The sequence below is a fragment of the Homalodisca vitripennis genome, chromosome 6, assembly GCF_021130785.1.
Source record: "Homalodisca vitripennis isolate AUS2020 chromosome 6, UT_GWSS_2.1, whole genome shotgun sequence".
In the NCBI taxonomy this organism is placed as follows: domain Eukaryota; kingdom Metazoa; phylum Arthropoda; class Insecta; order Hemiptera; family Cicadellidae; genus Homalodisca; species Homalodisca vitripennis.
The window spans coordinates 77940749-78012837 of NC_060212.1; the positions used below are offsets into that span (position 1 = coordinate 77940749).

The 72089-nt window shown below is 32.8% G+C and overlaps 1 protein-coding gene and 1 long non-coding RNA gene across 2 annotated transcripts; both read left to right on the forward strand.

Annotated features, from left to right (window-relative positions):
* The first annotated feature begins 24933 nt into the window (after positions 1–24933).
* Positions 24934–28387, forward strand: LOC124365225. Its single transcript, XR_006922715.1, has 3 exons — positions 24934–25036; positions 28055–28168; positions 28313–28387. It is a non-coding gene; the product is annotated as an uncharacterized LOC124365225 (long non-coding RNA).
* A 1083-nt stretch (positions 28388–29470) lies between these two features.
* Positions 29471–38257, forward strand: LOC124365435 (putative neural-cadherin 2). The gene is made up of 5 exons (XM_046821414.1): positions 29471–29667; positions 32268–32478; positions 34293–34512; positions 34968–35129; positions 37702–38257. The coding sequence occupies exons 1-5, from the start codon at positions 29471–29473 to the stop codon at positions 37821–37823; spliced, it is 912 nt and encodes a 303-aa protein (XP_046677370.1). The 3' UTR covers positions 37824–38257.
* Positions 38258–72089: the final 33832 nt, after the last annotated feature.

Below are 72089 nucleotides of genomic sequence, written 5' to 3' on the forward strand. Positions count from 1 at the left end.
AGACCATTCACAGATATGACAAACGTTTGAATTTTGATACGAAATTTCTTCTTCTTCTGTCAATTTCATAGGTTTCATGTTCTTAGAATTATATTTTTTTGCTATGTATTTCGATAATTTATTGAGTTCTTCAAACAATTTTGTCGGGACGTTTTTCAAATCTTCTTCATTTTTGGCACGATAACATATCGGTTTGTACATGCGATTGGTCACATTCGACACTAAATATAGAGTAAAACCATAAGGAATGTGCCTCTGAATCTTGGTTGTAGTCGATCTTTGTGGATTGTTCTTGCATGTCGGAATTTTTTCTAATATGCTCTCAAAGTCCATATAAATTACGTACGGATGGTTAAATTTCTTTTGATAATTAGTAAATTTAGTTGTTTGACCTGGAAATGGCATAATTGGCTTACAAACTTCATGATTTTTACAAATTTCTAAGTGATCTGTTAAATCTCCAGATTTGTAAAAATGGCTTAAACATCTTCTACACAAAAATTTTCTTTCTTTATGTTTAGACAACTGCGAAGAAACAAGCTTATTTAAATCGGTTATCAAAACATAATGAGATTTATCATCTTGTTTAACATACAATAAATCAATGTTTGTTTCAGCGTCATATTTTTCAGAAATTTGTAACGGAACAATGTTAATATTTTCATCAAAACTGTAGACATTGATAGACATTGTTGGATACTTATACTTGGAATTGTAGCTTCGTTTTTCAAATATTTGTATATCTTTCAGAGACATTGGATACTCAAAACCTGAAAATATTTCGTCATTCACAAATTTTTCGTATTGCTTTACACGTTCACAGTCTCTTTCTGGTTTTTCAATAGCACATCTTATTGAGTAAATAAAGCAAAAATCATCTCTATTTTTTATATTTATACAAGCTTTTTTATCTTTGATATTCTTTGGTAAATCGATGTATGATCCTGCATTCATCATTTCGTGTTTGTTAAGGCTCAAAACTAGTTGTTTACAACTTTTAAATGTCCATCCGGAACCTTTATTTGGATTATTCGTTTGTTCTCGATGTGTTAATTTATTAAATTGCTTAGTAATAAAGTCGTTTACGTCAAAGATTTCGTCTGCTTTGATAGTAAAATACATTAGACATGTTTGCGGTTCACCATTCACTAAAGTTCGTTCGTATTCACATTCCAAAGAGAGATAGCCCTTCATATTTTTAACATTTTCTTGAAATTTCTCGATTAAACTTTTAATTTCTGACCGCATAATTGAAAGATATTTGTAAATTGACATGGAATTGTCGTTCAAGTTTGTTAAAATGTATTGCTTGAAAAGACCGTGTATTGAGGATAAAACTTCTACATCAATGATATTTTCGGATTTTACTTTAAGAGTTTTATCAATTTCTTCGATCATTTCAGACTTGGTTTTATCGTTAGTACCGATAGCCAACTTTTCAGCTATTGAATGAAGTTTTTCATCATTAAATAGGTCGAGATTTTTCTTTTCAACTTTGAAATTTCTCTTTAATTCACGTAATTTCTCAATATTAAACATGTTTTCGTGATCGGCAATTTTATTTTCTCTAGCCCACTGTCTTAAATAATTTAGTTCATTATTGTAAATTTGCTTGTTTTTTTCATGACTTTTAGAATTATAATGGCGATCATAGTTTTTTCTTAAAATTTATATTTTGCAGAACGGACATGATATTTTATCGCGCTCCATTTAGATAGAAAAATTTATTTAACTAAATGGTGCTTGTAAACCAACGATTGCGCCTCTCACGGCGTGATATCACTACGGATATGACGCAGGCGAAGCGATTATCGTGATGGTCGGTCTGTAGTAGCACACCTCGACTGTCATTGATACAATCAGCGCAATCTTTCGGAACTAAAATGTCGGTAATGCAGATTTGCTTTTAAGAATAAAAATTGTGTTCCCGTTTACTATTATAACATTTTCTTTTTCAAAATGTTAGATAATTTTACCTATTTTAAATATGCGTACATTTTGTTACTTGTAATTTTCAAATTATATTTTAAATTAATTTCTTAAATTTTTACTTCTCGATGGGCTGTTGTATTGTGTTGCTGAGTATATATGTCCGCGAATTCGGTTTGGTCGGTTAGGAAGTTTACTTCTGAACTGTTTCAATGCGAGTGGCCATAGCGGAGAAACACCAAGTTCAGAAGTATTCAGATCGTATTCCGGAACCATTTCTCTATCCGTATCTCGCTCTTCTCTCTCTCTCTCTAGCCTGAATATAGATCCTAGCCTATAAACGGCAGAAGTGATCGTGTCATAGGCATAAAAAGAGAGGGAGAGAGAAAGAGACAGAGGGAGGAGAAAAGGTCGACCGAGAAATGGTTTTGCACTTTTTGACTTTGAATTTTTTCTATTTAAATGGAGTTCTTGAAAGAGTTAAATGATATTGGTGAATGCAAGTTTAAAGAGTATAAGAAGTTGAATGAATTAGAAGAAGAAAAAAAGTACAAAATCATGAATTTGGAGAAAATGAAAGATAAATTCGGGTTTACAATAATTGCCGAGTTGGAAGATTGTAAAGTACACTTGCCGAACAGATTTTTGACTGTTTTGGATGAAAAAAAGATTAAAGAATTAAACAAAAATGAAAAATTACACTTGATTGTTACTGGAAAGAAGACTATAAAAGATAAAGAAATTATAACAATTAACTTTGTAGAATAAAGTCTTTTCAGTTGTGCTCTAAAACTTGCAGTCCCTCCCCACGTCATAGTACTGTTTTGATAACCATAGTTGGTGTCTTTCTTCATAGGAATCACATGGAATATTATCTACAGTAATACCTTTTGTTTCACACAAAATGTGGCTATATTCTATAAGAAAAATTCTATAATGCTCTTTAATGAATTGTGTTGATAAATCTTGATACTCACAAAAATTCCTAAGAAATTCATCAATTAAGTCTTGATTATCTTGAAAGAACGTATAATATGGGAAAAATGTCATAAAAAAACGATGAAAACTCTCTGTTTGTTTATTTTTTACTTTCTTTTCAATATCTTTCGTAATTATATTAAATATGTAATCCCTTACTTTTTTAGTTTTTTGCCGATAGTAAAACACTCCATTAGACGTTTTTTCTGCAAAAGACTTTACAAGTTCTTTGAATTCTGTATCATTTAAGGAAAGTATCAACTGTTCTTTAAAATGTTTTGGTAATTCGTTGAACTCGTTAAAATTGTCTTTCTTTGTAAGTTTTTGAAATGCTAGAAACTGAAGAGAGCTTGGTGAGTTCATGTTGTTTATTTAGTAGAAAAGTTTTTTATTAAAGTACAGTATGTTTTTAGTAAAAATGTTTTAAATTGATTAAATTTTATTAAGATTTCGAAGATTTTTCCTTTATTCGTAGCAGATTTGACAACATTTTACAAAGCACAGCTTAAGAAAGTAGAAGCTCAGATTCGGTTAATTTTTCATTCCACAGAGTAGATAGTAATGTACCGATCGCTTTTGGAGACGAACGACTGTAGATTCGGTTAATTTTTCATTGAGATTTGCTGTGTTATTTCTCAGCTTCCTTTATGGTACATTGAACAGTATTTTACATTGCTTTTCGGTCGGCTCCGAAAGTGCGCCAGGAACCCCATATTACTATCTACTTATATATATATATACCCTTATATATATATATATATATATATATATATATATTTGTTTCAGATCGAGGTTGGAGCCTAAAAGTAAGTACAGAAGTGTATAGTTATATAAGAATTAATTATATAGTTAGTAGAGTAATATTAGAAATATATTGGTGATTTAAACATATAGATTTTATGACGTAATGAAGTATGTAAGTGAGCAGTTAGGAGAATTTTTATACTCTCTAATACATAAAACGTAGTTATCAGGGAAAGTGTGATCCAGTAAGAATGGTGGGTTCTATAAATTTTACTTTGTGCATAGTCCAACGTAACATCTAACGCTGTAACAGATATAACTCAAGGAATTTAGAGCCAAGGTCATCTGAGCATACAATCAATGGGTGTCTATATCCTGAAAAGTATGCAAATAGTTTAATTTGTGCTTCTTCTTCCCTGACTTTTTAGATCTCTTCAGACATTTTAGGACTCTAGATTCCTTGGCCTAATTCTACGAGAGCGTCAGATTTTAGACAATCCATTTAGTGAATGGTGAATATAGTGAAAATCCAAATTTGTGTCTAAAACCTTTACCTATTACATTATATTTCGACCCACCGATTGACAGCCTAATGACGCTAAGAGTGATGGTAAATATTAAGTTGTCTGATGAGCTAAATAATTATTACCTCATCTATATAATATATTTAATGTTTTAATAAACATAGCTTGAGTTTTGTTTGCACTTTGTTGAGGTGGTATGTAGAAATATATAGTTATATAAGAATTAAGTATATAGTTAGTAGAGTAATATTAGAAATATATTGGGGATTTATAGAATTCCAAATTTTATACTGTATTCTTTTACGAATAATAATATTATATTGCACTTTTTATTTTACACGTGGTACGAGTAAAGTTTTAATAATAAATGATACTAAACTCCTCTTAACCCTAAAAGCTTAATGAAGTATTTGCTAGGAAGATTTTGAATGTCTAATAAAGCGGAGCCAAGTCATATAATCAATTCTTTCACACACTAGATATTGTGCTGTATACCCAAACCCTACCAGTTTTGGCTCTGCACTTAATACCATGCTACGTTTATTGCTCTAAGTTTGAGCTTGTTTTGTACTTCCCTTATTTGCTAATACAAATACTTAATATATTATAGGAGCAGATACAAATAAACATTTGAAAATGTAATAATGTAGAATATTAATATACCAGCAGAATTCTATTCAAAATAAAAATGATATATAAATTTTATTCAGATTATAGGTACTGTTTTCAAGTTGAATATAAATTTTAAAAAATATTTCATAAGAGTAAATTAAAAAACATTTTTGTGCAGTTCTTAAAGTAATTAACAAATTACTAACCAGGTATCTATGATTCTAAAGCGATTTATTATTAAATAGGAAACTTTCAAATGGATCTACTTAGTAATTACATAATAATCACTCCTCAAGTTATAAATTTTCACTGGAAGAAAATATTTATCAATTATTATTAAAAACTGTTGCTCTAATATTCTTATATATTTAAGGGGAGCATGCCGTGGCGGGAATTAAAATATAATTTTATTTAGTATCTTAAAATAATCTCCATTTCATCCTGTTTGATAACATATATAACACTTGGTACTGTAATTGCTTTTTACGGTAAAAAAAAAATTAAAACAAGAATGCCGGTGATATATTCAGCTTGTCTCAACGTCTTACTTTTTATGTTTGGTCTATCCTATGTCTTGATTCATTTATACTCATTTATATATATATATATATATATATATATATATATATATATATATATATATATATATATATATATTACAATACTCACGTGATATATAATACAAGTAATTATTTTGTGTTGGCAATTGTTTAGGATGGTAACAATGTCAGACAGTACTAGATACTGTAATAATAACTTGACAGCTGTTAGTTTGTTGTTTGTTTACATTTCAGTTGCAGTGTTGTGTATTTGTTTACGTTGAATAACGAGTGATTAGATTGTTGAATTTGTCTTATAATTATTGTTCAGTGCTTTTTTGCTATCACTAAAATGCCTAGAATAAAACAATTCAATAAGAAACCTTTTAGAGGTAATCAATTTAATAGAAACTTTAGGGATGATAAACACAGTTAATCTAGGCCTAGTCCTATAAAGTGTTCCAGTTCTAAGAAACTAAACATTCTAAGCTTCCAGATCTATTGAGCGAGGAGCGTAATACAGGTTTGAACTTTATTGTTGACTTGGAGCTGATATCCAATTTATTAAATTCATTTTCTTCCTGCAAATAATGTAATAGTTCTGAATGTGTTGAGGTTAGATTAGAAAAAAAGGATTGGTCCATCGTATAATAATTATATGTAGACTATTGATTGTGGGAAATCTGAATTAGCAATGAGTTCAAGATTCAGTAGTACAGTAGGCCTATACGGTATCAACATTAGGTATGTCTATGCCTTACGGTCAATTAGCAAGGGCTTAGAATCAGGGAAAATGTTCCGCGGTAATGAATATCGCACAGCCAAGATGCCGCACGGATGTATATCATGATAAACTTTTGAATGCTACAAAATAAGTTTGTGAAGCTTCTCTATTGCAAGCTGCTAATGAAGTTATAATTATTGAAAATGATGGTTGTGCCGATTTTGCCGCTGCTAAGGCGGAACATAGCAGAAGCGTGGTTAGCCTACACCTCTCTAAATGGTGTGATAACAGTAACATCATTTGATACTGGAAAAGTGATGGATTTTGAATGCCTATCAAAGTACTGTAATGTTTGCGTGAGGGAACCATACATATCATATGTATGTTTCTTGGTCAATATTCTTTTCGATGAACATACTAATAATAAGTTACGATTATCCGACTTGGAATATTCAATTATTTAATCTTAATCTTTCCTTAAGATTAATATTACGTTTTTTCTCTTTATCCATGTATCTATCTTTATATTATGATGAATACTGAAATAATTTTGCTTACTTACATTTACATCTCTTACGTTCTATCATATCATATAATATTCTAAGTGCTTTTGTAGTAGGAAGACTTCAATTTCAAATATTTCTTGTGAAGGGGGTAACTGCTAGTTAGTTAAATAGACTTATGCTCCTACTTCAAATTAATCAACTCCAGATCCTGTGTTCGTTATGTAACCACATCAAAGCGCCAAGTTTATCAGCTACACTGCTTCCCACCACATGCTACTTCGGATGAAGTTCAAGTGAAATTCATTGAGAAGACATCGATACTCTAGTTTCTGCCTGTACTTTGTATAAAGTGTTCCTGCTAAATACAGTTCCTGCTATTTGAGCTATTTTATTAAGTAAATAATACTTATCCACAAAGTTAATTTTATTTAAGCTGAGGTTTTTAGTTGAGAGATAAGAGTAAGCATTCTTCGTGACAAAAAATGTTTACTCCAAACAGCCCTTAAAGCCACACGTCTCTACATAAACACATTACAAAAACATAAATGTAATATTCCCAGAATAAGTATTAAAATATCAATTTAGTACTAATAAAATAAAGGTAAGAACATTAAAGGATCTATAATTTGCTTAATACTTTAAGGAATACATTTATTTGTTTTACAATATATATTAAGTAGCAATATATACTTGAGATCAATATAAAATCATTTGTCATAAAATCGGTAGTGAGACAGTTATTGTGTATAATTGTGTTTAGCAGAAAAAGAGGTTATTATATAATGTATGTGATATAAACTCGGTAGTAGGTTTTGTCCAAATTTATAATAGGATTATTTTTCATGAAGCACATGCTAATAGTTTTTTTTTTTAATTAGAAATAAAACTTTAATTAGTCATGTGTAAAAAATACAGATTTCATTCTTAAATGCAGAGATAGCTCTTTAATTATATAAATTTTAATTTTTCACATATTAACTGAATAAATTGTATCTTTCATGATTCTTATGTTTCCCTTGTCAGTTATTAAAAATAGTTCCTGATAAGCTGTAAAAACCACATATAAATATAACGTATTTTGGAATTACTTAACGATAATTCTGTATTAAATCCAGAATGCAGAAACTTAGGGGTGTTGCAACACTATGACGTGAACTTTTAGGCATATTTTATATAAGTTTTATATTACAAGTACGTACTTAAAATAAGATTGCACAAAAACATTTACTATTATGTAATGTTTCTATACGTTTTGACGGAGTTATACATATAGCTTTATAAAATAGATTGTAATTAACATTGACAGCAAATGAATATTATCATATATTCTTTCCTTATAAATAGCATGTATCTTTTAAAGATAAATGTAAGTTTGTAAACATATTAAGAGAAACAAACCTAATTTTAATTTTTTTTTTATTTGAAATTTGTGAGAGAATCAATTTGTTTTCTATGTTCGTCATATGGAATTTATTACGGTTACAGTTTTTTGCATTGCTCTGTGTGAAACGGTTCAACCACAGGAGATTGTAGCTTGTGGTTTGAAACGTGTTGTATACACTCTATGTCGTACCGCATAACAATTATCCGAATTTGTTAAAACAAATTTCAATAGTTAATTTTGAGGGTTTTACAACAAGTTAATTTATGCATAATTACACAAAATCAAATAGTGAAAAATGTGAAAACTTTACTACTTGAACAAATATTTCTTTAAACTTGTACTATCTTGCCGTAATAATTTAGTATACTCCGAGTCCTTCAGTCAGAGCTTTTACCGAACTCTTCTTTACCAAAAATACCTCATCACCAAAACCCGTGTTAGGCTTCCTACAAATTAATCACAAAGCAAGAGAAATGTATTATCAACTGTTCCATTCCTATTGTAACCAGTAATCGTATTTGATTTATATATATATATAACTGTCTATCTGTCTTTTTCTTACCTTTGAAGACAAATCTATTAATATTCTAAAGAATTAGTACATATATTTTCTCCTATAATTATTTATTTATTATTTTTCAAAATAATGTATGAAATGCAACACAATATATCTGCACGATAAGCTCCATATTTCTGTATTGAACATTATGTACATTTTATAAGCATTTCGATTGAGAGTGCTACTTTTCTGTGATGGAGCAAAATAGCAAACTATTGACGACTGGGCTTTTACATCGACAAAGGTTTCTGTTTTCAAAAACAGTATTGAGTTTTTGCAGTGGCATTGAGATTCAGCCGCCACACTCAATAGGAAAAATAAATCTCATAAACATACCAAACTTCAACCTTGTACGTGCTCTAGGTGGTTCCACAGTTTTTGTCCGTACAGCCAGACAGCAATCAGATTTTCACCAGCATGATATTTAAAGTAACGATGGTTATCAAGTTAGCAGTATTTTTATGTAATTACATAATAAATCTTGTTCCTTAAAAATATTGCAATACTAGAACACAGCGGAATAGTATCATCGGAACTTATATTTAGATAATTACTTGTTTGGAATCTTCGCTTTTTATACAACAATACAGTGACATGATAATGAGTGTAGACATAAATAAAGTTTATTATAATATTTCTGGTGGTTGTGACCGAGGATAAATACGAGTAATGTAAGTCATAAATATGTTCTATGTAGTATTGGTATTTCCGTAAATATGATTTTAATATTTATTGTAAAGTCAGTATTGCCTCTAATATAATGCTTTATTACTACAAACCAGAATATTTCAGTGTTATTAAAATCGCATTTCAATAAACTTGTAAATAAAAGTTAGTAAAACTGATATTCTAGGTAGGGAAAGGACTTATTTACGAAGAAATTATAGTGAAAATATGAATATATCTTAATAGTAATTACATTAGAGAAGTAAAACAAGTCTAAAAATAAGAAATAGAATGCAAAACTTCAAAATCCTCCGAATGAGTGAATGGGAGACCGAGGCTTTCTACTAAGAGGAGATGTGGAAGAGGAACCACCGCATTAGTAATTCATCTCTGAAAGCATTTAGAGTAGCCTATCAGAGTTAAGTACTGAATCGAATTGGCATTACGAATCCTAATTACACAAGTACATTAAATACCACTTCCCCCCATCCGACTGAAACCCATTTCTCTCTCTCTCAAAGTTATGGAATTAGTGTTATAAAAGAAAGAAAGAAATTTTGTAGTATCCAATATATTTATTGTTGGAAAAAAATTATTTTAAATGAAATAATGAAATAATGATTTATTCTTCCATAAAATTTCAAAATACAAAAAATATACATAAGTTTCTTAAGAATAAGCTAACCACGCTGCCAGTAATGTGGTTAGCTGCATGTAAATTAAATTCAAAGTAATAATACAACTTGTTGTGAGTTCAGTTCACAATAAACAATTTAATAAAAAACAGCCAGAATGCCACTCTCTGGGCGCCTAATATAAATACCTATAATACTATACAATACAAGATGCAGAATATCATACACAATATCACTGACAGAATAAAAACGTAATAGTATCACAACAACATAAAATAAAAAAGGTAAAACGAGTAGGATCAAATGGGTAATTATGAAATTGTTTTGCATGAATATAAATTTATATTTAATACTTAAGTTAAGAGTGTATTAGTATATGCATCCTGAGCATAAAAGTGTACATTGGAAAGATCTGCAACCCAGTACTTAGTAACAACATTAAAATAATACATTTGGTTATAGAAATGAAACATAATTCTGACTTAAGTAAACGTATGTTAATTCTTAACTGACAGGCTTATAACAGGAAATGATTAAATTCTTTAGTAAACTATGCGTAGTGAGAGCATTAATGTATGAGACAGTGCCGATAACCAAGCGGTCTAATAAACATTGTATCACAAAAAGTACTTGCTCGGCCAGGACTCGAACCCGGATCTCTTACTTGCCGGGTGAATGTGCTACTATTACACCACAGAGCCCTTAATTTTTACGATTCAATGAATTTGTATTTGGCCGTATCTGTCACATATGGTTTAAATAACCTAAGTAACATATGATCGAAAGTCCAAAGACCTGACAAACGGCGTTTATTTACATTCAATAAATTTGTATAAATTGCAATAGCCGATTTGTGATTAGTGAAAAATAAAGTGGGAAAGGAAGTGACCTTCAAAAAAAGTCGAGTGAAATTTTGCTCCAAATTCATCATTTTAGTCACAAAACGCAGTTACATGCAAGCATTTTGTAGTTTTTACGTGATATATTTCTTTCTTGCCTCGATACGTGCCTAAACGTTGGTCGTAGCTTAAACTATAATGTAGCAAACGGGAATATTACGTTTTAAAAACATTTTCAGAGACTTTTTTAGCATCTTATTCCGTAAGCCGCTTTTATTTACACAATCGATGTAACGTATTCGCCAATTTAGATATTATAATGTTTCGGCGATCGGAATGTGCGATTTAAATTTGTTCCTGTAACAGGATTTGATTGCGCGTTGAAGTTAATGCCCTACAATATTTCAAGGACGAATTAACATATAAACATAAGGTATTGACATGTTACAAGTATTAGATAGGGATTTAGCGTTTTTTTTAATTAAATTCAATAAATAGTTATATGGCTAAATCCCCTTTAGAAAACATTTCTTGCTTAATAATTGGTATCATCATTAGTCAAATAAAACTGGATAAAGTTTAATTTAATTAGACCTAAAACTTCCCTCTTTGATATCTGAGTGGTAAAAATTGGGTGTATGAGAATCTAGAGGATGTTTAGAGGATGACCAAATGTTTTTCCTAATAAAGATTACTGTCAATTTATCCTAATATCACAGACTCAACTCTCCCCAGGAAATAACGACGTTATGCCCTATCTCCATGTATATCACCAAGTTGAATTATCGTCACAAAATGATAAAACACCCTCAAAATAATATCTCTGGATAAATCAAGAAAATCGATAAACCATGGTCTACTTGTTACTCCGTGACAAACATTCCTGAATTAAAATTACCACCTAAATCCTTTTCCACGTGAATTAGCAAATTACTCTTTTTGGTAACGTAGTTTGCTGCAAGCCGATAGAGAGTATAAAATATAAATATTTAATGTTTCGAAAATTACTCATATTTTGGGTTTTTCATTTGATCCTACAATTAATGTATTAGAAAATATGGAATATAAAGGACACACTATTTAGGATACTAGCTCATCTTATATTTATAGTCCTCTAAATTTTGTTTGTAGAAATTAAAAATTATTTTTTATAAAACAGTTTTAAAATATACATATCACATTATGAACGCTGTAGCGTTATATAGTTGTATTTTGTATAATAAATATTTTCACAACCATGATACTCAGTACTAGTTAATATAAGTTATATTCGATGTTTTTGGAACTGAATTCTGGGCAGATTAATAATTTAATTGACAAGCGTATTATTTTTTTCTCTCGGAAACTTTGCTAACCATCGTGCTGCCCAAAAATAAATAGCATATACTGTCGTGATTTTTGAAGGAGTTCAACTTCGAGTCTCTGATTTAACTTTGAGTCTCTGAGCTTGATTTTAACTATGAGTACAGTATTCTTCTTTTTATCATAGTAGTAAGTAATCTTCACTTTTTCCTACTACAGCTGCTATGTTGAGCCGAGATGTTGACGCGCTTTTGAGTTGCCATCAACGTTTACGGAAGTCAATTTTAATGTTGCAATACATTATTTTATTTTTTACGTCTAGAAGTGGGGCTTTTGTGTTTATTTACCACAAGTAAACAAATTAATTTAAAAAAATTAAAATTGATTATTTATTAATACCTAAGTGGTATCCAACCCCATGTGTTTCGTCCATTCAGTACAAGGCACTACTCAAGTTAACTTATTTGCATATGTCCATTGTATTGATTAAAAATAAACGATTTGATCGGTCCCTTCAGGTTAAACACAACGCTTTGTTTGCTGTCGTACGCTTGGTTTTAGAGCCAAAACGCTGCAGGGTTTATAGTTACACATGTTGTATATCATCAATTATAGCGGATTCCAAAATAAACTCCCAAACGCAAACATTTTGCATGTTGTTTTATGCTAGATTGTTTGTACAACTGTTGATATCAATGGTGATCATCATTACAATAAGTTAGTCGTGCATTACATAAATATGAAAAATGACAATGGTTCTTAAAACAATACTTACACAAAAGCGCTCACCCTGTTTAAAATACACCTATTTATATCCGGTAAAACTATTATAAAGGAAAGATTTTGTTCCAACTATTGTAAAAAAGCTGTAAGATGCATCTTGAAAAAGATTAGAACTTTTTACTATATTTATAAACAATAATAAAATATACTTAATTTTTTCCTTTTAATAATTATTATGTCCATCGTAATGGACCAATGGTGTGTTTACGCTGCCTTATGAAACAGAATAAGGAGCAGACATTATATAAGGTCGATGGCACTGATGAAAGTGCATCGAATTGGCAAAGGATTTGAACGTGTTATCTATAACTCAGACCCAATATCCGTCGCCTTAGACCCCTCAGTTACCGTGTTCTTCCAACATAGAAGGTAATACAAGATAGGAGTACGATATACCATGTGTCGCGTAACTTGGCTGAAGAAATCTAAGGTTTACAGCTAATTCTGTTCTCGAGTTATCCTGCACACGGTTTGAGAGACAGTCTTTCTGACAGTAAAGAAAGTTTTAAACTCTCTGCAAAAAAAATATATATATTTTTTTTAAATACACGTTTTTAAATTTGATTTAAAGCTTAACTCTCACTGTGGAGGATTATACATTTCTTTCCTTTCTTTGTTTTTCTTTTTTTTATTTTATGCCTTATTCTGCCCGTCCTCATGGGCCACTGGCCTGTGTGAGGATTTTATCAAACAGAATATGGGGGAGAGTCATTACAGTATAAGGTCGATTGGACTGATAAAAATTGCAACGGTCACAGACAGGATTCGAACCTGAACTATCTCTAAATCAGACTCAAAGTCCAAAGTCATAAGATAATATTCGAGACTACGACTTATCAGTAAAACCATCTTAAGATATGCAACATAATTGGTTAGTTATATTCCGAAACACAATGAGGTCTTTGAAGGGGCTGGTTTGAAGGGTTATATCATACAATGAGTCTCCACATCACTGGTTGTAGGATGTTAACATTATGTGCAGGTGCATACGATAAACTGTTTTATTAACTACACTGCTACGATACCTGGTGTTGTCATTAGTTTTGATATTAACATCTGATGTTTGCGATACAAATGTCACTGAATAGGTACTATAATTAACATCACTGTTATGGACTTATTCATAACAGTTGAAAAAATGCGTCTAATCCAAAATATTCATAAGGATATTAAACAGAGTGATATACCTCTTGATGTATTTTTTGTTAACGGAAAATAATTTATCCAATAATATTTTTATACGTACATTCATTAGTTTTCCTAACATGTATACATTAATATATTGTAAATGTAGCCTTACTTAGACTTAATACTTGAGGTTATAAAATTTCACTAAACAATTAATCAATGACAGTTCATTGTATACAAAACCCATAATTTACATTAAATATAAGCTAATTATTATTTTCAGTAGAAACCAGCAGTTACCCTACACTTTGCACGTGGTTCAATATTAAATAACCGTTTTTAGTATATTCTTTGTAAATGATATAATAAACAATTCAGAAAAAGTGAAGTTTCAGAACTACTTTAAACTTCAGCCATGTGTTTGAGGCCCTGAAATTGTGAATAAAAAAAATGAAAACCAACAAAACAAACAAATTTTTATACACAATTAAGTAATAATTGAAACTACAGCTTAAACAACTCCAGTATCTCTTGAAATACACTTGGTCAGAGTGAAAAAAATCGAAGTCCATAGTAATCATAGCGGGAAACTTATAAGGTGAAATTATAGTCATATAATACTTTTCAATCGAAATGGGGCAAATTTTACGTATGTAAATTATTGTTGATTGTATTTAACGATTCAATTCATTTAATTTTTAAGAGGTTACAAAGTAAAACAAAATCTATAGTGGCACTTTCTTTAAGTTGAGCAGAAGACGAAACAATGTTTATCTAATCAATAATATTATACACTCTATTGTAGAAAAAGCTGTGTTGCAACGATTGCAACGATGAAAAAATTTACTTACTTCGTCTGAGATGCATACTGTAGTTGAAAATTGACTACATGTAGCTATTTTAATTTAGTTCTCTCAAGATGTACCCATAGGGATAACATTATTTCTCTAATCAAAAATATATATAGATAGATATATTAGTTACAACAGTTTACATTATTCACCAAGCGGTTTCATCAGGCTATTGTAAAAACGTACCAGCGTGTACCTTGTTGGCCAGGTCAAGAAAATATGTACAGGCATATATCTGAAAATTTGCGGTGAAAAATTGCTTACTTCTGGTCACCACTATCTACTTCCGGTATAAGGTATTTGCTCCACACATAGTCTGTTGATTTCATACACATATTTTTATAAAATGTCACTTTCCTGCAACAATGGTAAAGTATAAAACAAAGTATATTTCATCAGGGAATACAACCCTATTTTGACTTGTATTGATGTTTCGTACTTACAAAAGTTTGTTAGTTTTATTTTTATTTTTAAATCATTACATTATTGTGTCTAACTCCATATTTATATACGACATGGGGAAGTGCGAACACAAAAATATAGGGGTTCCAACCCTATTTTGGCACCTATAGGGTTGATGAACACAAAAAAATCTGTATATTTTCTGTCGAAAGCCTAAGCCTTATGTATTGTAAGTCCCACCATTGAAAGAAGATTGAAACACAAATTTCGGTTTTCTACGAGATTCATCCTCAATTTTAACCACTGTGAGTGGCTTAAGTGAAATTTTATAACTTAGCTCTTCTTTAATAAAATAGTAAAACACTTATTTTATTACGGATTTTTCATCTATGGGTTCGTAAATGCATCTTCAACCCTAAGAAGAATAATATTATAGAATACTAACTTATCAACATTGAAATATGTGTGCATTTTTAAACACGGTAGGAGTGTAGCAAAGTTTATAAGCGTAAACAGGAAAAATTAAAAGAACGAAAATTTTGTGAAATCATCCCTTTATGTGAAATAAAATAATTGTGTATAGTTGTGTTTTATTTATATACAAAAAATGTGTATTAGATAAAAATAACTTTAATTTTTGTCTCTTTATATTTCCCAATGATAGAAAACCTTTTATTCAGATTCTTTTAAAATGTACCTAAAATCCAAGTTCATAATTCAAAATTTGTTTTATATAAAAATTATCTGAGATAAAGAAACATCCCGTACGCTTTTAAACATGTATATATTGTTTTCGTGTCTAACCTTTTGGTAAGACTTTAGTATCCTGTAGTACCTGTGACGTTTGATACGGGTTTTATCTGGGGAATATTGTAAGTTTATTAACAACATCAGTATAATAAATAGGTGGATGGTAGAGGTGTCTCCTCGAGACAAGAACTCAATGAAGCATTTTTATACATCTTAAAGAAGGGGCTTTAGGCATATAGTCATATTACCGTCCAAGAAAGCGTGTCTATAATACAAATCGTAAATAATTATCATCTAAAAAAAAAAATGCACTAAGATCGTATCATCGCTAGAAAGAGTAGAGTGCCATCCCTAGAGAGCGACTGCGGAGCTCAGAAGTAAAGAATCCACCGCATCGTGTTAAAGTGATTTCGGACAACTCACGTGGGCCAAATAACTTAGATATGACACACCAAAGCATACGGCTTTTCGTAACCGGCTTCTCTGTTATTACGTGTATATCTTTTATTCTCTTTAATTTCTTTAGGCTACAAGTGTTATTATATAACATATATTGAGATTGTATGGTTATTTATTTGTTGAAAGATTTGAATATGTTATAGAGGGCTGCTAACAAGATCAATGTAAAAACTTTTACTAACGCTAGGGCTAATCCCATAAAGTGACATGGAGGATCAATAAATGTAATGTTAATTGTAATTTAATATATGAATAAAGTTTCAAGCTTATATGTTATCGTGTATATAATGCATATTGTGCATACATATAGACAGACGGACAAGCAGATAGAAAAATAGACTAATAAAGTACTTCGATAATGTTCAAAAATGACAAATTAGTGAAAATACATAAGCTTAACTTGTAAAACATTGAAATAAATCCATGGCACGCAGTTTTACTAAAAACATTTTCATACGTGCAAATAAAAATCTGTAAAAAAATAATGATAATGACTTTCTTTAATTCCATAGTTAATATTTAATAAATCATATTGCAAAATTCAGTGTAGCGGCTTTAAAAAAATTTATAATTCTGAAGTTTTATATATATATATATATACGTTAAATTGTATAAAAGGCAATAGCCTTATTTAATTTCAATAAACATTGAATCACAAAAAGTACTTGCTCCGCCGGGAGTCGAACCCGGATCTCTCACTTGCCGAGTGAATGTGCTACCATTACACCACAGAGCGCTCACATGTTTTCCTATTCAATTATTTTGTATTTGGCCGTATCTGTCACATATGCGTTTAAATAAGCAAACTAACATATGATCTTAAGACCAAACACCTGTCAAACGACTTTGATTTACGTTAAACTGTATAAATGGCAATAGCCTTATTTAATTTCAATAAACATTGAAGCACAAAAAGTACTTGCTCCGCCGAGAGTCGAACCCGGATCTCTCACTTGACGTTATATACATATAATTTATATACATATAACTATCCTGTATTTAATATTATTTATTGTTGTATTTTTCATTAATTGAGATTCGTTAATTCAATAACCATTATAATGCATTGTTTATTGTACACCTGGTATCTGAACTAATAACATAAACATATCGTATTTGAAATTTTACAATAAAATGTCCTTAATTTTAAAAGTTTCAATTTAATCCTCCAATTAGTTTTGTAGAAACACTCTTCATTATATTTTTAGATATTTGCCATCGATTAGTGATACAAAACATCAATACAACTAAGTTTTGAGATATGCAGTCTGATATTTCCTTCCGGTGAATCAATAACTTAATATATAATTTATATTAAGGTTAAAATAATAAAACTCATATTTGTGCGAAACAATTTCGAATGATTTACTTTAACCCAGATTCCAATTATATGTTAGTTTATTTATTCACCTAAAAAAGAAATTAGATTGAAAAATTTCGAAAGGTAGCGTTACTGGAGTTTTGTATCACTGAACAATGGCAAATGTCCATAACATTGTCTTGTTCCCTTCACAATCCTTCCACTGTCAAAAGAATCTTCAAACAAAGGACAATTTTCATAATACATAAACAAAAATTACTGCCAGTGTTATTTGTTTAAGAAATTATTTATATTTGTAACGACAGATTGTAACTGTTGTCATGGTACATTCCGTCAAATGACACCAGTGAGCTTTACTTCGAAAATACTAAGCATATAATACCCGTACTGTACAGTTAAAAGCAATTGCTTGTTTCTGCGGGAAAATTTTGAGCTACACGGTAACAGTCAGTGGATAAACTGTTTGACTGTATTGTTTTACAACTCAGAGAGTTGGAAAACCTGCTTGTTTCATCGTCCTATTCACAAAATTAATCATTTTCATTTTTTTATTTCATACTGTTCAATATTATCAAGCAAATTGTAATTTTCTCATCAATTAAACTAATTAAATATCACAGTTTATTCCGTAAAGAATTTTTTTTATTTATTAGAAAGAGTTATCGTAGTAGTTCGATTAATTTCACACGATATATTTTTGATAGCATAATTCAATATTGTTTCCATAACAATTTGAAAAATACGCTTTTAGTATCACCAGATTTTCAGAATGAAAATAATGTAACGTAATAACTTTGCGACTAAATTTAACAATATTTCATACGTATCATTTTTCTAATTTAGACGAAGGCATTGGGATTAACATTCAGTGTTCTTCACGTGCAGTAGTGTGAGTTTAAATAATATGGGGCAAACTTACAAACAAAAGCTCTCATCCAAATAGAAACAACTATAGAATATTTTAACATAGTTCAATTCAAAACTATAATAATTAATATAACGAATACATTTTTTTCCGACCTCTTTATGTTACCAGGCTGTTTCTTTCTATAAATGTAACATTTTATATTTTTTGTTTCAGATAGAGTTTGAACACCGACAAGTAAGTACTAGTAACTTATGTATTGGTGTTATTAAAGGAGTACTATTGTGTGTGTGTGTGTGTGTGTGTGTGTGTGTATATATATATATATATATATATATATATATATATATATATATATATATATATTTATTTAATTTATATATATAGATATTTATATATATATATATGTATATTGTAGGTTTTATTGTTTTTATTATGCTTACTTGCTTTATATTTAATAGGTCTCAAATGTATCTAGTTAATAAATAAGTTGGAATCGAAAAAATTTAAATATTCTATTGTTTAAACGTACTTATGCATAACAAAATTAATAAATAATTTAATTTGTTTCCTATGTAATAGGAATTTAAATTATTTAATTTAATTTAAATGAATTTAAAATCTCCGTTTTTGAGTAGTTTTGAGTTGATAAAACTTGTTTAAAAAGCATCTTAAAAATCCTAAGAATTATACAGTACAGGTTGCTCTGTACATAAAAACGTTGTTTTCTATTAAAAAAATCTAAAGTTTTAGGTCTTGTAAACCTGAACACCAGCTGAAGTTTTTGGTTACAGTAAAATAAGCTTAATTGAAAACGTTATTACGATGTTTAATCCATTAAGATATTTTTTATAACATCATAAAATATGAGAAAATTTAAAAGTAACATGCTCTTGTTGTAATCAGTTAAAAAAATTTAAGTAACAATCATTTATAGACTTAAATTGTCATGCAATTTCCGTTTTTCACTAATAATCTGTTCCTAAAAATGATTAATATGTGATTTAAAATATCAGTAAGGCTTACTAACCAGCCAAGTTGTTTAGTAAAAATTTCTTTCACAAAATTGCACACTACATATTTATTTACGCATTATTTGACGAATCCAAAATGAATGTTCAACATGTAAGGTACATCACAATATAAAAATTTACTCTCCTTTTATAAGGTAATTATTATTCGTTGTATAAAAAAGGCTTAAAACCCTACGCCTATAACTTTCTGGTTTTAATATGTTTTATATTATAAAATTTTAAACATAGAAACCTAGAACAAATGTTGTACCTATTTCGTTTAGAATAAGTTTGACTACATAGAACTGAAGAGAGAGTAGGAGCAGTTGGAAAAATTGTGACCTAAATCTTGTTTCACGACTGAGTAAACGACTCGACATAATCACTTAATTTGTTAGCACACTCTGAATTTCCTATTTTCGTATTTGTTGTATCTCGTTAAGTTTCTGATTTAACTTCACTGTGCACAAAATATGAAACACACTGTATGTATATTTTGTTTCTTAATTTAAGAGATTCGTGAGAACAACGCATTTTAATTGAATCTGTACAGGAAGAACAAGTATATCTTACAGAGAGTTATAAAAAACTACTATTGTATAATTGATTATATTTTGTAGTTGTGTGCTTACAATATGAATAAAGTTCAACTTGTAATTAAAAGTAAAATATTATTGCATATTTCATTCCGCACCAAAGCTTGTTTTCCAAACGTTTCAAATATATAAAACGTAAACAATTTATTCCGCATCTGGATAAAAGTTAATATAAAAAAAGGTAACCTTTACACCAAATATTTGTAAGTAGTGTACATTTCGTAATCACACAAAAAACCTGAAAGCTATTTTGAAAGAGACGTGCATCATATCCGAGAATATTGGCCGTTTATCTCGTTTATGTTTACTAAAGGCGAAGAATAAAGTAAATTACGTGGAAACCAGTTTTATAATCAAGACAGGATGTATTTACCTTACATCATAAATACTTTGCCGTCGTAAAGAAACCCCAAATTTTCTTTACAGAATCTCAGTTTGGAAGTGAGACATTAATTGGTGTTTGTAATTAGGTGTTTAGACAGAAAATCGTTAAAATGTGGAATATCTACTTGTTGATAATTAAAACTAAACGAAAAAGTTTGATAAATACAGTATGTTAGAATTTTAATGTCAATGACATTTTAAACACATTAGGTAATTTTCATAAGTAATTGCACTTGACCTTTAAATATCTCCAAATATACCTAAAACATACGTAGTTTTGAGTAGTTAACAATATAATTGTGAACACGATAGGTGCCTTAATTTCAGATTTATTGTATAAAATATGTCCAGAAACGAATCTTTTTTCTAAGATTAAATGTGGTAATTATGCAGTCTTAATGAATGAAAACAATATTAATTAACTAAAGGTTTTTATTTGTATCGAATTGCCTTTCACTGGTTATTCATGATGATACACATAACGTTCCGATCTGATTACCAATCTCAGCTCTTTATCCAGAAATGTGTATTTAAAATCACACACACACACAAACACACACGATTAATTACCGTATAAAGTAATAATTGGCGGGTAAAATTAAAATTTTTCGTTTGACTGGATTTTACTCCAATTAAATTTTAATAAATGAACTATCCCAATGAGCATCCAAAATACAAGGAATAAATTTTGCGTAGGCTATGTTGCTTCAAACAAAATGTATAGATCAAAGGGAACTAGATGATATATGAACGCTAGAAGATAAAGGTAATATTATTTATTATGCTTTATAAGGATTATGATAAAATATTAACATTTTATTACATGTTTCTGAACAAGTTATCTTTAAAAATGGTGCTACGAAGTGTGAAATTGTTGTATGGTTGATCGTATTTTACAAGATTTTACAATATTATTACTGTAGCTTTCATTATTATTGTAACACATTTTTCAACTATAAAATATAGTTAAGTTATTTTTATCTACTGGATTATTCATACTTGCCTACTTTACAATTTATATTTTGTTTACTAATGTATCATCAATACTTTGCACTTAATAATAATTTTAATAAAGTACAAAGGATTTTCATTTGATTAAATTTAGTTAGTGGTTTATAAACGTTTCAAAACACTAACCTGCTACAAATACAACCTTTAATTAGCTCTATTTTACGTAACTGCACATCACAAGGAATTGAAGTGTAGTAATTACTGGTATATACAAATTACCATGGTACAGGTACACCTGTCGTTATTTGGAAAATTACAAAGCGAGAAATAGTAATTGATGTATGTTCAAAAACCTATTTCACTTCCGTACTAAATTATTAACTTCAAACCAGTAACTAAAAATATATTTTTATGTCAAAAACTAAACAACCTACTCATCCATTAAAGTCGGTTATGTAACAAAAATACACTTTAAATAGTACAATAAAATTAAAACATTTATGTATACCTTTATCTGGAAGCGGAGAACGAATCAGATTGTTAATTACGTCACAATATTGCAGTAACACAAAAGGGACAATCTGTTGGATCAAATCTTTGTTCCTCATGGAGTTCAATGCCCCGAGGCAAGTGCCACAAGGACTATGTCGAGCTGAGTCCACCCCCCCCCCCCCCCCACCCCCCCCCCCCCCCACCCCCCCCCCCCCCCACCCCCCCCCCCCCCCACCCCCCCCCCCCCCCACCCCCCCCCCCCCCCACCCAACAGTAAATAAAGTTGTTAGCACATATAATTAACTACTAAATCGATAATAATTAACAAGTACCATTAATTTGGATAGGTTATACCTTTTAAACTGTATAGTCATTGTGGACCTGATTTAAACAAACATGTTTTAATGAATGGTTGAAGTATACTGTGTGAAAAAAGGACACATTTGAGAACCCACTATTTTATCCTTATCCACGGGGATATTCAAAACATGTTAAAATATTGATATCGTTTTTTTAACTACAAGCAACACAGTGTAAAGTTGTGTCAATATCAGTGACTATTTACAGAAGTTAAAGATCCTTGACTAACCCCTTATTGGTAATCTCAATTCGCTTAATTTATATTGAAATGAGGAATTCACCTCAGACAAATCATCTTCTCAAAGGAAGGTTAAAGCGGTGGTTTTAGGCACACACGTAAATAAAAAAAAGGTTTGCGTCATGGAACGTTGTGAACGTGTAACGTGGTGGAAGCGAGGCGGACAAAAACCACAAACCTCCAGAGAGTCCGGGGCGTGTAAACATTACGAAACTTAGAACGGGAATGCCTGCAGTAGAATGCCAGGTGGGCCACAGGAGACACTAATACAACCCCTGGTTGGTTCCTGGCAGTATTTTTTGTTGCAAAACATATGGTGATTCTCCGTCCAACCGGAGACTGTGGAGAAAATTATACGTGCGTGTGCTAGTAGCTATGACATATCCCACCAGTTAAGTGCAATCCTATATATTAACGTTAGACTTTAATTTATCAGGAATAAGGTGTGAAAATATGCCACACCTTACTTTAGAAATCGTATAAAAGTATTCGTGTAAATATTTTACGCGTACTGCAAGTTTAGACACAGATCGTATCGTCTTTTATGCAGAACACCAAATGTGAAACATATGTTTAAGTCTTAGATAATATTAGTAGTTTATGTTTGCCGTATTTTTCACAGCTGCAAAAACTCGATAATTGAACAACTTTTGATATCTTACTGATAATATATAACAATATAACTTATGATCAAATAATGGCATTTGCATAAATAAAACTGTGCAGGCTACAATTTATAAGGGTTGTATTCCCATATCTATATTTCAGAATTTGCCATATAACGGATTGATGCTCTCATTAGGCGAATTGACGCTATATGTTGCCCTCTCTAGAAGATTAAGTCTTTTCAAGGTAATAGGATTGTAACGCTAGTGCTCTTGTTACAAAGTGATGATGGAAAGTAGTTTTATATAACATATAATAAGCATACTTGATGCGATCCTGATTTTGTCGAAAAAACTGTTTTAAAACAAACCAACGGAATTCCCTCTTTCTGTCTTTGTATACGTTACAACAGTTGCAAGGTATTGGAATTCCTGGTAACCCCCCCCCCCCGTTTGCGAAAAAAAATAAATGAATACAGTTTAAAAACATAAAAGATCAAGTTAAAAAAAAAAAAAAAAAAAAAAAATAAAAAAAAAAAAAAAAAAAAAAGAAAAAAAAAAAAAAAAAAAAAAAAAAAAACAAAAAAAAAAAAAAAAAAAAAACAAAAAAAACGAAGAATACAATATAAATTGCGTGAGTTCCATGGACCCCCCCCCCCCTACCCCCCCCCACCCCCCCCCCCCCCCCCCCCCCCTCGGAAAGTAGTTTTCCTAAAATTTCCTCCATTGGGCTTGGTTTTTATGGAACTCACGGAATAAACACTAGTAGCCTGTTTGAAATAAAACATACCCTTTTAAAAGACAATACAATTTTGTTCCAAATTTCAATAAAATAAATAAACGTTAGTGATAAATAATTTTTCCGCCTACACCAAGTTTTCGGAATTGATTTAGTGTTATTTCAGTGTTTAAGTTAGAGAGGATGGGTGGAAGACTAGAATTTAATTCTTAGCTTACCTATCCATTTATATAAACATTTAATACTGTTATTCAATATAATATTTCAAGAAATTATGAATATTCTATTATAAGTTTTCCCAGAGAAAAGTTTATTTTATATAAATGCCACCAACCAACCACTACCACCAACCCACCAACTCGATAACACAATAGTGAAAAAAGTGAAGAGCTATCATGATCTAATGAAAGTTAGGTATATATCATACTGTCTCCTTAGACACATTGAATATAAGATTCTCTTTAAACTAATTTAAAATACACAACATTTAAAACCTAAAAACCTAATGTAAAGCAAGGTAAACATTATCATTCAAAATGTTATGTATTTAGAAATAAAATGTAATGTTAGATTCCAGTAATTTAATGGAAATGTGTGTTTAGTTAAAAACTTCAACAATATTGATAAAATAAAAATAATAAAATCTTAAGTCATTTTCTAAATGTTTATTCCTGTCAAACGAAATTTAATGTTACTATTGATAGTTTTCTCTCTGGCCGTTCTAGTAATATCTATCTGAAAATTGGGTATTTAAAAAGAAATCAATGGAAACTGTTATTATTATTATTGTAATACCAGCTAATAACTTGTCGCAGATAGTGGACTTGGCTGCACCCGCTATGTTCAAAGGCTCCAGCCCCGGATGTCCTCTCACTCAAGCCGTATGCGGAACATGCTCACCTTGGAGCGTATGCGAAGCTTCTCTTATGTTTCCCGGCCATCGGTGTATGTAGATGTCGCCCTGGCTATTCGGGACCTTCATGCTCCTCGCCTACTGTGCCTTCAACATTTCTTCAGGACAGCTTCGTGAAGTTTGCTCTTAACTTTGAGCCCCCTCGGTTCTCAACCACCCTCCAGCTGCGGTTCCGCACGCGAGAAGAGACTGGAGAACTATTTCGTCTGGTGGATCAGCACCATCGCGAGTACATAATTCTACAGGTTAGTGTCTGTCTAGTTTTTGCTTTTTTTATTACCTCTGATATTTTCATTAATAATTAATCTAAGAAACAATTTTAGGTTAAAAGAGCAATCCACACATATTCCTATTACTTATTGTTCATTAATCTTCTGAATGAATTTTATAATTCATTGCTACCACATATCGTTTCGTTACTCCAAGATCGATTGAACTAGTAAATTCTATTTCCTGACGTGTTAAATTTACTTGTAAGTATTACCTGTCCACATATAATTTATTTCATATTAAAGTAATAAATATAATATATACTGTAGGAGCAAATAAAGGTTTATAGTACAGTAGACTCCCGCTTATCCGAGTCCCGATTAACCGATGCTACGGGTTTACCTGAGGCCTTCAAAGACAAAACATGTTTTTTTTTATAGATCAAGCAGTTACAGTACAATATTAAGATAATGAGTTAGTGAATAGCGGCTATATCAATTGGTAATGAGTGTACTCTAGCTGTTGCTAGATCTAGTAGTGATATATTACGTATCCTCTTGGTGACATAAGAGTTGCTAATTTATGATAGGTAGTCCGACGTTTATTGGAAGAAGGCTTCTCTGATCGTAGCCTATTAATAGGAATGAACTTTCACTGAGTGACGCTGCAACGTTGCCATATTTCTAGAACGCCACAGGCGTTTCTACTGCTAGTCAGTCGCACAGGTTACTTGGATGAGTTCGTTTCGTTTGTTATTTTTGTTACTGTGGTCTAATCGGTTTTTTAGCTTTGGAACGTGTACATTTATAGTTTTACAGTATGAGTGGAAAACGAAAAAGGCGTGTGATTTCTTTGGAAGAAAAAAATGAAAGCATTAACACGTTTTAGACAATGGCGAGACATTTAAAATGGTGGCTGCAGATCTAAAAGCTGGTGATTGGAGGACGAAACCGACAAAAAATTAAGAAAATTTGTTAATAAATGTGTGAGTGGGGGCACCGTTTTTATTGTAGAAAACGATGAAGAAAGGCATACATGAGCTGAAATCAGAAGCCTTTTTTATGGTTTACTGAAATGCGGAGTTTGGGCACTCCATTAACCGGCGTAATACTAGAAGCAAAGGCGAATTTAACCAAACGTTTAGGGATGGCAGTTTACATCCAGCGATGGACAGGTAAATAGGTGGGAAAAGTGGCACGGTATTAGGCAGCTTAATATTTTTTTGTGAAAAATTATCGGCGGATTCTTTAGAAACTACAAAATTTGTAAATAAATTGGCACAAGTTGTTTTGCAGTCTGGTATACATGTGACCAAATATTTTACTGCGATGAGACTGGGCTCAATATGTCTTTGCTGTAGACTAAAACTTTGGCGGCCAATTCTGAAAAATCCGCTCCATGATTTAAGAAGATCAAAGAGTGTGTTTTCAATTCTTAGCATGCTCCAATTTATCAGAAACATTTAAACTGAGACCTCTACTGATAAGAAAGGCCCATAAACCCAGGGCCTTTAAACACATCAATGTTAAATGTTTGTCCACCATGTACTGAAACCAAAAAAGCGCATGGATTAACAGCCAGATATTTAAGGAATGGTTTTATAATAAGTTTGTCCCTGTTGTCATGGAACATAAACAAATGTATCAACAGAAGTCAATGAAAGCCTATCTGAATTAGCGCAACTGGCTAATCAGCTTCCTTGTAATCAGCAAATAGAAAATGAATATATCCGTGTAGGTGCAATGAAGATGTTCAAATGGACCTTAGTGGTGACGCAATTGTGCACATTGTCAACAATCCGCATGAGCCTGATGAACCTGACACAAACGATATCACTCCTAAAGAGTCTCATTCCGATGGACTGAAGTCGATCGACAATGCCATTGCCTACACCGGACAGCGAGAGTCCATGCTACTTGAACTCCTAACACTACAGCGGTGGCGCTACATCATGGCGACCAAAAGGGGAAAGAGGTTAGCGGAAAAATAAATACAAGACTTTGTCACAACTTTAAATATTTTTTTATACTTTCTATATTTCTGTATATTCTATAACAACTATTGTTTGTAATTAATTGTAAATACGAATTTGGCACATCCATAGCAATTTCTTTAAAATCCAACATGTTTGTTGTTTATTTATAAACTATTCCACATTGTCTCTGGATTATCCTAGTTTTCCGTAACCGAGGTAGTTTCGGTCCCATATACCGCGGATAAGCAGGATTCTAGCGTATGATTTGTAAGTATATTAATATCTAGGACACTTTTATAATATCTTAAATAAAACATCTAAATATTCAGAGAGAAATGTGTAATTTTAATTCAAGAGCACGTAAACATTCTGCTTTCAATTGCCAGCAAATATTTGGTACTAGAAACTTTTTTGCTTTATACTAGAAATCTAATTAGTCGAGAATTGGCTGTTTATTATAAATTAGTGCAGGGTCAGAAGTAAAATAAGAGAAAACAGGAGCTGAAAGTCTAAGAAACCAACTGGTAACCTGTAGAGTACTAATTAACCAACAGCTTGTTCCACAGTGAGTTGAACAGCCACATGTGTTGTGGTTATCCTCAGCTCTTGATCCTTTCTTTTGACTGCAACGCTCACTCCCAGCAGACAGCGTTGTCAATAGTGACTATAGTTACTGGTACAGTAATTGACCACACTTAACAATTACAGCGTGTTAGAAATTGTTCATGTTTGATTGGAGAGTTACTACGATACGTCTATCGTCTGTAAAACTGGGAGTGCTTTGGATTTATCACCCTACATTTATTATTTTCGGTGGTGACGACTTTTTTTTTAATGAGTCTATGCTTCACCTCTTCATACAAAGATACATATCACTGTACTGCAGTTTTCTCAGTTAAAAATATCACGGGAATGCTCTCTCTTCCGAGAATTATCACAGTTTCAGTATAGGATATAAATACAAGTACTGCTTTATAATGTCATAAAAACATCGTGCTTATTACAAATCAAAAATTATTGAATGTTTCATAATTGGTACTTATATTATTTTAATTATCTTGGGTATAATTGTGTTTAGATAATTGACAAAACAATCCAGGTGAGGATGAATCTACACGGTTTAAGACCAAGAGAGGAAGTGATCAGCTTGGATCATGTAAATGTCAGTGATGGAGCGTGGCATGCAGTAAAGGTAAATTTTGAAATATTTTTGCAGCTTAATATACTTGATTTTATTTTAGTTTATTAATGGAAAAGGCTAATTGAATCCATAACGACGAAAAAGTACTACTAAGTTATATTGTGAAATTCAACAAATGTGTAATTTTTCCACTAGGTCAGTCGCCACGGATCTACACTGATGCTCCAGCTAGATGGAGGGGAAGGACGGAAGTACAACGAGAGTTTCCGTTTTCCGGGGACATCAACTCTTCACAGTCGACAAACAGGAGGGGGTGTACGCTGGGGGACCCAAGGACCAGCTAGGCGCCAAGTTTAACTCTGTCCTGACTGGATTCAACCAAGGTAAAGGCCGGCTTTTATCAAACGCTGTAAAAATACTATTCATTAAACTTCTATTTGGTATAAGCGTTAATTTATGAACAGCATCATGAAACGCCTGATAAACAATTACGAGTTATGTTTATAATGTAGTTTTTTATCATATGAGGTTAGCAACGTTTTGTTTATGTTAGAAACTATTATGACTGATCCATTCATTTTCATATTTTTGAGAACTTGGGGTTTTTAGCGTCTGTATTTTTTATATATTGCATAACAATTTATTTATAAGCAATCTAGATTGAAGGTATTTCACATTTATTAAATTTACTCCCTTGTATGATTGTATATTTCTTCACATACTTTATAGTTACAAACATTTATTCTTTAACTCATACGTAAACCAATAATTTATAATTTTGCTTAGTTTCATTTTAAAACGTGGGTAAGAGGCGTTCAAGAAAAGTTTTTTAATGAAATATCAGAACAAGATTTATAAAAATATTTACTTACAATTTATCTGTTGTCCCGTCAGAATATATTATTCCTTTGCTAAGTCTCATTTTAAACTTGTTTTAATAAGAGTATTTTTAGTGTGGCAAATTAACTGTGGATGGTCATGATGTTAAAATCTTAAATAAATTTTTACTATATAACTTGGACATACTACTTGTTATTTGTTCAAGATCGGTAAATACAAATTATTCTCTTATAGGTATGTTTTTTTAAATCTGTTACTCTATTAACCTAAAATCTAAGATAAATATTTCAGATTTTGTTTTCTTTTAATGATAAGTAACTTGATTTTGATTAAACTTTTAACTACAGGATTATAAAATGTAGCTTTTTCAAGTATGGAATTAGAAGAAATTTCGTTAGTTTAATATGTAAAAGGACTACCTATTTAGAGACTAAAACTATTGTTTTCTGGACATAGCAGTAAACATTGTGAGTTTTTGTAAAAATTTCATAGATATTTAAAGCCAACATCTCGATGACAGGTTGTTTAGACGATATCCGACTGGATGGCCGTCTGCTCCCCCTTCCACCAGGAACCAATGGGAGCCAGTGGGGTCAAGCCTCTGTAACTCGCGGCCTCCAGCGAAACTGCCATTCCAGAAATGTCTGTGCCGATGTGAAATGTCCAGACACTTTCTTATGTCAGGATATCTGGAATGATCACATCTGCTCGTAAGTTATTTGCAGCACGGTTTTAAAATAAATGTTTGTATAAAATTTTCTGTAGATTTTATTCTATTAGATCTATTTAATTATAGTATAAAATAAAGATCTAACGTATGAATACTAGTTTATCACATGTGTAAGTAAAAAAAAATATATTGAGGAGACCGTTTTTTATTTAATAAAAATTAACTACAACGCATATAATAATCACTATTTTTAGTTCTGCACTATTAAAAACCAGTTTTTTTAATTGATTCATTAAAACAATTTCGGTGTGATTTTTACGCGTTATATTGATTTGCCTCCATTTCCAAGCGGGCTCCAATTTTATTAAAACTTGGGGTTAAATCTAAGCAAACTTTTCCTTAGGTACTGCAATGGACCTTATAGATGCTACTCGCCTTCGGCTCGCTGGGGGCTACGCCCCCAGGCCCCCATGATGTACGCTTGCAAATTCGGGGATAAGAGCGATTTGGTGATTGTTAAAATTCAGACATGAGGTCATGCCAGGAAATTCCCTGGGGGGTTTAACGTTACCAGGGGTTAAGACATCAGGGGGTTATCTGGTCATACCAGGAACTTCCCAAGGGGGTTAGGAGATTTGGTGAGTGGTAAAATTTGGACATGAGATCATGCCAGGAAATTCCCTGGGGGATTTAAAGTTACCAGGGGGGTTAACACATCAGGGCGTTTAATTTACTCAGGAGGTTATCTGGTCATACCAGGAAATCCCGGGGGGGGGTTAATGTTATCGGGGTTAATGAAACACCCCAGGCCCCCTTTCGGGTGTTGGCCAGATTCGGGGATAAGCGGAATTCGGAATTAAATTGGACCCATTTTATTGAATATTTCAGTTTTAATCAAAGTTTTGAATTTAATGGCATTTTACGGGTTAACCGTTAGAGAAATACGACAAAAAGTGAATGGACCTTTCTTGTCGGAAATTTAATTTTGTGTTTCGATTTTGTCGTCAGATTTTAGCTACGGACTTTGGTTTAGCCAGGAATGAGCTCGGAAGAAAAGTCTGCACTGGTCAGTTATCGTGAATTGTTTATTATAAACATAATAAAAACAGACCTTAAGGCAGTATTTTAAGTTGGACAGTTGGTTTAATATCATCAGGAGATTATCTAGTCAAGCCAGGAAATTCCCTGGGGGGGTTAATATTACCAGGGGGTTAACACATCAGGGTGTTTAATTTACTCAGGAGGTTATCTGGTCATACCAGGAAAATACCAGGGGGGTTTAATGTTACCTTCTCTAACGCTCAGCCAATTCACGGTGTGGGGTTGTAGTCACTCGTTAAATTAGTAACACAAGTTAAATCCAGAACAAGAACGGATTGCACAAATTACAGTCTCATCATATTTACAAGTCCTGAAATTGCTAAATACGACCAAGATTTTACCATTAAGAGAGATTTTAGGGCTTACGTAAGGATATACGACAAAAAGCTACCTAACCTTTTTTTAGATCTCTAGATTGTCTAGTTATTAAACATTTAGGATTTAAGTTATGACCAATGGTTCGGCTGCTACCGCCTCCAAAAACAAAATTTTCACCTAAAAATTATAAAATATTTCCTTTTAAACGGGTTTTTCGGCCAGACCATTTAGGATAGGGCAAAAAGTTACTGGACTTTTTTTTTAGAACACGTCGTTTAATAAAACTTATTGAATGACGTGTTTTGAGCTACGACCAACCGTTTAGCCGCTATTAAGCCCGGAATGTAAATTTGTAAGCGAAAATTTCCAAATATTTTAACTTAATCGCGTTTTGCGGTCAAACTAATGGAGATATAGTAAAAAAGTCACTAAAGCTTTTTTGTAGATCATATTATTTACTAAATCTAACCTTTGTTTTATTTTGACCTACGACCAATGGTTTCACCGCTATCTACCCCAAAAACAAAGTTTTCACGTGAAAATTACACAAACATTGCACGTAATTACGTTTTTTTTTCGGCCAAACCAATCGAGATAGGGCAAAAAGTCACTGGATCTTTTCTGTAGATCGCGCAATTTGCTAATTTAATGAGTCAATCAGATTTGAGCTACGACCAACGGTTCGGCCGCTATCGGGCTCGAAACATTATTTTTAGCGAAAAAATCTCTGGAATGTCAAATATTCGTGCGTTTTGCCGCTTAACCATGGAAGATAGAGCAAAATGTCACTGGACCTTTTTTTTAGATCACTTCATTCCTGACTAACGATTTTTCGTCAGATCCGAGCTAGCTCCAACGGTTTCGCCCGCTATCGGGCTTACAAAAAATGCCTGCAAGGGTAAAAAATGCGCGTTTTTTTGCGAATTTTTTTGAGGGGTTTAAAATGAAAAATTCCCGGTTTTCAGACTTTTCCTGTTGGTTATACGGCAAAAGGTACCTGCGTGCAAAATTTCAAGTTTCTAGCACTTCTAGAAGTAGGTTAGAATTTGTATACATATATCACTCTCAATACTATTGCTTGTAATGAGATAATGTGTTTTTATTCTACTACCAATCGTTTCTTAATACTTGGATAACCAAAACATACGTCTATACCGTAACTATAATATCTATTAGAACCACAAGCATGGGAAAGCTAATAATAGTTATCAAATGCCTTAGATGTGGAGATGGAAAAGTGTCGACAAGTAGAGGATGTGAAGATAGAGATGAATGCCTCGACAACCCTTGCTTGAACGGTGGCTTCTGTGTAAACCAAGAGAGCAGAATACGGTATCGTTGCGAGTGCCCCGAGGGATTCTGGGGTCAGAAGTGCGAACTGGCTCAGGAGCGCCAGTCTATGCGTCTGGGCTTCGGAGCACTCTTTACCATTGTTGGCTTCATCATGTTTATACTAGGTGATCATATATTGTTATATAATGTACATACAAATCTTTGCAAATAATTAATTTAGAATTACAGAGCATTTCTAATTATAAGATTAATGATTATAATATTTCAAACACAATATTAAGAGTCTTACGACAATATAACCTGATAAATTAAAATTAATACTGGAACTCTATTGTATGTTTTGTACATAACTAACTATTTATAAATTTGCACGTTTTGACTATAAGTTTACGTAAACTTTCACGTGCTAACATGTTACGTTACTTAAAATAAAACCAAATATATATAAAAGAAAATCTCGGTAAGATTCATGATTCGCTTATATAAAGCTCAGAAGATGCAATTTTATAAAATGTTATATAAAATAATTTAATTAAAGTAATTTCAATTTTGAAAGTTATTTTTTAAAGAATAAAATTATGTTTTCTTCTTTCAATTTCACCTGGAAACTATCACAAAAATATGTAGCTTTTTTATCTAGACGGACTATTAATAAACCAAAAAATTCATGTCAAAGTCAAAAATAGTATGAAATACCTACATTATATCATCTGCCATTGAAATTATGTGCAGAAACCTGTCCACGAGGATCTTGCTCTAAGAGCCGAGAATCTATATACAGACTAAATTTACTTTTACAATTATATTACACATTATTTACATTAATGACAAATTTATTAATTAACAGAAACATTAGCTATACCATATAAAGTTGATTAATAGTTAAATTGCTAATTCCAGTAACCAAAACCATGTTTTAAATTTTGGAAAAATAAGTCGAACATCTGATTCAGTATCATCCTGGATTAAACATAATATATGGAAATAAAAAAAAACCACCAACACAACTTTAAAACAATTTTTTGAAATAAAGCATTAAAACTAGACCTTTTAAAACTTTAATTATAAGTTCACAAAAAAAAATATTACTTATTCCAAAATATTTTCAAAATAACTACGGTTATCAAAACTTTAAACACACATGCCATTATGACACATTTTTACAGAGTTTCATTTCCAGAAATAATGATCTGATGTAGATCATATCACTTGTAACAGTGAAAATGTAGTTTGTAAATTAACCTGTAAACAAGGCCCTAAAGACTTCAATGGAGGTACATCAACTTTCCTAATGGTAAACAATTGTTGGGCTGATGTTCGACATCAAAAAACGTGTCTGCACATGTTATGCAACATAATCAAACCTTTGAAAATGTCTTCTCTCTAATTGGCAAACACAATTTGCTTAGTTTCTTTAAAACATTCTCTCTCTCACACACACGCACACATACACATTATGTAATTTTGTATTTGAGTAAGTTTTCTATATTAATATTTATTTATTCTTTTCCAGATTCAGGTATCGATAGATATTTATTATTACTATCATTCACACACGCACACACACACGTGCGCGCCCGCGCGCGCGCTTACGTACACATTGTGTAATTTTGTTGAGTAAGTTTTAGATAGTAGTATTCCTTTACATTCTTTAACAAGGGAACTAAACTGTAGTATAAAATAACTGACAGTACGTCATGTACATAATTTACCGTAATGACGGTAAATTGTCTTCCAAGATCAAACTGTAAAAGCAAATAATGTTTTAGTAAAGAAGACTTTCTCTTGTTCATAAAGAAAAACTTCTATAACATATAAACGTATCTTAGAACCTAATATAAAAAACTTATATTAATATTTGAATTAAGTCTTATGCTTTAGAATATGATATTAAGAATATTGAATTATAATGAGAGTCCCTCATAATATTGATCAAGAATTAGTATTATTCAGTGTTATACTATTTTTTCCGTGCTGGTCGCTCTGGTTGTGGCGTACAACAGACGAAGGGAAGCACCTACAATGAAGAAGCCCGGACCGGACGATGACGTCAGGGAGAATATCATCAGTTATAATGACGAGGGAGGAGGAGAGGACGACTTGAACGCTTTTGATCTTCTACCACTTAAGGTTCCTGTTAAAGGGTTGAGCTCAGAGAACAAAAAACAACAAGGTGTGTTAGTTATCTGAGCCGCACAATGTGGTTAGGCAAGTTGTAATTAAGGAAAACTTTTTCAGGCAAGTCCAAGATCAAAGGTTTCTTACTGAGAGAATGATTTCTTCATTTATAGTGGTTTTGTACTTTTTGAGCAACCCGACTCGTTTAAATTTCAATTTCCATGGAATATTTCTTATACATTGTTTGTAATACAAGTTAATGATCAATGTAACTTTAAATGATATTGTAGAGCAAGTTCTTATAGTTTATAAATACCATAGAATGTTGAAACCTATCAGAGTTTAGATTATTTATCATTATTTTAGATTATACAGGGTTTAATTGAATTATTAATTATTAATTAAAATATAAAAGATAACATAAATCCTAACAAATAAAACAATCTCGGATATGTAGGACTTATAAAATAATTGATTGTTTTTATAACTTGTATGCAACTTTCTTTCCAGTCCCAGAACTCGTTGAAGGTACGGGGCTAGAGGCCAGGATAGAAGGCCGCAGAAAAAGAGCTGATCTCGAGCACACAGCGCCGCCTTACGATGACCTTCGTAACTACGCTTTCGAGGGAAATTGTGATAGCGTAGTCGGTTCACTTTCATCTTTAGAGTCTTGTAAGTAAAATTTAATTCATTTCAAGTATTTTTACAATATAGCTTTTTTTCTCCTACATTTATATGCTTGATGCTACAGCTTATTCCATCTTCAATGTTTAGTTTCTTTCCTGCGTTTTGCTACATTTATTTGGGCTTTTTAAAACTGTCCGAGATAAGTTTCTCAGGTAGCATTCTCCCTAGTTTGTTTATTTCGCCTGCTGTGATTTAGGCCATTATTCCAATCTACCATCATAACAGGTACAAAATACATCCACAAATACACATAAGTTGTGCTTACAATATTTCCAATCAAAGTTTTTTCTCAAAGGGATAATTCTAGAATAATGATTATTATTCTTTATATAAGTTTAACTTCTACAACTACATTCACTTGTAATCAAAGTCAACACTTCTACTTACATGATTTTAATGTACTAAAGTATTACTAAAGTTAATCTTTACTCATAAATCATCTACCTTCTTAACAACATACTTTTGATTTTTCTTTAAAACAGTTTTTCACTATTAAAATTCCCGAAACTATCTTCCAATGAGTAAAATAAACTAATTGATTGAGTATGAAAAAAATTTGTATATATTACTGTTCTATGTAAAGGATATTGCAAGGTGTTTTCACCAAATCTTGTTTGGCGTAAATGTCTCTCATTAATTTATACCTCTCATATAGGTATCCTGACTCTTCTCTTTTAAGTGTCTTGTAATCTAAAGACTGCGTATTATACTCTAATCTCTCTTTTATTTTCATAACATCCAATTGCCTATAATAAGTAGTTACATGTTGATTGAATCTTAGTTTGAAAATAAATCTTATAGAAGCATTTTGAGCTCTCGTTGGATTAAAACATAAACGTCTAAACTGATATAAACATTGGAACACTTTGTATGTAATCTACTTGTCTGACCATGGCAAATTATTTATTATTAATAAACCTTTAATAATCTACATGTACCTAAGATTATTGGTTTTACCTTTTGCAATATTAAGTTTAAAACCATGGGTAATGCACCATTGAAAAAGTGTACTTAAATCTGAATTCAAGTAATTAAGAGCATCAACTATTATATTTACAGAAGAATAAATATACAATTATAAGTAATCTGCATAAAGCAATGTTTTAGTTAAAACTAAAGAATCCCATATTCTATTGTGTGTGTGTGTGTGTGTGTGTGTGTGTGTGTGTGTGTGTGTGTGTGTGTGTGTGTGTGTGTGTGTGTGTGTGTGTGTGAGATAGAGAGAGAGAGAGAGAGAGAGAGAGAGAGCGAGAGAGAGAGAGAGAGAGAGAGAGAGAGAGAGAGAGAGGATTTTATTCAGGGTTTATTGCTTATAGTACCTAACCAAATTTTTTATCTCTACATTCTATTATTATTAAGTTGGGGTGATGTACTGTACCCTTGTCCAACACCATGTTCTGCTTCAATTACATCAGTTATTTATTTAAATTTTCCTACCATCCATCTATGTTGTACCACAAACATATTTTAGAATCAGCAACAGATGTTTCATATATCCCCTTCTTTTTAAGATGTCCTATTTTTTTATTATAAGTTTTGTTGATAAATAAGTTTACTCTATATTTCACTCACTATCAGATAAAACGTTTATATTACCGATAGCCGGATCCGTAGGTTTCAGAGTTTTGACTTTTGTATTAAAACTAACACTAGTTGATACCTTGTGTGAAATAATTGTATCTCTACCAGTACTAAAACCATGAGTTTTAATGACTCTACTCTTTATACTTAGGATTTAGATCCTTGCATAAGTTTCATTGAGAATATTAAGAATATAATAAGTAATTTTCGTTGGAAGCATGAACTATTTTTTAGTTCTTGTAGGTGCTCTATTAATTCTAATAAATACATGCCTTACCTGAAGATGTGATTTGTCCAACACATTATCTCGTTAATTAGTTACACGTATACTGATGAATGTTATCTTTAGGGTATTCACCAACGCACAGAATGTCGCACATGAATTGTTTCATTTGAACAATATAAACAGAACTGTACCACAAACATAATTCAGAGATGCTTGGATTTTTATCTGTCTCTTTGTCTACTTAGTTTATATTTTTCTATTCAGAGAACAGTTGGGAATAAAATAAAAATAGGAAAAAAATCATTAATTATAATAAGTTATTTTATTTTACTTTTGCCTATAGTAATAACATTTAATAGCAGAAACTTAGGCTTTGGGTTATTTGCGCAGCATAAAAAAAACTTTAAGAATTATAGTTGTATTGGCAAATATAAAAATTATAACTTTCTAAATTATATGGGGACTATAAGGAAATTATAAATTTGCTCTTACAAACATTACGCTTAAAAAACCCTAGCTCTCTATTACACAAGTCTATAATCTGTTTACCCATTGAGGGTTATACTTGGAATATAAATTAGGCAGTCAAATGTACGTACATTTTAATAATATTAACCCTAGTCAGAACGCTGAGTGTATTATTACATTTTCTCTTGTTATCGATTTCAGTTTGCACACGTTATGTATTAAAGTTTTAAAATATTACTTAAATATTTATTATTGCAAGTGATGATGTGATGGTTTTTGCAGGTTCTGATGCCGATGATGCAGTGAGATACGTGGTGCTCGGGCCTCGGTTTGCGAGACTCGTAGATATCTACTCTGCTCACCTGGAAATGTCTGATGACTCAACGCTAGAGGCTACTGTTTAGAAGAACTTGTTTTATATAATTGTTACTTGTAACTTAGTATAAGTTTTCTTACAAAACACTGTACATTTGAGGTCGAAATTTAAACTTTTAGTATAATAAAAATTATTAATTTGGTAAGACTATTCATCTACACTAATGAATAAATCTTTCTTTTTAGTTCAATTGAATTTGTGATAAAATTTCACGATAATGCTCTGGTTTCCGTATTATAAAAATTTGCAGAACGTGAAGTTTTATATTGAAAAATATTCTTACTTTGATTATAAAATTTAAGTCTACAGGTAAATATATAAAGGAGATAATTAAATATTATAAAATTATATTTAATATAAAGTTAAAACAATATGTATGTAAATTTTTTTGGACGGAATAATACGATTTTATATCTAAATTTTACGCCTATTTATTCGTCTACATTTCTTTTAGAAAGGCCACTAAACATAACGTCTTGATTTATACTACACTGTAATGTAATTTTCATTGCTTATAATACTTATATTCAAAATTTAGGAATTATAAGTTCTTGTCATATATTTACAAGATTGGAATGTTACATCTTGTAAACATGTTTTTAATTTGAAATGTTATTTTTGTAACATATATGTTTATAAACATTGTACATATGTGTATAAAGTTGTTTTTTGTATTTATGTATTAAAAATGTTAAATATTTGTACCTAATTAGTGAATAAAATATTTTTGTTCATTTACTCTGGTTTTGTTATTGCAGTTTTCCTAAAAAGTAATTGTAGCACTACAACAATAAATAAGGTCAATTTAAGTAGAAATTATTTGGGTTTTTATTTCTGGTAGTCTGTATATGTGATATATTTCATTCAATTATGTCAATGATAGGCAAAAAATATCCTATCATGAAAGACGTTTTCGTGAAAGGATAATAAAGCTTTTCATAAAACCGATAACTGTCTACAATTGAAATTAAACACCCTGGTGACATATTATGTGGGTCTGTATGACCTAAACCTTTTTAAGTTCAATATTGCTTTTTCGGAAATAATTTTAGTCAAATCCAGCACATAAATAGTGCTGGATTAATGTATTACGTTTTATGTGTCATTGAAATAATTATATTAATTAACACTTATTTTACTCATGAATACTAATAACCATATACACCTGGCAATAATTTATATTTTAGTACAATCTGAATACCTAAAATTTTGTTATTAAAAATAGTCCCAAGTATTATTGATTTATCAGGCACATATTTATGTAAAAAAAACATTCACAGACAAATTTAGTGGAACAATAGATACCTTATCATGAAATGTCATACTTTATTAGTGATTATCAATATTAATAAATTTGAGATCATTGACAATCCGAACAGACAAATATGGCTCGTAAAATTGTAAATATTAAGAATAAAATAAAATAAGTTACAAACCGGTCTTTGAAAGATTTATGATGTTACAAAGTTGACAGTAAAATAACTTACAGATAAAACACGTAGATAGAATGAAGAGGTTAATATTCATTACGGTAAGGGGATGTAACAGAATTGATGTTAACTCACCAATGTTGATCTCGCCTTAAACCAAAGACACAAACAGAAGAGCTAGCTCGATCAGGGCTTCCAGGGAGTCGACTGGTGACCATACGTAGATGGGCTAAGGATCAGTCACTGGTATGCCGTGCACATATGTTTCAAGGGTTTCCATCAGTCTGTATTATATTAACGTGTTTACATTTTGAAGGACTTTCGAAGCATCTCAGGCACATTTCAAACGAGGTACATACAAGGGGTCAATGACACCCGGATTTTGTTAAGATAACACTTGGTCATAAAAAGACAAGATTTAAAGCATCCCAACGTAAAAGTGTTACAGAGAGGGAAAGAGACCCCCAGATGAGCGACCGCTGGCGGTCTCATCGCCCCGTGAAGCCACCGGGAAATGTCTGAAAACAGAATTTTTTATGATATACCCCTCAAAACAATTCGAAAATTCATTAAATTGGACAAGTAGATAGGGACAGAGGTGGTTTTGGCCAGCCGTAGGCCTATATGGATACAAATTATAACATAGTTGTAGAAGTGCTAAAAGACACTTGAAAGACTTCTGACCAGTGCAGTCATTTTTCCAACGCTCTTTTCCGGCTGAACCAGTGGTCGTAGCTCAAATTCGACAGTAGAAAAATCTTTTTCCGATTTCTTTCTTCAATTTTCAATTCCCGACAATAAAGGTCCAGTTGATTTTTCGCGTATCTCTAACGGTTAAGCCACAAAAAGAATACAAATTCAAAAGTTTGGTAAAAATTAATAAACAAAGGTCTACTTTTCTCTTCCTTGGACGTTAGTTACCACTAAATGCTTTTTTTCTCTTCATTTTGATAACATGTTACTTTATTTTTTGACGAAATCCATTAATTATATTTATATATCACACATCATTAGGCCGAGTGTAGCGACCATTACCACCTGTACAATTCTCGAGAACTAATACAGCAGGGAACATAATAATTAAAAGAATTAAATTAACGAATTACCAAATCCATTGTATCCCCAAAATGTTTAGGCACTTACTTTTTGGGCCTGGAGCGAGCCGAAGGCGAATTGTATAAGGATTATTCTCCCTAAAAATCACTATCATGTTTCTAAATGTATGTTAATGTACATATAATACGTTGTACTATTATATTAGGTGAGGTTAAGTGAATTGGTCTGTCAAAATTGTTTTGATCTCTATGTAGCTGTGTACCTATCCACAGAGAATTTCCATCATCAATTAAGTTAAAGATTAAAAATTGTCTGTGTATGGTCGAATTACCATAGAGGAAATATCAAGATCAATAATAATTCATGTCCCTCAGATACTGCCAGGAATTGTGCTTTCAATAGCAAGATATTTATAATGGGTAGATTACGTTCTTATTTTATTACACGATACACCTAATACCATAGAAACCATTGCAAAATTATATGATTCTAGTGTGATGAAATTTAATTCGTTTTATTTTTATTTGTAATAATTTATAAAAATATCAGAATGGTGGACTTACCTAAAATGTCCAACTATAATGATTAAACAGTGCGCTGAATCTTGGGTAAAGAGGCAAATTTTCAAAATCCTCTCTAAAACGAATTTTTTTATAATATTTCATTTCTTGTAAAAGTCGCCTATATATATTATAATATAAATTATAAAACGTATTATTTTTATTTATCTGAACACTACCAATGTATTCCCGGTTATATATTTAATACAGGTACCTATTATTTACAAAATACAACAAGTTAGAACTACTCATTAGTTAAAATAGAGGGTACATTTGTGTAAGGTTATTATTATAACTTATTACTTTGAATATTGGCTAGGATACTTTATTTTTTTACATATCATCCTTATATTAGCCTTTTTTTATACCACCTATTAGTAACTAATAGTAGTTGCTTATTTTCCCTCATATTAGGTACTCAAATTTTAACGTGTCACCATCAACACAGATTATTTCTACAATAAATACAACAGTTAGGCCCATATAAAGCTACAAAAAACGATAATACACATAAAAGCTAATTTAAGAATTATTATTATTATTATTAGTGAGCTGAGCTATCAGAACCTGCTGTTCTCAGTGATCCGGGAGGGCTGATGAGATTGATATACATACACTACAAGAAGCTACTCAAACGGCCTATTAAACTGTGAAGGAGGCAGTATTCTAGGCTATTTGTAAGTAGATTAGCTACTCAGTTTGTGACGTAGTTAAGCATGCGACACAAACCTTTAACGATGATCTTAAATGTATTAAACCTGTTTAGACGTAACATAATGGAAGTTAGTGTATAGAAAGCAAGTAATTTGTTACTAACTTTATTAGCCATCCAATGCATTACATCGGGACAGTGTATTTTTGTTTATCCATTTCGTTATTTTGGATAATTTATTGGTAAACACACAACTGGTGTAGACCGGTATTAGCGGTAAAAATAATCTTTTCTTAAAATTCACGAGGTCTTAAAGCGTATTGTTAGATACCAACAAAAAACTGAAAGGAATGTTAAGTTCAGCTCCATTTCAATTTACACTTAGTGCAACGTCTGAAGTCTACTGCTGTGACAGATTTGACTTCTGGAATTTGGAATAAAGTACATCTAAGGATGAAAAGATGGTAACGAAGCTCAAAACAAACTCTCTACATTGGCATGACATCAGAGACATCTAAAATACAAAGAGAGTTCATTTTGAGCTTCATCGTTTCAAACTGTTTTGTATTCCTTCAGATTGGTGTTAATTCCAGATTCCAGGAATCAAATCTGTCACCTCATTTTCTGAGAAATCTTACTGATACTGGCATCAAACACAGAATCCTGAAATTATTAACCATGCTAAAGGACTTTAGTAACCTTTGAGGAGTGAAGTGTAATATAAGATATAGAGATTAAAATAATCAACATATCACTGAGTCCCAGAGTTCATCCAAACTGTTTTTATCGTTACTTTTTGAAATACTGTCTTGTACGGAATTCTCCCTGTAATGAATTAAAATTCATATAAACATCCAACGTCATATATTAGAAATTTTTTCTTGCAAACTTTGAAGACAAGTAAATAAGTAATCGCTCAGAAATTCTCAAATTCAACTCAAACGTATAATTAACGGTCATAGAACTCAATATTATTTATTAACAAGAAATGCGGGCGATACCTTTCCAAGCAATTGCATAAAACAGTACAAACCATATAGACGTAATTTTGAAGTCAGTAAGTGAAGACCGATCAACACCTACATAGAATTACGAGTTTGGTGTTATATTTTATTTTATATTTTTATGTTCACACATTTAAAATTTATTTTAGATTTAAAGTATTGTAAACATTATATGAAAAAGTGTACTATTTATTAGTATACGAATCTTAGAAATATTATTTATGCCAAATTTTTTATAATATGGATACAATATAAGGTCTATAAAAAGGTAAATCTAGTACGCAGCCATGCCAAACCAGAACTAACTCTACGAAATAAAAAAATCTCTAACCCAATCACATAGGTTTAGCCTTCCCTAAGAATTTACAGTATTGCTTCACTAGAGATAAATAAATATTTATCTAACATACCAATACACTTTATATTTTAATAAAACGAATTTCTAAAATGTTTCAATTTTGACAATTGGATGACATACCTGTATGTCCAAGATTGTTCAGTCCTGTTATCTGAGAAAAAGAACTTAAGTTATTATAAAGATGACAATGCAATAAAAATCAAATGTTTTACGTCGACAAAAATCCACTATACATAATGTTTTTATGTTTAGACAACGGATGTATTTATAGAAAAATTATAAATACTGCTACTGGAGTACAAGTTTCATTATGACTCATGACATGTGATTAATTAAATACATTCATACGCTAGGTATGTAATATCCGTCTCATTATTCTTTATGATTTTTATATCTAACATTTTGACAGACTTTTTCAGCCTTTGTACACGAAGGTTATAAAGCAGGAGCTGCGAGGTAAAACACAGCAGGGTACTTCTTTCTTTCATCGACACTGGTCTTCGGTACGCTCGTTACATGTAATGAATCCAAGCTTATTCTTTGGATGTTTCAGATGTACTCGTCTAAGGGAATTCTCTCATTCTTTCAATCAAATTTGAAAACATTTTTTTTTTAAACAAACACAGTACCAAGTTATAACATTGATGGTATGTAAACAAAAACGTTATAATTATAAAATTAATACTTGCACTTATTTTATAAATAAAATGAAATATTCAAACGATAATAGCGAAGTGCTAATATCTCGAAACCCTCTACCAATTCAGTTATTTGTAATATAGTCGTTGAAGTTAGAGGAAAGTTATTAGGAATAAAAAAATTTGAAAAGTTACCTGAAATATTTTGATACTCTAAAATAATGGTAGTATTTGTGGTTAATAATCCACTTATTAACAATTTCAGATTAACTTCTAAAAGTAGGAAGTAACATCTGTTTACATATAAATATTATATAATATGAATGATACAATACTTAAGAGGATTGTAAAGATGATATTAAATACAAAGTTAATATTAATATTTTATCCCACATTACATCAATAACCTATTTAAAATTAGCTAATTCATTGTAAGTACTATATTAACACTTTTATAAAACTAATATAAATAAGTAAATTAGTGATTGTTTTTACACATGGTCCTCTAAAGCAGTGGGCTTTCTTGATATTTAAATATGCCATTTTTAATAGTGATGTAACAGGGACACAGGGAAATAAACACTAACATACCTCAACAATATAATCTTTCACCGACTAAAATCCAAAAAACAAAAAGACTTTAAAACACAAACAATAATAACGATTATGTTGGAAAGTTACTCGAACCTAATAGAACTTTCCGAAATAGATAATTAGTAGATATGATTTCCTTAAGAGCCGTAACAGGCTTCTCAGTTCTACGCACGTACATATATGACCTTATCGAGACAAGATGACAAACTAAACTATAGCGTGGTAAATATACCGTAAATACATTGGTTTTATTAGTTTAGTTAATAAGTAATATAGTATTAGTATACGTATATATGGGTTCGTGTGATAAAAGGGATGGTAAAAAATAAGCTTCAAACATTGAAACGTGGGTTGTTGTTAAAATAGTTTTAAAGATCGCTACAATTTTTTCTATTGATTTGAATAGCACAATTTATTAATAAGTAATGAGCTTTTAGAGGTGGTTGAAAATTATTAGAGAAACGTTTTGTATAAATAAATCATTAGGCATAAACAACCACAAGTATTAGTCGGTATTCCAAGTAATTTTAAGAATAAATATTGAATAGGAACTTACAAGAGCTGAATATTTATTTACTTCACTGGTACACATTTCTGAATGGAGGAAGCATCTTAATACATTAGGAGAAGAATTATGATCTTATTTATATCAAATGTTTCCTGTGTTAAAAAGTCTGAACAGAAAAGGAGCTGTCATGCAACGGGATCTTCTAAGATTAAAAGATATAGAGACCTCAAAGATTACCACTTTCAATATTAAAAAAATCCGATAAAACTAGTAATAAGTTTCTTGCGAATTAAACCCATGAATGTACAGGCTTCCAATAAAGTTAGGATGTTTTATTATATTAATTTTATTAGCCATTCCATTTATTTATAAAAGGTAATCGATTTACGATTACACGTGTGAAAATGTTCATTTAAATATTTTATACGTGACATGATTTATTCAGTCTGAATAAACTCAGCATTGTATCTGAATTAAAAGAAAATTTGATGAACCACCATCTTAAAAACAGACTGGACAAGGACTAGGTGGAGCTCATTAGCCACCATTCCAGACCCACTGATTATCGCGGTGCTGTCAAAGTTCTCCAATCATTATATTTATATGACTTCAAACGGGTCACCCTAAATTTTTGTTTGTAAATACCAAAGAAACTTGAAATAAGACGATAGTTGAAAAATCATTTTGATGTTTATCTTATAAACGGTCATCCAATGTCTTGCAATGGCGTTTACTTTTAATTTCATTATATTAAATATAATTATAGTTTTTTCTTCCTCATGTCATATCAATATTTCATAGTTAATTTATAAATATATGTTGGCTATAATGGAAAGTTAAAATACTTGAAATATTAACAATCAGTACAGTTAGTCCATACCCTTGCTGATTAATCACAGCGCAATATACAATACCCATTTAATATATTTACGTGCAGAGTCTAATCACATCCTAAAATTTCAACGTATTAATAAATAGCTGTAATTTTCTTAGATAAACTAACCCCTACAACTATAAATTTTACAGTCTTGAATAATTTTATATTTCCCTGGTTTCTTACTTTTCTTAATTTTATTGTTCCTGTGAACCATTGTGAATACTCTTAATAAAATCTGACAACGAGCATATATTTATGGACGATTTAAGTTTGTAGAACTATACAGTTAGACCTCAAATGTTTACATCTAGGTTAATACTTTTCACTTTCCTTACATTAGTTAGCAAAAGATTTACCAATATGCTTCGTTGCAATAACATTTCATACAAGCTACAATATTACATTAGCAATCAGCATCATAATAAAACCAACACAGTGACCTATAAATACCTAAGTAAATATGTTTTCTAATGCTTTAGTATATCCTATGCTCCGTCTTAAAACGATATTATCATTTTAAAAATTAAACTTTAAGGATATTTTAAAGCGCATAAGTACTTAATTATTGAAATAATACGACAGTTGGATTATATATTTCGTCAACACCCCTGACTGATTAGCGTAGATTATTTAACGATAAGTAAATAAAAATAACTGAATTCATGGTAAGATTTTGTAGTTATATCAAATGCAACACATAAAATCCTATCACGGCCTTGAGCAAAATTTGGTGACATTAGGATGAATTTAGGATATAATAACCCCCTTACCTTGTGCTTTAAATTTGGAATAAATAGATGAGCGAGAAACTCCATCCTAAACGTGCGGGAGAAACTGACCCCAGGACTTAAATTCTGAACGACTTAAAACTACTGGCCCGTGTAGGGTATAGGGGACAATATGCTTAACAGTTTATGTCACGTGACCACAAGTGATGTTAATATAAATTATTTTAGCAAATGAGGAGTAATCCGATACCACCTCTTGGACCAGACTGTAGATTATCACCTAGATTATCAACTATTTTGATAGAGAATACAAATACAAGCCAAATTATTTTGAGAAACGATAATTAATGTCTTTCTCATTAAACATGCTTGTAAATACTATACACATACGATTTAAGTATCAAAATTTTTATACGACGAACAAATTATATTAGTGTTTATGTAAATGAGAATACAGTTACTATACCTCATACTTTTTAAATCTATTTACAAACAGAAGGTTCCAATGACCAATAATACAAACGTTTACTATTAAAATACATATTTTTATTCATTATCCCTATTTAAGAGACTTGTACTTTCATCACTGACACAAAGGAAAACTGTAAACATTAAGTATGTGACGCAACCCAATTGGGATCTCATGTCATGCTAATTTAATCCTGTACATGAGCTGGTAATACTGTCAATGAGATCCATAGGGTTATTAGTTTTGGCTACATGTTACATGTTAAGTATTTTCAAGTGGTTATCATTGTTACTGTCCGCAAAACAGTAGTGTTGAGGTCAAATGTATCTCTGCAGTATAGTAATATTATATAGTCACCGTTCATAAACAGATAATCTTAAACGTGTATGTACAGTCTGTCTTTAAGATAGAATAGTGAGAGTTAAACACTTAATTTGTTTAATTTAAACATCCAAGTTTTTAAAAGTGTTATTTTTATTAAATCGTCGTATGTAATTTTTCATTTAGAGTTTTATTATTAATGACTAATTAGCTTTGTAGAATCAAAGACCATGAAAAAAACATTAAACAGCAAGTGATTCATTTTAAAAAGCATATTGATGTGAAAAGTCTTGGAGAGTCACATCGTCTACTTACCAGTATCCAGGTAATTATAAGTTGTATCTTGTAAAATTAGAAGGAGAAAACACATCTATATTTCAATAAATATATATAAAAAACTTTTAATTATGCATAGTAAATTAAGAGATGCATCTTTATTTTACTTTTTAATTATTGTAAAAGAAAAGGTTAAAGTTTGACCTTACATTTATAAGATATTGGAATGCTTAAACTTAATGACTACACTAAGGCAGAAAACCCCTATCCATACTTTTTGTCTCGTGACCTTTCATAAATTTATAATTTTTATTCTTTGTTTTACACATATTGTAGCTGTTTACAGGAATAAAAATAATGAATAAATATTTGGATTTAGATATTAGTAATTTAATTTACAATGTTAAATCATTATACTTAAAAATATATGGTGGTTAAACATACTGAACCTCATTGACGTATAGACACGTTTGTGTCTAGACCTTAAAAATTATAATAACACTATGAAAAATAACATTATTGGAAGTAAACATAAGCTATGTTCTTCAAATCTACTAATATATTATTCTCCATAAGATGTCAATTTTAATTTGTAATTATAGCTCTGAAGCGTTATTCTCTAATAGATAACGAATCGTTAATGCACATTCTTAAAGGGCTTGCAATAATTATAAATAGTTTTAACGGCGTAAGCAGTAATATTATTGTGTATTAAACATATTATATTGTTTATGCAATGATTGACATAACAGTTATGTACTGCACGTACAATGACTTGTTAGTAAGTTATAAAACATATTTTACAAAAGGACCTAATGAAATTATTGCAATATGTAACATATAACTTAAATTGTTAACAGTTGTAACAGTGTCAATACTCCACAAGTATATTCTTGTTGTCATATAAACTCGTTGGTGCAGAGGATTATCATGCTAAATACCCAGCCCATTAAAATGATCAAACATTCAAAACTCGTGCAAAATTTTTTCCACATGCGGAAAGGTATTAAAGCAAAACGTGTATGCCGGAGCGTCACAATAATGCAGAAGTATAAGTCACTATTTCTTCAACATTTTATTAACGTTATTTTTATCGTGACCTGGAATTTAAAATGGTTAATCATTTATATTTTAGAAATGTTTTCCTTATTATTATAAGAAAACAAATTACATAATGAATATTTAGCATTAGTTACGTATCATCACTCATCGGTCTTGAAGCACATTATTTATGTGTGTGTTTTCTACCTATTTGTCAGTTTATAAATCTTTTAAAAATGGCCTGAAGGCCTGAAATTTGCAGGAAGCTTTATTTCTATATAACTATATAACAGTACACCGTGCTCAAGGAGTATGCGAAACGAATGATACGTCTTACAGAAAATTATTAAAATAAAGATAAATTGCAAAATAAATAGTTCTTAGTAATAGTATCACAAAGTTGAGAGTCCACATTTTCTTATGTATCTTTCATGACACACACAAATCACTACCAATAATGTTCAGAAATTGTTTAACATTATTTGTTTGCTTTTGTTCCCTTAGGTTAAGAAGCTACAAACATCTCTCATTGCACTTAGTCCTTTACAAGATGTTTGTCCGTCCTTAAGGTATGATTTTCAGAATAAGTAACGCGTTTGTAGCAGTGGTCGCTTTCTCTAGGGATGACTTGAGCAGAGAAAGCGGTCTCTATACCTCGATCACATTATCTTATAAAAAGGATAGGCTGGCTGTGTTACAGCCTTCACAAGTAAAAGTGGATAAGAGAGTGTACTCATTTATGTTTGTACTTGCAACATTCTAGTACAATGAAGGAGCTGCAATGACTGTAAGATCCTCTGCAGTATACAAGATCTAGTGATCCGTTCTTCTACTGTAATGTGTTTGCGGCTAGTGATGTGCCACTATTGGACAAATATGCCATTCTCAAGGTGAAATTGATGCATTAGTTTAATGCTGTACAGAGCGTAGGTTGAAGTGGCAGGTATAACTAAGAAAGACGTGTAATATATTGGTTGGTTTTAATTTACTTAATACTAAAATGTCATATGCGTACAAAATTTCAATTACTCTTCCGCAACTTGACATTTGTAACTGTTTAGGGAGTATGAGCTCTCTTTTTTTATTTATGTCACTGACTATGAAGAAAATTAAAATGAATGCAATCTCTTGCTTTACTAAATTTTATGCTTTAAACACAGTCCTAACTTATAATTTTGCTAAAATACAAAAGAAATTAAGCTTTTACGATAAATTAGACGTGTGAGTACAAGTTAATATGTTTAAAATAGGTGAAGTACATATAGAAGTAAGGGACATAGCTTAATGAGATACTTCGGTTGAGGTTGCAGTCTGAGTTAGGAAACGAGTAGTTGCTCGTGACTGTTGCAAAGAGCATACGAAATAATGCAGGGACACAAATAAATTGCTTGCAGTGAGTCAAGGCAATCATTAGTTTTGGCATAGTAATAGTAGGTTGTAAGGGTAGGTGTAGGTGTCCCCGGGCTCAACACTCCCATGCGGGGGTGTCGGGGGCTCAACACGCCCGTCCGACGAGGTACCGGGGGCTCAACACGCCCGTCCGGTGTCCCGCGGGCTCAACACGCAGACGCGGGGGTGTCGGGGGCTCAACACGCCCGTCCGACGAGGTACCGGGGGCTCAACACGCCCATCCGGTGACCCGCGGGCTCAACACGCCTATGCGGGGGTGTCGGGGGCTCAACACGCCCGTCCGACGAGGTACCGGGGCTCAACACGCCCGTCCGGTGTCCCGCGGGGCTCAACACGCCCATGCGGGGGGTGTCGGGGGCTCAACACGCCCGTCCGACGAGGTACCGGGGGCTCAACACGCCCATCCGACGAGGTACCGGGGGCTCAACACGCCCATGCTGGGGTGTCGGGGGCTCAACACGCCCTTCCGACGAGGTACCGGGGGCTCAACGCACCCGTCCGGTGTCCCGCGGGCTCAACACGCCCATGCGGGGTTGTCGGGGGCTCAACACGCCCGTCCAACAAGGTACCGGGGCTCAACACGCCCGTCCGGTGTCCCGCGGGCTCAACACGCCCATGCAGGGGTGTCGGGGGCTCAACACGCCCGTCCGACGAGGTAACCGGGGGCTCAACACGCCCTTCCGGTGACCCGCGGGCTCAACACGCCCATGCGGGGGTGTCGGGGGCTCAACACGCCCGTCCGACGAGGTATCGAGGGCTCAACGCGCCCGTCCGGTGTCCCGCGGGCTCAACACGCCCATGCGGGGGTTGTCGGGGGCTCAAACACGCCCAAGCGGGGGTTGTCGGGGGCTCAACACGCCCGTCCGACAAGGTACCGGGGGCTCAACACGCCCGTCCGGTGTCCCCCGGTCTCAACACTCCCATGCGGGGGTGTCGGGGGCTCAACACGCCCGTCCGACGAGGTACCGGGGGCTCAACACGCCCGTCCGGTGTCCCGCGGGCTCAACACTCCCATGCGGGGGTGTCGGGGGGCTCAACACGCCCGTCCGACGAGGTACCGGGGGCTCAACACGCCCATCCGGTGACCCGCGGGCTCAAACACGCCCATGCTGGGGTTTCGGGGCTCAACACGCCCTTCCGACGAGGTACCGGGGGCTCAACGCGCCCGTCCGGTGTCCCGCGGGCTCAACACGCCCATGCGGGGTTGTCGGGGGCTCAACACGCCCGTCCGGTGTCCCGCGGGCTCAACACGCCCATCCGGGGGTGTCGAGGACTCAACACGCCCGTCCGACAAGGTACCGGGGGCTCAACACGCCCGTCCGGTGTCCCGCGGGCTCAACACGCCCATGCGGGGGGTGTCGGGGGGCTCAACAACGCCCGTCCGACGAGGTACCGGGGGCTCAAACACGCCCGTCCGGTGTCCCGCGGGCTCAAACACGCCCATGCGGGGGTGTCGGGAGCTCAACACGCCCGTCCGACGAGGTACCGGGGGCTCAACAACGCCCGTCCGGTGTCCCGCGGGCTCAACACGCCTATGCGGGGGTGTCGGGGGCTCAACACGCCCGTCCGACTGGTCAGAGGCCGCTAGGGCCCGACTGCCTTGCCAGCTCCACGCCTCCTGCTTATCTAGTAAAAGAGTTGTGGTGGGGGTTGCCTGTTATGGTGGGGGCTGGCAAGCAGTAGGGCATTGCTTGATTTATTATACATTTCTAATCCCACCCACACAAATTGTCTCATCTCTTTCGACCTTCCACGTCCAAGTACGGCCTTTCCCCCGTTACTACTTGGAGACTCAAACACTTCGTTACAAGGTAGTGATAATTAATATAAAAATTATTATATATATAATGAAGTAACTATGCTAAAATTAAGACATAAGCAAAAAGATAATTGTTATTTTTAAGGATAAGCTCGATATTAGATTGAAACATATCTAGAACTTTGTCATTAAACATGCTCACTAATAAATCGATAAAGTAAAATTTCATAGCATCTATGACACTTCATTACATTATTTAATATGATGGGCCGAATTATAAGAAGATATTCTACGAAGTTGTATTGAATTAATATACAATATCTCATTTTTTGTAACTCTATAGTGCTTATAAAAACAGTTGTTTCTCCCTAGCTTGGGTGATCTAAGTCAGGACCAACATACAATTATTTTTAAATTGCATCACAGGTTATAGGGTCATAATATTACTAAAAGTTATTTTTAGTAGTGCTTGGTATATCATTTGAGAAAAAGATTCCATTGAAATACTTTGAAATAGACAAAATTATAAAGCAGCAAGATTGAAAAATAATATTAAAATTTATGTAATATAGGTACTTAAAAATATTTTGCACTAGTGTGTCATATTCAATATAACATAAAAGGAAGAAAAGTAATATAATACACACTTTAAACAGATTATTTCTTGTAAGTAAATGTAAACTACTTGCAAAATTATGTGGCTGAAGTAATTTCTGATAAGTATTTGTAATGACATTTTTACTTAAACTTTTTATACATTTTAAATTTAAATTTAATAAATGTTAAATAAAAAAATTGTACCCGTTAACAGGTTACCTCTAAACCACAGAGCCCTTATGTTTATAAATATAAAAACATATATTGAAATAAAAATATTTCCAAATCTATCCCTACTATCATATTATTTTTATGATTCCTGTATTTTTACCCATAGTGAAGAAGTCTATTCAGAGTTTTTGACACGGTTAGTGACATCCGATATTGTACAAACATTCTTATTCTGGAATGTTTCATAGGTGTTTATAATAATAAAAATCGTGTATTGTGTACTAATTTAATGTACGGTTGTTTCCATGAACGGTTTTAAATGTGTGATAATGGTTTAAATTTAAATGTTGTACCTACTTATATCCTTAACTGAAATGATGCGAATATCCAAGAGCAACAAAGTATGTATTGCAAATTCTTTTATTATGTTTTCGTTTGAGTTTTTTGCTTGGTTGAGTATAAATTTCTACTATTCCTACTTGATTTTTACCCAAATTTCTGGTATTAATATATGTTATTTTGTGAAATATTTTTAAAATAGCTAATCAGTCCAATTGGTATATTTACACAGGTGTATCACTTAATAATCAGGTAATATGCATAATAATTTAAACTAATTTGTTATGAGGAGTATACATGTAAGGCAAGTCAAGGAGTGTCCCTTGATATGCTTATCAGTATTCATGACTTGATTATAATTTTAAATTCTGCAATTTGAAGGGGGAGGGGAAACATTTTAATTGGAATAAATAAATTTTTCAATAGACCAATCGAGTTAGAATCTTTAGTGAGACTCATATCTATTTTATATTGTCATCTTTCCAAACAACATTCGGTTTTTAACACAAACTTGGAAGATATGGGCATGTAAAAATGTTATTAATAACCAAAATATTGAAACATAATAGAAATTTTGCATTTCGTAAATTTTGTATAAGTTATACGTCAATATGTGTATGTATGTCTATATATAATTTCAATAAACATTGAATCACAAAAAGTACTTGCTCCGCTGGGAGTCAAACCCGGATCTCTCACTTGCCTGGTGAATGTGCTACCATTACACCACAGAGCCCTTAATAGTTCCGCTTCAATTATTTTGTATTTGGCTGATTCTTTCACATATGTGTTTAAATAACCAAAGTAACATATGATCGGAGAGAGAGAGAGAGAGAGAGAGAGAGAGAGAGAGAGAGAGAGAGAGAATTTTATTCAGGGTTTATTGCTTATAATACCTCACCAAATCTTTTATCTCTAAATTCAATTATTATTAAGTTGGTGTGATGTACTGTACCCTTTTCTAACACCATGTTTACCACAAACATATTTTTAGAATCAGCAAAAGATGTTTCATATATCCCCTTCTTTTTAAGATGTTTCTTTTCTTATTCAAGTTTTGTTGATGGAAGTCTACTCTCTATTTCACTCACTTTCAGATTAAACGTTTATATTACCTATAGCCGGATCCGTAGGGTTCGGAGTTTTAGACTTTTGTGTTAAAACTACATAAGTTGATACCTTGTATGAAATAATTTTATCTCCACCAGTACTAAAACCATGAATTCTAATGACTCTACACTTTATACTTCGGGTTTAGATCCTTGCATAAGTTTCATTGAGAATATATAGAATATAATGAGTAATTTTCGTTGAAAGCATGAACTACTTTTTTTAGTTCTTGTAGGTGCTCTATAATTTCTAATAAATACAAGCCTTACCTGAAGATGTGATTTGTCCAAAACATTATCTCGTTAATTAGTTACACGTAGACTGATGAATGTTATCTTTATGGTGTTCACCAACGCACAGAATGTCGCACATGAATTGTTTCATTTGAACAATATAAACAGAACTGTAACTCAAACATAATTCAGAGATGCTTGGATTTTTATCTGCCTCTTTGTCTACTTAGTTTATATTTTTATATTCAATGAACAGTTAAGAATAAAATAAAAATAGGAAAAGAGAGAGAGAGAGAGAGAGAGAGAGAGAGAGAGAGAGAGAGAGAGAGAGAGAGAGAGAGCCAATTATATCTATTAATGGAAATAAACACAACCAATACTTTTATATGTTATTGGAATTCCTTTATGAGGAATTTTAATGAAAATCTCCCGATATTATAATGCATTATTAATGAAAAGTTCTGACCTATATGTATCACTGTTCACAGTATAAGAGCTCGAGTGTTTGTATTTAAGTTTATTTCCTATCCTTATAAACACGTGAATATTAATACACATGCATTATAAATAAAACGTATTATATATGTTGAAGTACACCATATTTTTGTTTTGTGACACATTTTTAGTCTAGGCATATTGATGATGATTTATAAACGTCATGTTTCACTGAATTGTGCACCTGATGAGACAAAGAGAAAGCATTATATAATCTAGGATAACTGGATGGCTTTAAGTATGCCGTAAGAGCTATATTGTAAGCTAGGAGCCTGTGATGTCTAAACCTGCACGTAGGCAGTCACGGAATTTGCAGCATTATGTTGAGCGTTGAGTGCTGACAGGCTGTACATTTGCATTGAGGTGTACATTTGCTATGCCTGACTAGCTAATGTACACAGTATGAATGATAATAACCTTTTTTATTCAATAAGTCTATGAATCCACTCAGAATAAAAAAAAACCATTGCAAAGAAACAAGACTGATGTTTTATTAGTACTCCTTGTTTAGATCTCACTTGATGAGTTTAGAGGTGGTTCACAGATGCAGTGATCTATAAAGATACCTAATTTTAATAATGTACGAAACTTTTATTTTTATTAATATTGATCCACTTCTCCACCTTCATTTGTTACCTCACAAAAACATCTCGTAACATTGTCTTAATTGTAAAACTTATATGTAGTATTGATTTCTAGTGTAAAACGGTGTAGTGTAATTAACGCTTTTTATTTACCAAAAACGCATTTTCCTACACCAATGGTTTCATTTCTGAACAATGGCATATCTCGTTATTGCTCAGGTGAAGACAAATATTTCATCATATGAACGTGAGTCCTCAGTCAGTTAGTTTCCCATCTGCCTTGTAGTTTTATAAAAATGTACTACCTTTAAAACTTAAAAAACGAATAATACCTAATTGGACTGAAATTTTCTTGATAAAAAGGCCAGTGGACTAAACAAAATATCATGAAAATAATTTTAGTATTTTCAAAATGGCAGCCATCAAAACTTTTAATCTATAAATATTTCAAGAACCTGCAATTATTCTAAATAATTACATATATAACTATATTTTGAGTATTTTATGAACAATTAATGACAAAAAAGTTGTAAATTGAATAATAAATTACTGACTTATAGCAGATTGACTCGAGCAAAACTTGCCTCACATTGATATTCTCAGAAAATAGCCAATCAGTTATTTATTATTACATATCAATAATATTTGTGTCATTAGAATAGTAAAAAATACCCTAAATCCCCTTCAAATTTTTTAGAAAAATTCCTGGTTCTTCAGACACTCAAAGTTTAAAAGTTTAATGACCACTATTATAGTAACTAATAGTAGTTGCTTATTTTCCCTCATATTAGGCACTCAAATTTTAACGTGTCACCATCAACACAGATTATTTCTACAATAAATACAACAGTTAGGCCCATATAAAGCTACAAAAAACGATAATACACATAAAAGCTAATTTAAGAATTATTATTATTATTATTAGTGAGCTGAGCTATCAGAACCTGCTGTTCTCAGTGATCCGGGAGGGCTGATGAGATTGATATACATACACTACAAGAAGCTACTCAAACGGCCTATTAAACTGTGAAGGAGGCAGTATTCTAGGCTATTTGTAAGTAGATTAGCTACTCAGTTTGTGACGTAGTTAAGCATGCGACACAAACCTTTAACGATGATCTTAAATGTATTAAACCTGTTTAGACGTAACATAATGGAAGTTAGTGTATAGAAAGCAAGTAATTTGTTTACTAACTTTATTAGCCATCCAATGCCTTACATCGGGACAGTGTATTTTTGTTTATCCATTTCGTTATTTTTGGATAATTTATTGGTAAACACACAACTGGTGTAGACCGGTATTTAGCGGTATAAAAATAATCTTTTCTTAAAATTCACGAGGTCTTAAAGCGTAATTGTTAGATACCAACAAAAAACTGAAAGGAATGTTAAGTTCAGCTCCATTTCAATTTACACTTAGTGCAACGTCTGAAGTCTACTGCTGTGACAGATTTGACTTCTGGAATTTGGAATAAAGTACATCTAAGGATGAAAAGATGGTAACGAAGCTCAAAACAAACTCTCTACATTGGCATGACATCAGAGACATCTAAAATACAAAGAGAGTTCATTTTGAGCTTCATCGTTTCAAACTGTTTTTGTATTCCTTCAGATTGGTGTTAATTCCAGATTCCAGGAATCAAATCTGTCACCTCATTTTCTGAGAAATCTTACTGATACTGGCATCAAACACAGAATCCTGAAATTATTAAACCATGCTAAAGGACTTTAGTAACCTTTGAGGAGTGAAGTGTAAATATAAGATATAGAGATTAAAATAATCAACATATCACTGAGTCCCAGAGTTCATCCAAACTGTTTTTATCGTTACTTTTTGAAATACTGTCTTGTACGGAATTCTCCCTGTAATGAATTAAAATTCATATAAACATCCAACGTCATATATTAGAAATTTTTTCTTGCAAACTTTGAAGACAAGTAAATAAGTAATCGCTCAGAAATTCTCAAATTCAACTCAAACGTATAATTAACGGTCATAGAACTCAATAATTATTTATAAACAAGAAATGCGGGCGATACCTTTCCAAGCAATTGCATAAAACAGTAACAAACCATATAGACGTAATTTTGAAGTCAGTAAGTGAAGACCGATCAACACCTACATAGAATTACGAGTTTGGTGTTATATTTTATTTTATATTTTTATGTTCACACATTTAAAATTTATTTTAGATTTAAAGTATTGTAAACATTATATGAAAAAGTGTACTATTTATTAGTATAACGAATCTTAGAAATATTATTTATGCCAAATTTTTTATAATATGGATACAATATAAGGTCTATAAAAAGGTAAATGTAGTACGCAGCCATGCCAAACCAGAACTAAACTCTACGAAATAAAAAAATCTCTAACCCAATCACATAGGTTTAGCCTTCCCTAAGAATTTACAGTATTTGCTTCACTAGAGATAAATAAATATTTATCTAACATACCAATACACTTTATATTTTAAATAAAACGAATTTCTAAAATGTTTCAATTTTGACAATTGGATGACATACCTGTATGTCCAAGATTGTTCAGTCCTGTTATCTGAGAAAAAGAACTTAAGTTATTATAAAGATGACAATGCAATAAAAATCAAATGTTTTACGTCGACAAAAATCCACTATACATAATGTTTTTATGTTTAGACAACGGATGTATTTATAGAAAAATTATAAATACTGCTACTGGAGTACAAGTTTCATTATGACTCATGACATGTGATTAATTAAATACATTCATACGCTAGGTATGTAATATCCGTCTCATTATTCTTTATGATTTTTTATATCTAACATTTTGACAGACTTTTTCAGCCTTTGTACACGAAGGTTATAAAGCAGGAGCTGCGAGGTAAAACACAGCAGGGTACTTCTTTCTTTCATCGACACTGGTCTTCCGGTACGCTCGTTACATGTAATGAATCCAAGCTTATTCTTTGGATGTTTCAGATGTACTCGTCTAAGGGAATTCTCTCATTCTTTCAATCAAATTTGAAACATTTTTTTTTAAACAAAACACAGTACCAAGTTATAACATTGATGGTATGTAAACAAAAACGTTATAATTATAAATTAATACTTGCACTTATTTTATAAATAAAATGAAATATTCAAACGATAATAGCGAAGTGCTAATATCTCGAAACCCTCTACCAATTCAGTTATTTGTAATATAGTCGTTGAAGTTAGAGGAAAGTTATTAGGAATAAAAAAATTTGAAAAGTTACCTGAAATATTTTGATACTCTAAAATAATGGTAGTATTTGTGGTTAATAATCCACTTATTAACAATTTCAGATTAACTTCTAAAAGTAGGAAGTAACATCTGTTTACATATAAATATTATATAATATGAATGATACAATACTTAAGAGGATTGTAAAGATGATATTAAATACAAAGTTAATATTAATATTTTATCCCACATTACATCAATAACCTATTTAAAATTAGCTAATTCATTGTAAGTACTATATTAACACTTTTATAAAACTAATATAAATAAGTAAATTAGTGATTGTTTTTACACATGGTCCTCTAAAGCAGTGGGCTTTCTTGATATTTAAATATGCCATTTTTAATAGTGATGTAACAGGGACACAGGGAAATAAACACTAACATACCTCAACAATATAATCTTTCACCGACTAAAATCCAAAAAACAAAAAGACTTTAAAACACAAACAATAATAACGATTATGTTGGAAAGTTACTCGAACCTAATAGAACTTTCCGGAAATAGATAATTAGTAGATATGATTTCCTTAAGAGCCGTAACAGGCTTCTCAGTTCTACGCACGTACATATATGACCTTATCGAGACAAGATGACAAACTAAACTATAGCGTGGTAAATATACCGTAAATACATTGGTTTTATTAGTTTAGTTAATAAGTAATATAGTATTAGTATACGTATATATGGGTTTCGTGTGATAAAAGGATGGTAAAAAATAAGCTTCAAACATTGAAACGTGGGTTGTTGTTAAAATAGTTTTAAAGATCGCTACAATTTTTTCTATTGATTTGAATAGCACAATTTATTAATAAGTAATGAGCTTTTAGAGGTGGTTGAAATTATTAGAGAAACGTTTTGTATAAAATAAATCATTAGGCATAAACAACCACAAGTATTAGTCGGTATTCCAAGTAATTTTAAGAATAAAATATTGAATAGGAACTTACAAGAGCTGAATATTTATTTACTTCACTGGTACACATTTCTGAATGGAGGAAGCATCTTAATACATTTAGGAGAAGAATTATGATCTTATTTATATCAAATGTTTCCTGTGTTAAAAAGTCTGAACAGAAAAGGAGCTGTCATGCAACGGGATCTTCTAAGATTAAAAGATATAGAGACCTCAAAGATTACCACTTTCAATATTAAAAAAATCCGATAAAACTAGTAATAAGTTTCTTGCGAATTAAACCCATGAATGTACAGGCTTCCAATAAAGTTAGGATGTTTTATTATATTAATTTTATTAGCCATTCCATTTATTTATAAAAGGTAATCGATTTACGATTACACGTGTGAAAATGTTCATTTAAATATTTTATACGTGACATGATTTATTCAGTCTGAATAAACTCAGCATTGTATCTGAATTAAAAGAAAATTTGATGAACCACCATCTTAAAAACAGACTGGACAAGGACTAGGTGGAGCTCATTAGCCACCATTCCAGACCCACTGATTATCGCGGTGCTGTCAAAGTTCTCCAATCATTATATTTATATGACTTCAAACGGGTCACCCTAAATTTTTGTTTGTAAATACCAAAGAAACTTGAAATAAGACGATAGTTGAAAAATCATTTTGATGTTTATCTTATAAACGGTCATCCAATGTCTTGCAATGGCGTTTACTTTTAATTTCATTATATTAAATATAAATTATAGTTTTTCTTCCTCATGTCATATCAATATTTCATAGTTAATTTATAAATATATGTTGGCTATAATGGAAAGTTAAAATACTTGAAATATTAACAATCAGTACAGTTAGTCCATACCCTTGCTGATTAATCACAGCGCAATATACAATACCCATTTAATATATTTACGTGCAGAGTCTAATCACATCCTAAAATTTCAACGTATTAATAAATAGCTGTAATTTTCTTAGATAACTAACCCCTACAACTATAAATTTTACAGTCTTGAATAATTTTATATTTCCCTGGTTTCTTACTTTTCTTAATTTTATTGTTCCTGTGAACCATTGTGAATACTCTTAATAAAATCTGACAACGAGCATATATTTATGGACGATTTAAGTTTGTAGAAACTATACAGTTAGACCTCAAATGTTTACATCTAGGTTAATACTTTTCACTTTCCTTACATTAGTTAGCAAAAGATTTACCAATATGCTTCGTTGCAATAACATTTCATACAAGCTACAATATTACATTAGCAATCAGCATCATAATAAAACCAACACAGTGACCTATAAATACCTAAGTAAATATGTTTTCTAATGCTTTAGTATATCCTATGCTCCGTCTTAAAACGATATTATCATTTTAAAAATTAAACTTTAAGGATATTTTAAAGCGCATAAGTACTTAATTATTGAAATAATACGACAGACAGTTGGATTATATATTTCGTCAACACCCCTGACTGATTAGCGTAGATTATTTAACGATAAGTAAATAAAAATAACTGAATTCATGGTAAGATTTTGTAGTTATATCAAATGCAACACATAAAATCCTATCACGGCCTTGAGCAAAATTTGGTGACATTAGGATGAATTTAGGATATAATACCCTTACCTTGTGCTTTAAATTTGGAATAAAATGCTATAAATAGACATTAGACGAGCGAGAAACTCCATCCTAAACGTGCGGGAGAAACTGACTCCAGGACTTAAATTCTGAACGACTTAAAACTACTGGCCCGTGTAGGGTATAGGGGACAATATGCTTAACAGTTTATGTCACGTGACCACAAGTGATGTTAATATAAATTATTTTAGCAAATGAGGAGTAATCCGATACCAATTCTACGTCTTGGACCAGACTGTAACGCTACCTAGATTATCAACTATTTTGATAGAGAATACAAATACAAGCCAAATTATTTTGAGAAACGATAATTAATGTCTTTCTCATTAAACATGCTTGTAAATACTATACACATACGATTTAAGTATCAAAATTTTTATACGACGAACAAATTATATTAGTGTTTATGTAAATGAGAATACAGTTACTATACCTCATACTTTTTAAATCTATTTACAAACAGAAGGTTCCAATGACCAATAATACAAACGTTTACTATTAAAATACATATTTTTATTCATTATCCCTATTTAAGAGACTTGTACTTTCATCACTGACACAAAGGAAAACTGTAAACATTAAGTATGTGACGCAACCCAATTGGGATCTCATGTCATGCTAATTTAATCCTGTACATGAGCTGGTAATACTGTCAATGAGATCCATAGGTTTATTAGTTTTGGCTACATGTTACATGTTAAGTATTTTCAAGTGGTTATCATTGTTACTGTCCGCAAAACAGTAGTGTTGAGGTCAAATGTATCTCTGCAGTATAGTAATATTATATAGTCACCGTTCATAAACAGATAATCTTAAACGTGTATGTACAGGCTGTCTTTAAGATAGAATAGTGAGAGTTAAACACTTAATTTGTTTAATTTAAACATCCAAGTTTTTAAACGTGTTATTTTTATTAAATCGTCGTATGTAATTTTCATTTAGAGTTTTATTATTAATGACTAATTAGCTTTGTAGAATCAAAGACCATGAAACAAACATTAAACAGCAAGTGATTCATTTTAAAAAGCATATTGACGTGAAAAGTCCTTGGAGAGTCACATCGTCTACTTACCAGTATCCAGGTAATTATAAGTTGTATCTTGTAAAATTAGAAGGAGAAAACACATCTATATTTCAATAAATATATATAAAAAACTTTTAATTATGCATAGTAAATTAAGAGATGCATCTTTATTTTACTTTTTAATTATTGTAAAAGAAAAGGTTAAAGTTTGACCTTACATTTATAAGATATTGGAATGCTTAAACTTAATGACTACATTAAGGCAGAAAACCCCTATCCATACTTTTTGTCTCGTGACCTTTCATAAATTTATAATTTTTATTCTTTGTTTTTACACATATTGTAGCTGTTTACAGGAATAAAAATAATGATGAATATTTGGATTTAGATATTAGTAATTTAATTTACAATGTTAAATCATTATACTTAAAAATATATGGTGGTTAAACATACTGAACCTCATTGACGTATAGACACGTTTGTGTCTAGACCTTAAAAATTATAATAACACTATGAAAAATAACATTATTGGAAGTAAACATAAGCTATGTTCTTCAAATCTACTAATATATTATTCTCCATAAGATGTCAATTTTAATTTGTAATTATAGCTCTGAAGCGTTATTCTCTAATAGATAACGAATCGTTAATGCACATTCTTAAAGGGCTTGCAATAATTATAAATAGTTTTGAACGGCGTAAGCAGTAATATTATTGTGTATTAAACATATTATATTGTTTATGCAATGATTGACATAACAGTTATATACTGCACGTACAATGACTTGTTAGTAAGTTATAAAACATATTTTACAAAAGGACCTAATGAAATTATTGCAATATGTAACATATAACTTAAATTGTTAACAGTTGTAAACAGTGTCAATACTCCACAAGTATATTCTTGTTGTCATATAAACTCGTTGGTGCAGAGGATTATCATGCTAAATACCCAGCCCATTAAAATGATCAAACATTCAAAACTCGTGCAAAATCTTTTCCACATGCGGAAAGGTATTAAAGCAAAACGTGTATGCCGGAGCGTCACAATAATGCAGAAGTATAAGTCACTATTTCTTCAACATTTTATTAACGTTATTTTTATCGTGACCTGGAATTTAAAATGGTTAATCATTTATATTTTAGAAATGTTTTCCTTATTATTATAAGAAAACAAATTACATAATGAATATTTAGCATTAGTTACGTATCATCACTCATCGGTCTTGAAGCACATTATTTGTGTGTGTTTTCTACCTATTTGTCAGTTTATAAATCTTTTAAAAATGGCCTGAAGGCCTGAAATTTGCAGGAAGCTTTATTTCTATATAACTATATAACAGTACACCGTGCTCAAGGAGTATGCGAAACGAATGATACGTCTTACAGAAAATTATTAAAATAAAGATAAATTGCAAAATAAATAGTTCTTAGTAATAGTATCACAAAGTTGAGAGTCCACATTTCTTATGTATCTTTCATGACACACAAATCACTACCAATAATGTTCAGAAATTGTTTAACATTATTTGTTTGCTTTTGTTCCCTTAGGTTAAGAAGCTACAAACATCTCTCATTGCACTTAGTCCTTTACAAGATGTTTGTCCGTCCTTAAGGTATGATTTTCAGAATAAGTAACGCGTTTGTAGCAGTGGTCGCTTTCTCTAGGGATGACTTGAGCAGAGAAAGCGGTCTCTATACCTCGATCACATTATCTTATAAAAAGGATAGGCTGGCTGTGTTACAGCCTTCACAAGTAAAAGTGGATAAGAGAGTGTACTCATTTATGTTTGTACTTGCAACATTCTAGTACAATGAAGGAGCTGCAATGACTGTAAGATCCTCTGCAGTATACAAGATCTAGTGATCCGTTCTTCTACTGTAATGTGTTTGCGGCTAGTGATGTGCCACTATTGGACAAATATGCCATTCTCAAGGTGAAATTGATGCATTAGTTTAATGCTGTACAGAGCGTAGGTTGAAGTGGCAGGTATAACTAAGAAAGACGTGTAATATATTGGTTGGTTTTAATTTACTTAATACTAAAATGTCATATGCGTACAAAATTTCAATTACTCTTCCGCAACTTGACATTTGTAACTGTTTAGGGAGTATGAGCTCTCTTTTTTATTTATGTCACTGACTATGAAGAAAATTAAAATGAATGCAATCTCTTGCTTTACAAAATTTTATGCTTTAACACAGTCCTAACTTATAATTTTGCTAAAATACAAAAGAAATCAAGCTTTTACGATAAATTAGACGTGTGAGTACAAGTTAATATGTTTAAAATAGGTGAAGTACATATAGAAGTAAGGGACATAGCTTAATGAGATACTTCGGTTGAGGTTGCAGTCTGAGTTAGGAAACGAGTAGTTGCTCGTGACTGTTGCAAAGAGCATACGAAATAATGCAGGGACACAAATAAATTGCTTGCAGTGAGTCAAGGCAATCATTAGTTTTAGCATAGTAATAGTAGGTTGTAAGGGGGTTTTCCTCTCTCTCACTAAACACTTATATTCCGCGGGAAAACCCACCTCCGCACTAGTCTTTTGTAAGGGGATTCTATCCCGGGTCACTAAAGTAAAATGAGAAAACACAGTTTAAGTGAAACACTGGTCTGCTTTATTACATCTATCCCCAGTCTATGTACACTATATACAAATGAGCTCTGATTCCTTAATTCTAATATTTACAACTTGGTGTTCCCTTGAGAACTCCCGCACTGGACCTGGAGCTGGATGGCCGAGCTGGGTATCGAACCACGATCTCGTCAGGTGCAGTCCTGGGATCGACTGGTAGCCCCCGTAAGCTCCTTAACCTCCGTTGAAGTGCTCGAGGTCTAGTAGCAGGCTTCGGAGATCAGCATAGCTGTCATGACTCTATGGTCCCCGGTTGAAACAGCGGCGTATGATGTCCCCTAGCTCCGTGTCCTCTCGACTGGCTGGCAGACCATCACATCCAAAATCACGACTCCTACGAGTACTTCTGATCAGGTAGCGATCCTGCATCAGAATGAATCTGAGAACATACAAACTCTCTTTATATGTATCATATAACATGTGGAAGGAGTGGGGGGCCATCCCCATCCAACCACATCTGTTATTAATGACATCGGTGACTCAACACGCCCTTCCGATGTTTCGCGGGCTCAACACGCCCCTGCGGAGATGCCGGTGGCTCAACACGCCCGTCCGACGAGTGGGTACCGGGAGCTCAACAACGCCCGTCCGACAAGGTACCGGGGGCTCAACACGCCCGTCCGGTGTCCCGCGGGCTCAACACGCCCATGCGGGGGGGGGTTGTCGGGGGCTCAACACGCCCGTCCGACGAGGTACCGGGGGCTTAACACGCCCATCCGGTGTCCCGCGGGCTCAACACGCCCATACGGGGGTGTCGGGGGCTCAACACGCCCGTCCGACGAGGTACCGGTGGCTCAACACGCCCGTCCGGTGTCCCGCGGGCTCAACACGCCCATGCGGGGGTTGTCGGGGGCTCAACACGCCCGTCCGACGAGGGACCGGGGCTCAACACGCCCGTCCCGGTGTCCCGCGGGCTCAACACGCCCATGCGGGGGTGTCGGGGGCTCAACACGACTGTCCGACGAGGTACCGGGGGCTCAACACGCCCATCCGGTGACCCGCGGGCTCAACACGCCCATGCGGGGGTGTCGGGGGGCTCAACACGCCCGTCCGACGAGGTACAGAGGGCTCAACGCGCCCGTCCGGTGTCCCGCGGGCTCAACACGCCCATGCGGGGTTGTCGGAGACTCAACACGCCCGTCCGACGAGGGTACCGGGGGCTCAACACGCCCGTCCGGTTGTCCCGCGGGCTCAACACGCCCATGCGGGGGTGTCGGGGGCTCAACACGCCCGTCCGACGAAGTACGGGGGGCCTCAACACGCCCATCCGGTGTCCCGCGGGCTACACACGCCCATGCGGGGGTGTCGGGGGCTCAACGATCCCGTCCGACGACCGTACCGGGGGCTCAACACGCCCGTCCGGTGTCCCGCGGGCTCAACACGCCCCAAGCGGGGGTGTCGGGGGCTCAACACGCCCAAGCGGGGGTGTCGGGGGCCCAACACGCCCGTCCGACAAGGTACCGGGATCTCAACACGCCCGTCCGGTGTCCCGCGGGCTCAACACGCCCATGCAGGGGTGTCGGGGGCTCAACACGCCCGTCCGACGAAGTACGGGGGGCTCAACACGCCCATCCGGTGTCCCGCGGGCTCAACACGCAGATGCGGGGGTGTCGGGGGCTCAACACGCCCGTCCGACGAGGTACCGGGGGCTCAACACGCCCATCCGGTGACCCGCGGGCTCAACACGCACATGCTGAGGTGTCGGGGGCTCAACACGCCCGTCCGACGAGGTACCGGGGGCTCAACGCGCGCCCGTCCGGTGTCCCGCGGGCTCAACACGCCGATGCGGGGTTGTCGGGGTCTCAACACGCCCGTCCGACGAGGTACCGGGGGCTCAACACGCCCGTCCGGTGTCCCGCGGGCTCAACACGCCCAAGCGGGCGTGTCGGGGGCTCAACACGCTCAAGCGGGGGTGTCGGGGGCTCAACACGCCCGTCCGGTGTCCCGCGGGCTACACACGCCCATGCGGGGTGTGTCGGGGGCTCAACACGCCCGTCCGACGAGGTACCGGGGGCTCAACACGCCCGTCCGGTGTCCCGCGGGCTCAACACGCAGATGCGGGGGTGTCGGGGGCTCAACACGCCTATCCGGTGACCCGCGGGCTCAACACGCCCATGCGGGGGTGTCGGGGGCTCAACACGCCCGTCCGACGAGGTACCGGGGGCTCAACGCGCCCGTCCGGTGTCCCGCGGGCTCAACCCGCCCATGCGGGGTTGTCGGGGGCTCAACACGCCCGTCCGACGAGGTACCGGGGGCTCAACACGCCCGTCCGGTGTCCCGCGGGCTCAACACGCCCAAGCGGGGGTGTCGGGGGCTCAACACGCCCAAGCGGGGGTGTCGGGGGCTCAACACGCCCAAGCGGGGGTGTCGGGGGCTCAACCTTGATTTTTACCCAAATTTCTGGTATTAATATATGTTATTTTGTGAAATATTTTTAAAATAGCTAATCAGTCCAATTGGTATATTTACACAGGTGTATCACTTAATAATCAGGTAATATGCATAATATTTAAACTAATTTGTTATGAGGAGTATACATGTAAGGCAAGTCAAGGAGTGTCCCTTGATATGCTTATCAGTATTCATGACTTGATTATAATTTAAATTCTGCAATTTGAAGGGGGGAGGGGAAACATTTTAATTGGAATAAATAAATTTTCAATAGACCAATCGAGTTAGAATCTTTAGTGAGACTCATATCTATTTTATATTGTCATCTTTCCAAACAACATTCGGTTTTTTAACACAAACTTGGAAGATAGGGGCATGTAAAAATGTTATTAATAACCAAAATATTGAAACATAATAGAAATTTTGCATTTCGTAAATTTTGTATAAGTTATACGTCAATATGTGTATGTATGTCTATATATAAATTTCAATAAACATTGAATCACAAAAAGTACTTGCTCCGCTGGGAGTCAAACCCGGATCTCTCACTTGCCTGGTGAATGTGCTACCATTACACCACAGAGCCCTTAATAGTTCCGCTTCAATTATTTTGTATTTGGCTGATTCTTTCACATATGTGTTTAAATAACCAAAGTAACATATGATCGGAGAGAGAGAGAGAGAGAGAGAGAGAGAGAGAGAGAATTTTATTCAGGGTTTATTGCTTATAATACCTCACCAAATCTTTTATCTCTAAATTCAATTATTATTAAGTTGGTGTGATGTACTGTACCCTTTTCTAACACCATGTTTACCACAAACATATTTTAGAATCAGCAAAAGATGTTTCATATATCCCCTTCTTTTTAAGATGTTCTTTTCTTATTCAAGTTTTGTTGATGGAAGTCTACTCCCTATTTCACTCACTTTCAGATTAAACGTTTATATTACCTATAGCCGGATCCGTAGGGTTCGGAGTTTAGACTTTTGTGTTAAAACTACATAAGTTGATACCTTGTATGAAATAATTGTATCTCCACCAGTACTAAAACCATGAATTCTAATGACTCTACACTTTATACTTCGGGTTTTAGATCCTTGCATAAGTTTCATTGAGAATATATAGAATATAATGAGTAATTTTCGTTGAAAGCATGAACTACTTTTTTTAGTTCTTGTAGGTGCTCTATAATTTCTAATAAATACAAGCCTTACCTGAAGATGTGATTTGTCCAAAACATTATCTCGTTAATTAGTTACACGTAGACTGATGAATGTTATCTTTATGGTGTTCACCAACGCACAGAATGTCGCACATGAATTGTTTCATTTGAACAATATAAACAGAACTGTAACTCAAACATAATTCAGAGATGCTTGGATTTTTATCTGCCTCTTTGTCTACTTAGTTTATATTTTTATATTCAATGAACAGTTAAGAATAAAATAAAAATAGGAAAAGAGAGAGAGAGAGAGAGAGAGAGAGAGAGAGAGAGAGAGAGAGAGAGCCAATTATATCTATTAATGGAAATAAACACAACCAATACTTTTATATGTTATTGGAATTCCTTTATGAGGAATTTTATGAAATCTCCCGATATTATAATGCATTATTAATGAAAAGTTCTGACCTATATGTATCACTGTTCACAGTATAAGAGCTCGAGTGTTTGTATTTAAGTTTATTTTCCTATCCTTATAAACACGTGAATATTAATACACATGCATTATAAATAAAACGTATTATATATGTTGAAGTACACCATATTTTTGTTTTGTGACACATTTTTAGTCTAGGCATATTGATGATGATTTATAAACGTCATGTTTCACTGAATTGTGCACCTGATGAGACAAAGAGAAAGCATTATAATCTAGGATAACTGGATGGCTTCTAAGTATGTCCGTAAGAGCTATATTGTAAGCTAGGAGCCTGTGATGTCTAAACCTGCACGTAGGCAGTCACGGAATTTGCAGCATTATGTTGAGCGTTGAGTGCTGACAGGCTGTACATTTGCATTGAGGTGTACATTTGCTATGCCTGACTAGCTAATGTACACAGTATGAATGATAATAACCTTTTTTATTCAATAAGTCTATGAATCCACTCAGAATAAAAACCATTGCAAAGAAACAAGACTGATGTTTTATTAGTACTCCTTGTTTAGATCTCACTTGATGAGTTTAGAGGTGGTTCACAGATGCAGTGATCTATAAAGATACCTAATTTTAATAATGTACGAAACTTTTATTTTTATTAATATTGATCCACTTCTCCACCTTCATTTGTTACCTCACAAAAACATCTCGTAACATTGTCTTAATTGTAAAACTTATATGTAGTATTGATTTCTAGTGTAAAACGGTGTAGTGTAATTAACGCTTTTTTATTTACCAAAAACGCATTTTCCTACACCAATGGTTTCATTTCTGAACAATGGCATATCTCGTTATTGCTCAGGTGAAGACAAATATTTCATCATATGAACGTGAGTCTCAGTCAGTTAGTTTTCCCATCTGCCTTGTAGTTTTATAAAAATGTACTACCTTTAAAACTTAACAAACGAATAATACCTAATTGGACTGAAATTTTCTTGATAAAAAGGCCAGTGACTAAACAAAATATCATGAAAATAATTTTAGTATTTTCAAAATGGCAGCCATCAAAACTTTTAATCTATAAATATTTCAAGAACCTGCAATTATTCTAAATAATTACATATATAACTATATTTTGAGTATTTTATGAACAATTAATGACAAAAAAGTTGTAAATTGAATAATAAATTACTGACTTATAGCAGATTGACTCGAGCAAAACTTGCCTCACATTGATATTCTCAGAAAATAGCCAATCAGTTATTTATTATTACATATCAATAATATTTGTGTCATTAGAATAGTAAAAAATACCCTAAATCCCCTTCAAATTTTTTAGAAAAATTCCTGGTTCTTCAGACACTCAAAGTTTAAAAAGTTTAATGACCACTATTATCAAAATACTAAAGATGATTCTATGATATATATTTCAGAAACAGGTATTGTTATTATAAATATTTTTAGGTAAATGTAATATAATTTAATTTATTAGTTTTTAAAAATATCATTTTTTTAATAAAATACATACAAGCACACAGATGAGAAATCCATAATATCCATAGCATCGGAGATCCATATTCATTACGGTAAAATATGTTTCTATTGACCTGAGGAACAACGTGAGAGAGATAAATGACCCCTTGCATACGGGGTTAAATTTGAGACAACTATTAAAAACGACAAAAGAAAAGAAACGGGAAAGAGAAAGAGAGAAGAGAGAGAGAGAGAGGAGAGAGAGAGAGAGAGAGATTTATAAATTTAAAACCAATTTTTCAATAGTATATAACTAAGGCAATGAAAGCCTTGTTTTGGAGTTTTATTTCGACATTGATAATCAACCACAAATGCCCGTTCCTAAAATTTACTTTACGGTTTAATTTGATAGGTTATTGTATATTTTAATTAATATATTGTGTAGATAGAGAGCTATAAACTATCCACCGTGATTGGTCACTAAGTTATAAAAGGAATTCTACTTACAGACGTAATATTAAATATTTAAAAATTCAACAAACTATTATAACTGTTAGCTAATACGATTGTTAATATTCTTCATTTATTTTTCAATAGTATATAACTAAGGCAATGAAAGCCTTGTTTGGAGTTTTATTTCGACATTGATAATCAACCACAAGTGCCCGTTCCTAAAATTTACTTTACGGTTTAATTTGATAGGTTATTGTATATTTTAATTAATATATTGTGTAGATAGAGAGCTATAAACTATCCACCGTGATTGGTCACTAAGTTATAAAAGGAATTCTACTTACAGACGTAATATTAAATATTTAAAAATTCAACAAACTATTATAACTGTTAGCTAATACGATTGTTAATATTCTTCATTTATTTTTCTAACAAAATCGTTAGGACTGAGGAGCATAATGCTAAATACCCAGGTCAGAGCAATAATCGAAAATTTAAATCGTCATATTTTGTTACGTATCTGCAATTATACCCACAGGCGGAAGGAATCAAGGCAAAAATATTATTGTATAAATAATAAATTTGTATACATGTAATAGTTAAAATTTATAATAATCAATTCATAAATTATATTCATAAAACCCATTTTATAATATATTACATACTTATTTATTAGCATTTTAATTATAGGCTGAGCGGCAGCAACGCCTATCATTTACGTGTCTATGAAAATCAATGCCTCACGATTTAAAATTACATATATAACTCGCGAAGCAAGAAGAATTAGTGGGAACTGTTTCATTCTGTTCTGGAGAACCAAATAAACTTCAGACTTTAAATTTTGCACGTAACTTCATTTCTATATAGGCCAGTTTTACACCAAATTCTAGAATAGAACACGAGTACGCGATTCAGTGAGATAGGACTTTTGGATAACTAAGATGGCAACGATAACATTGCATATTATATAATTTTATAAAAAAGAGAGTACAAGTGTATTTAATTTTAACATGTAATGTAGTAAAACATTTAACGTATGATGTGATCTATAGACAATCTACACTCAACCCTAAAAAATGTGTTTACGCTACTTGAAGTGTGGCTTACCTACCAAAGAATAAATGTCATGCCATATAAGGCCACAACGACCCAATTGTGAAGTATATATAAGTATTCTTCTTTTAATTTAGTGTAAAATAAATTTTGTTTACTATCTGAGTTACTGGCTTATGTTATAAAAACACATTTAATACTACTCATAAAAATAATAATAAAATATTTATATATGCAATATTCGTTAGGTAAAGTGATAGGAATTGCTATGATGGTTCATTGTTTTAAAAAAATAGCTTTTAATAACAGCTTCTAATATTGTTTTCAATATAATCAATACTATGTAACTGTTACAATGTAAGAGTAATTCAATAAACAAGTTTTTAAAGTAGTTATTATTGTAAACTAAATAAAATTAGTATAATATATAATAATGTATTAATTTGTAAATTCTTACAATTAATTAAATTATTATAAAACAAACTTTGTTATACATAAAGCTCCTTATTTGGGGAATTTAATTGCTGTTAATAATATACATATTATGTAGTAACAAACGTATGTTCCATTAAAATCGGCTTTTCATAAGAATACTGCAAATAATATTCGTAGGAAGGCTGCGTGTAAGTATTAATTCGCA

Excerpts from the sequence above, each read along its gene's own strand:
- LOC124365435 (XM_046821414.1), top strand. The coding sequence starts at position 29,471 with ATGACAGGTTGTTTAGACGATATCCGACTGGATGGCCGTCTGCTCCCC. Across the intron at positions 32,479-34,292 it reads TCGGAGCACTCTTTACCATT|TGTTATACTATTTTTTCCGT; the intron begins GTTGGCTTCATC and ends AGTATTATTCAG. Across the intron at positions 34,513-34,967 it reads AGAGAACAAAAAACAACAAG|TCCCAGAACTCGTTGAAGGT; the intron begins GTGTGTTAGTTA and ends CTTTCTTTCCAG.